At 40.0% G+C, this 71,925-nt stretch overlaps 2 protein-coding genes and 1 long non-coding RNA gene across 3 annotated transcripts in view; 1 reads left to right on the forward strand and 2 right to left on the reverse strand.

The window, feature by feature from the left end:
* Window positions 1–2,103, reverse strand: part of LOC129349613 (uncharacterized) — a 3,218-nt gene extending 1,115 nt beyond the window's left edge. The window contains exon 1 of the long non-coding RNA XR_008602675.1: window positions 1,790–2,103. This is a non-coding gene — a long non-coding RNA (uncharacterized LOC129349613). The remainder of the gene's footprint in view (window positions 1–1,789) is intronic.
* Window positions 2,104–13,430: 11,327 nt separating this feature from the next.
* Window positions 13,431–37,166, reverse strand: ibtk (inhibitor of Bruton agammaglobulinemia tyrosine kinase). The gene is made up of 29 exons (XM_055013805.1): window positions 37,008–37,166; window positions 35,436–36,328; window positions 35,179–35,275; window positions 34,439–34,563; window positions 32,919–33,029; window positions 31,493–31,663; window positions 31,173–31,290; window positions 30,196–30,376; window positions 28,700–28,823; window positions 28,190–28,367; window positions 27,718–27,871; window positions 25,997–26,381; window positions 25,494–25,750; window positions 25,322–25,408; window positions 25,007–25,089; window positions 24,801–24,838; window positions 24,593–24,689; window positions 24,345–24,446; window positions 23,857–23,974; window positions 23,125–23,185; window positions 22,322–22,449; window positions 20,726–20,838; window positions 20,372–20,517; window positions 19,894–20,012; window positions 19,567–19,665; window positions 19,171–19,326; window positions 18,221–18,421; window positions 15,068–15,200; window positions 13,431–14,628 (listed from the first exon to the last, which is right to left on the reverse strand). Exons 2-29 carry the CDS (start codon window positions 35,757–35,759, stop codon window positions 14,503–14,505), a joined length of 4,032 nt encoding a protein of 1,343 aa, XP_054869780.1. The 5' UTR covers window positions 35,760–36,328; window positions 37,008–37,166; the 3' UTR covers window positions 13,431–14,502.
* Window positions 37,167–42,107: 4,941 nt separating this feature from the next.
* tpbgb (trophoblast glycoprotein b) lies at window positions 42,108–44,246 on the forward strand. The gene has a single exon (XM_023281147.3). The coding sequence runs from the start codon at window positions 42,547–42,549 to the stop codon at window positions 43,672–43,674; it is 1,128 nt and encodes a 375-aa protein (XP_023136915.1). The 5' UTR covers window positions 42,108–42,546; the 3' UTR covers window positions 43,675–44,246.
* The last annotated feature ends 27,679 nt before the right edge of the window (window positions 44,247–71,925 follow it).

Genomic DNA, 71,925 nt, shown 5'->3' on the forward strand with positions numbered 1-71,925 from the left:
ATTGATTTGAATGTGTCGTTAATCTACGTAATCAATGATTAACTTCTTGTTTTTTTTATTACCATGTCTCCTTTCTGAAGGAGACATTGAGATGATTGCTGAAATATCAGTCATCAGTTTAGATTTGGTTAACTGTCCGTGATTCATTCAGGAACTGTCGGAAATGTGACGATTCTGTTGCTGGTGATTTCATTAGTAATCTAAAATGTGACTCCTCCTCCCCTGTTTCGAGGAATATGATGTTAATCACTGGAAGAAGCGGACTCAGAGATGCCTTCGTCATACTGCAATCAGGTTCCAGAATCAGAATAAATCAATGTAATGATCACTTCTGAGGTTTTAGATCAGAGAGATCCAACGTTTATCCTGGTTTTAAGTTGTGCTGAATTGATGGCGTTACTTTTTTAATTTATGCATAGCTCCTCTGGTCTTGACTTTTTATTTATCTGTTTTATTTATCTCCACAGTAGCTCGGTGGGTAGTGCTGTCGACCTGCAGATAGGAGAGCTCTGGTTCGAGTCCTGGTGTAACAGACCAGATTTACCCCGGCCAAAGTAAACTCAGGTAAAAACTGGCCTGGACCACTTTATACCTGGTGACACAAAGATTAATAATGTTAAACTCTTAATTGTTAAGTTATTTAGGGTTTTTTTTTTTTTTTTTTTAGCCAATTACAATTTAAAAAGTTCAAATCAAAGGAAAAACTAAATTGAAAACTAAGAAAAACTTAAGCAAAACATCATGAAAGAACATCCACATTGGCTGGTGGTGCTTTCAACAACCAATTTCAGTTTAAAATATCTTTGTGTTGTCTTTGATTTGTGCTTACACCAAGACTGACTAGATCTGTGTGAAACAGACCAGATTAAACCTCCGGCCAAAGTCTACTATAGCTTTGCCCAGTTTATACCCCGGGGGCTAAAATATCCCAGAATATACCCCTCCAGGCTAAAATACATCCCATGTAATATGAGATTACCTCAGTCGAACAAATTTTATTTTAATTTAAGCACAAATCAATGAAATTAAATCAAATATTTGATGCAAAATAGTGCTGCACAGTGACTAACACTGTCTCCTTACAGCTAGAAGATCCCCGGTTCACATCCCAGCCTTCCTGAGATCTTCCTGCATGGAGTCTCCATATTCTCCTGTACATGTGTGGGTTTCCTCCAGGTTCTCCAGCTTCCTCCCACAGTCCAGAAACACGCTGAGGTTAATTGGTGATTCTAAATTGTCTGTAGGTGTGAATGTGAGTGTTTGTCTCTATGTGTAGCCCTGTGGTAGACTGTTACCTGTCCAGGTGAACCTGTGATAGACTGTTACCTGTCCAGGTGAACCATCACCCTCAGTCAGCTGGGATAATGAGGATCTATAGGTTTATAGATGATGGATGGATGTTTAGCTGTTGAGCAGACAGTCTTTGTGGGTTTTTTAAAGTTGTAAAGAAGCTGCAGAGACTCATGTTGGACGACATCTCTGCTCCCCAGTCTAGGATTTCAGATAAATTCAATCGTCTTTCTAGAAATATACACCGTCTCTACTGCTCAGACAGTTTTCCAGCCCCCTGCAGGCTTCAGTGTTTGCTGGATTTAACTTAACATACAGAAGTTAGCTTAGCATTTTACAACTAATGGGTCAAATTACACGGTTCTGTCTGTGAAACTTCTGCAGTAATTTCAGTTTTTTTCAACCAATAAATAAAATGTGTAGGCAGGAAAAGAAACAAACCAAAAAAAGTATTTTTCTATTTATTTCCCCCTAAAAATCTAGCTTTCTAGTGTCTTACCTGAGCTGCAGGTTGGACAAACACACCAGATAAAACCAGAACAGAAGAATCAATCAGACCGAGTGGCAGGTTAAATAGTTCTCAGGTGATCAGTCCAGGTGAGTCTGATGTCGTAATGATTTGGCTCCGCCCCCTCAGACATCCTGCAGGAAAAGACCAGAAAGAACTTCTATAGAAAACAATCAAATAAGAACAAAAGAATGTTGAAATCAAACAGACAGTCAGTCATCAGACTCTGAGAGTTTCACTGACAGAAACATCCTATCATGAGCTCACATCCTGAAAGATCTGGAAACCTCAGAAAAAAGGATCCAGGAAGAGTCAACTAGATCATGCTCTGAGTGAACGGCTGTTTTTCTGACCAGTTTGCGTTTCGTTGTGGTCTTTTTACATCTTGTTGTTATTATTTAATTTATTTGGCCATCTTGTGTCTCACTGTCTTTGCAGCTATTTTTCTCTGATTGTTTTGTGTCTCTTTCTAGTTGTGTTGCTTTGTAGCTGTCTCTTTACTTTTATGATGTTTTTGTCATATTTTGAACAACATACTATGACATTTTTGTCAAATTTTGAACAACACACTAAACTATGATATTTTTGTCATATTTTAGATGACATACTAAACTATGACATTTTTTCCACATTTTGGACGACGCACTAAACTATGACGTTTTTGTCATATTTTGGACGACGCACTAAAGTATGACTTTTTTGTCATATTTTGGACGACACACTAAACTATGACTTTTTTTGTCATATTTTGGACGACATACTAACGTATGACATTTTTGTCATATTTTGGACGTACAGACAAGGAGGGGAGAGTAGCAACGCTTCCAAGCTGCTTCAGGATTACACACAGGTAATTCTCGACATCACTTTTTATGAAGAGAATAAACTGGTGGACCAGGAGTTCCCTGAGGACTGTTCAGCATTTAAAATCCAGCAGCTGCTGGAAGACCTGACCGAGCCAGAAGTTTTAAAGTTTTTAGCAAGGTTAACGCCAACGCAAGAGGTGTAGTCTGTATTGGGCCAAGAGCTGTTAGAATGCCTCTACTGGAGACGTGGAGCTCTGAGGTACATGTACTGCCATACCCTTCATCAACGGAAACAGTGGATCAAGAAAATCTACATGTTGTAAAAACGTGCCATATGATGAAATAATGTAAAGGAGGCCGTGAAAAACACTCCAGAAAGGTTTTCTTTGAAAAAAAAAATCAGCATGAATGTTGGCGCAAAAAAAAAACGCCTTACTATACTATGTCGAAAAAAAATGGTATTTTTCAAACATGTTGTCAAAGCGTGTCATATGATGAAATAATGTAAAGGAGGCCGTGAAAAACACTCCGGAAAGGTTTTCTTTGAAAAAAAAATCATCATGAATTTTGGCGCAAAAAAACGCCATAGTATACTATGTCGAAAAATGTCATTTTTCAAACATGTTGTAAAAACGTGCCATATGATGAAATAATGTAAAGGAGGCCGTGAAAAACACTCCAGAAAGGTTTTCTTTGAAAAAAAAATCATCATGAATTTTGGCGCAAAAAAAACGCCTTACTATACTATGTCGAAAAAATGTCATTTTTCAAACATGTTGTCAAAACGTGCCATATGATGAAATAATGTAAAGGAGGCCGTGAAAAACACTCCAGAAAGGTTTTCTTTGAAAAAAAAATCATCATGAATTTTGGCGCAAAAAAAACGCCTTACTATACTATGTCGAAAAAAAATGGAATTTTTCAAACATGTTGTAAAAACGTGCCATATGATGAAATAATGTAAAGGAGGCCGTGAAAAACACTCCAGAAAGGTTTTCTTTGAAAAAAAAATCATCATGAATTTTGGCGCAAAAAAAAACGCCTTACTATACTATGTCGAAAAAAAATGTGATTTTTCAAACATGTTGTCAAAACGTGCCATATGATGAAATAATGTAAAGGAGGCCGTGAAAAACACTCCAGAAAGGTTTTCTTTGAAAAAAAAATCATCATGAATTTTGGCGCAAAAAAAACGCCTTACTATACTATGTCGAAAAAAAATGGAATTTTTCAAACATGTTGTAAAAACGTGTCATATGATGAAATAATGTAAAGGAGGCCGTGAAAAACCCTCCAGAAAGGTTTTCTTTGAAAAAAAAAAATCATCATGAATTTTGGCGCAAAAAAAACGCCTTACTATACTATGTCGAAAAAAAATGTGATTTTTCAAACATGTTGTAAAAACGTGCCATATGATGAAATAATGTAAAGGAGGCCGTGAAAAACACTCCGGAAAGGTTTTCTTTGAAAAAAAAATCATCATGAATTTTGGCGCAAAAAAAACGCCTTACTATACTATGTCGAAAAAAAATGGAATTTTTCAAACATGTTGTCAAAACGTGTCATATGATGAAATAATGTAAAGGAGGCCGTGAAAAACCCTCCGGAAAGGTTTTCTTTGAAAAAAAAAAATCATCATGAATTTTGGCGCAAAAAAAACGCCTTACTATACTATGTCGAAAAAAAATGTGATTTTTCAAACATGTTGTAAAAACGTGCCATATGATGAAATAATGTAAAGGAGGCCGTGAAAAACACTCCGGAAAGGTTTTCTTTGAAAAAAAAATCATCATGAATTTTGGCGCAAAAAAAACGCCTTACTATACTATGTCGAAAAAAAATGGAATTTTTCAAACATGTTGTCAAAACGTGTCATATGATGAAATAATGTAAAGGAGGCCGTGAAAAACACTCCAGAAAGGTTTTGTTTGAAAAAAAAATCATCATGAATTTTGGCGCAAAAAAACGCCATAGTATACTATGTCGAACAATGTCATCTTTCAACATGTTGTGAAAACATGCCATATGATGCAATAATGTAAAGGAGGCCGTGAAAAACACTCCGGAAAGGTTTTCTTTGAAAAAAAAATCATCATGAATTTTGGCGCAAAAAAAATGCCTTACTATACTATGTCGAAAAAAAATGGAATTTTTCAAACATGTTGTAAAAACGTGTCATATGATGAAATAATGTAAAGGAGGCCGTGAAAAACCCTCTGGAAAGGTTTTCTTTGAAAAAAAAAATCATCATGAATTTTGGCGCAAAAAAAAACGCCTCACTATACTATGTCGAAAAAAAATGTGATTTTTCAAACATGTTGTAAAAACATGCCATATGATGAAATAATGTAAAGGAGGCCGTGAAAAACACTCCGGAAAGGTTTTCTTTGAAAAAAAAATCATCATGAATTTTGGCACAAAAAAAACGCCTTACTATACTATGTCGAAAAAAAATGGAATTTTTCAAACATGTTGTCAAAACGTGTCATATGATGAAATAATGTAAAGGAGGCCGTGAAAAACACTCCAGAAAAGTTTTCTTTGAAAAAAAAATCATCATGAATGTTGGCGCAAAAAAACGCCATAGTATACTATGTCGAACAATGTCATCTTTCAACATGTTGTGAAAACATGCCATATGATGCAATAATGTAAAGGAGGCCGTGAAAAACACTCCGGAAAGGTTTTCTTTGAAAAAAAAATCATCATGAATTTTGGCGCAAAAAAAACGCCTTACTATACTATGTCGAAAAAAAATGGTATTTTTCAAACATGTTGTAAAAACGTGTCATATGATGAAATAATGTAAAGGAGGCCGTGAAAAACAGTCCAGAAAGGTTTTCTTTGAAAAAAAAATCATCATGAATTTTGGCGCAAAAAAAACGCCTTACTATACTATGTCGAAAAAAAATGTGATTTTTCAAACATGTTGTAAAAACGTGTCATATGATGAAATAATGTAAAGGAGGCCGTGAAAAACACTCCAGAAAGGTTTTGTTTGAAAAAAAAATCATCATGAATTTTGGCGCAAAAAAACGCCATAGTATACTATGTCGAAAAATGTCATCTTTCAACATGTTGTGAAAACATGCCATATGATGAAATAATGTAAAGGAGGCTGTGAAAAACACTCCAGAAAGGTTCTCTTTGAAAAAAACAATCATCATGAATTTTGGTGCAAAAAAACGCCATAGTATACTATGTCGAAAAAAAATGTGATTTTTCAAACATGTTGTAAAAACGTGTCATATGATGAAATAATGTAAAGGAGGCCGTGAAAAACACTCCAGAAAAGTTTTCTTTGAAAAAAAAAAAATCATGAATTTTGGTGCAAAAAAAACGCCTTACTATACTATGTCGAAAAAAAATGTGATTTTTCAATCATGTTGTCAAAATGTGTCATATGATGAAATAATGTAAAGGAGGCCGTGAAAAACACTATGGTAAGGTTTTCTTTGAAAAAAATCATCATGAATTTTGGCGCAAAAAACCCCATAGTATACTGTCGAAAAATGTCATCTTTCAACATGTTGTGAAAACATGCCATATGATGAAATAATGTAAAGGAGGCCGAGAAAAACACTCCAGAAAAGTTTTCTTTGAAAAAAAAAATCATCATGAATTTTGGCGCAAAAAACGCCTTATTATACTATGTCGGAAAAAAAATGTGATTTTTCAATCATGTTGTAAATACATGCCATATGATGAAATAATGTAAAGGAGGCCATGAAAAACACTCCAGAAAGGTTTTCTTTGAAAAAAAAATCATCATGAATTTTGGCACAAAATATACTATGAACTACAGGCCATACTATGTTATTCTTGAAAAGTATACTATACTTTGACATTTTCTGAACTACATCCTATACTATGGCAGACCTGACCGTGAACACTGTTGACACCCACCCGAGGGAGACGCTGCCTAAGATCTCAAGGCTGCTTGGTCGTGGTCTTTCTGGTCCTGCTCCAGAACACCTTCATCAACTACATCTTCTTTTGAAGAGGCCCTCAGATGCTGCAATCTCTGACCTTAAGGAGGAATTGCTACTTTCAGTCTGCAACGAGACAGCGGTTATTTTAAAGACCCAGCTCCTGGCAGCTTTGAGTGAAAGTTTAACACCCATCAAAACGGAACTACAGACAATTAAATCTGAGCTGTCGGTCAGTATTTCAAACATCAAGTTCGACCAGGCTGCCCTAAAGCACGCTGTGGGTGAAACGGAAACTTCATTCTCCACATCACCGATGACATCGTCACACTCCAAAGCAGAGCACCTGTCTGCTGAACTTTTAAAAGTGGACTATAAATGTGAAGAATGTGAGCAGCAGCAGACTGTGAGCAGCAGAACAGATGTGATCAGAAAGAAGTCATTTTCTTTTTTCTTTTCTTTCTGGTTGACTTGATGCTGTCAGATGCAGATGTTGGAGCTGATTCTGATCTTTCAGGATAAAAAGCTGCTTTTCCTTCACAGACTTTTCAGTAAATTATTCTCTCAGGTTTTCTCTGTTATTTATATTTTTATTATCTGTGATTATTTCATTATTTCTAATCCTGAAATATTTGATGTAGCAGAACTAAACTTCCATTCTCCTTCTTGTACTTCTGATACTAGAACTAAACATATTTTAAACATGGATCATCTGCTTTTAATGAATCAGCAGCAACATTACAACAACAAATGAGACAATTTTCAACAAATTAATGAAACTGATGTCATTTAAAACTATCAGAGTCTCTTTTAGTGTCATATTAAAGCTGATTACTGACAACTAGAACATTAACGTTACTGTTTTAATCACATTTAAGTTTCCTGAACGTTACAGTAATGTCAACCAGCCACAGTTTTATGAACTTAATGAACCACATTACAGGAACACAACACACTCCAGCTGTTTACATGAAACTCAACACATTAGCTTGATGCTACGTTAGCTTTAAATAGGCTACGACTGAGCAGCTAGCTCGGTTAGCATCGCTAACATTAAAGCTAACATTTACTATGCTAACTTTCTTCTCTGGTCAACACACACTGAAACAAACTCCACCAACATCTGGAGTGCATTGCACACATTACATCTGACACTAAAACTGCATATAAAGTGCATTAAAAGCAGCACCGATACGAAAATAAACATTTACTTACCGAACTATCAGATTTCTTTCAGTGTCTGCTGGTAGAATCAGCCAAAAGTGGAAAACTGGTTAAAACAAGCCAACGGGCAGAAAAACTGTCTGTGGAAAATGTTCTGCTGCTCCACCGATAAATAAACTAACAGTTATTATATCAGAATTAATCCAAACGAGGAGAGCAGAGTCTCTGCTGCCTCCTCCATAGGACCTGTCAATCATTCCAGACCAGCCTGTCAATCAAGTAGTCCCGCCCCCTGGCTTCGCAAAACTTTAACGCTCTATTAAAAAATCAATATTGATTTATTTTAGGATCGGCCACCTGATCTCTCATTTTGACCATGAAAACTCACGAAAAAAAATATATACAGTCTATGCACTGTACTCTGTTTGGCTCCACACTTGCTGATGACCACTTCCGGTCTCAGAAAATGAAAAAAACTTACCTTTTTTCGTTTCTGTCTCTTACTGATTTTACTTTCTTGTTATTCTAAATATAAAACGAAAATTAAAGCATTTTAAAAAAAAATCGTATATCCCCTTTTGATCATGAAAAAGAAAAATGCCTTGTATTTCAACTTGAATTTTTGTATTTTAAAACAAAAATCAAATAACCACTTGTTTTTTGTTTTTCAGTACCCGTTTCAGAACTGAAAATCCAATTACCAGATCCGTACACGGATTGTACACGAACCCTTTTGGGTCCGTATATATTTTGGCAATTGGATTTTTCACAGTTTGCAGCTCTCCTCTCAACCAGTAGCTGGATCCTATCAGCCTTTGTACTAATAGTAATAAGCACCAATGAAGTGTCACATCATCTCTCCGTTCCCTCGTATCTGCAGAGCAGTTCTCTAAATTAGCAATATGTTACACCTGCACTGGACTACTACACCAACTGTTTAAATGAAAAAAGAAATGTGAAGCATATTGCGAGGAAATGCCATAGCAGTCCTCAAAAGAATTCTCATTGAGACATTTTGGGGGAACTGTACTACTTCCTCTATAGGAGAAAAACTAATACAGCAGTGGTTGTTATTTCATAGCCTTCCTCAAGTAACAGAACAACATCAGCAGGTTACAGTGACACAGTTAAAGAAAAGGCTGAACAACCGAGACCTCAGTGTATGTAGACTTTTAAAAAAAAAACTTTTAGGATGGCACAAAGGGCTTCTATTCAGATGTTTCCAGTCATATTGTATATGTAGCATTAAAAAGCAGGATAAATGCTTAAGACTAATAGATGGCACTGACAAGCAGCCTGATGACTGATTAAATCAGGTTGGATAAATGGGGGTTTGACCTTGCTCATCCTGTCAGTGCGGGTTGGGAATGTCGGAGCTGTTCCATGGGACGTCCAGAACGTCCCTTTTTCTCCATGAACAAATTAATCCTGAAGTTATCCTCAGCATCTGGAGGCCAGCCCGATGACTTTCCCATCTGCCTGGCAGGAAGACTGGACGGCCAGAGCCTATCCTCGCCTTCTCTGCACAGGAAGAGTGCACCTTCCCTAAATATGCTGTACTGCTCAGTCACGCTTTTTCCTGCCAAACTCTACAGCAGTGATTCTCAACCAGGGTAAATACAGCCTGGAGGAGGGGGAGGACTAATGCAGCTGTCAGGGGGAACATGGAAAGACTGTGGAGTAGGTCAACTAATCTGAAGAGAGAAGAACTACAGTGATCTGAATACCTGAACCAGAAGTGTTGTGATAAAGGCTGTGTAAAAAGTAGAAAAGAGCAGAGAAAGGGGCAAAGTACAGCTCAAGTATACGATATCTGGTGAAAATTAGTGTTTTTACCTTACTAACGTGTCCATATGGTGTTTTCTAAATGCTAGACCTCATATCATGACTGAAAGTAGCAAAGCAATGGCTGAGCATTTCCTTCTTACAGCTGCATGATCAGTACGATCACAGTCTCAAAAATACGCACTGATTCAGTCTTTCATTCATAACAAACCTAAGCAACAAACCTGTTGAGTCTGTGGTGGCCTTCCTTGTTTATTTTTCTTCAGTTTGTTTCTGGCTTGCACACATATAACTCAATTAATCCAGTATTACAACTCGCCATCGTGTGATGTGAAATAGCTTTGTAGTATTTGAGCAAAATCTTAGGTTAGCTGCGGTGCTTGAGCTGCAGGAAGTAGCAGGGCATTGTGGACATGAAGCAACTGTGTAGAATTATGTTTTGATCATTTTAAACCAGGAATGGATTATTTTCATGGAAGAAGCTAATTTTGGTTCACAAAGATTCATGTTAAGTGGTGTAATCAATGACCAGAGAAGGACTCTAAAGTATACCTAAAAGCTAATGCTTTAGCTTATGGCTCAATGGCTAATAAAAGAAGTAAATTCTAAGTGGTGTAAAAGTAAATTTGAAATGGTTAACAGCTAAAAGTAGCTATTGGCTCAATGCATGAGAAGGGTCTATATGCAGCACAGATGGTTTTAGCTACGACACTATAAAAATCTGACAATTAGCAGCTTAAGATACAATATGTTCCCTGAGAAGTCAGGAACAGAATCAGAAGGAAAGTGAAAATTGGACTTAATGTTTAGGACCAGAGACACGATTCCAAACAAGAGCTAATACTGTTTAATAACTGCTGAATTACAAATACACAGTTGATTTCTAACAAGTTTAAGTTTTGTGCAGACATGACACAGTCCTGTCACCTAATGCTAAAATGAACCTAGCTTTAAAGATGTCTGCACCTTAAAATGTACTGATAGACAGTGGCGTGTCATGCTGTAGGTGTGGCATGTCTTAGGCGTGTTGTGCTGTAGGCGTGTCATGCTGTAGGCCATGCTGTAGGCGTGTTGTGCTGTAGTCCGTGCTGTAGGAGTGTTGTGCTGTAGGCCATGCTGTAGGCGTGTCATGCTGTAGGCATGTCGTGCTGTAGGCATGTTGTGCTGTAGGCCGTGCTGTAGGCGTGTCATGCTGTAGACATGTTATGCTGTAGGCGTGTTGTGCTGTAGGCGTGTCATGCTGTATGCCGTGCTGTAGGGGTGTTGTGCTGCAGGCGTGTCGTGCTGTAGGCCGTGCTGTAAGCGTGTTGTGCTGTAGGCATGTTGTGCTGTAGGCGTGTCGTGCTGTAGGCCATGCTGTAGGCGTGTTGTGCTGTAGGTGTGTCGTGCTGTAGGCCGTGCTGTAGGTCATGCTGTAGGCCGTGCTGTAGGCGTGTTGTGCTGTAGGCGTGTCGTGCTGTAGGCCGTGCTGTAGGCATGTTGTGCTGTAGGCCGTGCTGTAGGCATGTTGTGCTGTAGGCGTGTCATCTCTAGGCTGTGCTATAGGCGTGTCATGCTGTGGGCGTGTTGTGCTGTAGGCGTGTCATGCTGTAGGCCATGCTGTAGGCGTGTTGTGCTGTAGTCCGTGCTGTAGGAGTGTTGTGCTGTAGGCCATGCTGTAGGCGTGTCATGCTGTAGGCATGTCGTGCTGTAGGCATGTTGTGCTGTAGGCCGTGCTGTAGGCGTGTTGTGCTGTAGGCGTGTCATGCTGTAGGCCATGCTGTAGGCGTGTCATGCTGTAGACATGTTATGCTGTAGGCGTGTTGTGCTGTAGGCGTGTCATGCTTTATGCCGTGCTGTAGGCGTGTTGTGCTGCAGGCGTGTCGTGCTGTAGGCCATGCTGTAAGCGTGTTGTGCTGTAGGCATGTTGTGCTGTAGGCGTGTCGTGCTGTAGGCCATGCTGTAGGCGTGTTGTGCTGTAGGTGTGTCGTGCTGTAGGCCGTGCTGTAGGTCATGCTGTAGGCCGTGCTGTAGGCGTGTTGTGCTGTAGGCGTGTCGTGCTGTAGGCCGTGCTGTAGGCATGTTGTGCTGTAGGCCGTGCTGTAGGCATGTTGTGCTGTAGGCGTGTCATCTGTAGGCTGTGCTATAGGCGTGTCATGCTGTGGGCGTGTTGTGCTGTAGGCGTGTCATGCTGTAAGCCGTGCTGTAGGCGTGTTGTGCTATAGGCGTGTCATGCTGTAGGCGTGTTGTGCTGTAGGCCGTGCTGTAGGCGTGTTGTGCTGTAGGCCGTGCTGTAGGCGTGTTGTGCTGTAGGCGTGTCATGCTGTAAGCCGTGCTGTAGGTGTGTCATGCTGTAGGTGTGTCATGCTGTAGGCCGTGCTGTAGGTGTGTCTTGCTGTAGGCGTGTCATGCTGTAGGTGTGTTGTGCTGTAGGCGTGTCATGCTGTAGGCGTGTCATGCTGTAGGCCGTGCTGTAGGTGTGTCTTGCTGTAGGCGTGTCATGCTGTAGGTATGTTGTGCTGTAGGCGTGTCATGCTGTAGGCCATGCTGTAGGCATCTCGTGCTGTAGGCCGTGCTGTAGGAGTGTTGTGCTGTAGGTGTGTCATGCTGTAGCCTACATGTCCAAATGGTTGAACAGATAGCCAGAAGCAGCGAATGGCCTTAATTAAAAGCAAAGTGGTAAGTTGATAGGCTTAGTTGTGTAGTTGATAAAGGCTAAATGGCTAACTGTAAAAATGCAGCCAACGCTAAATTTAAATGGTCATAAGTAAAGGTTAATTGATTATAGCTAAAACTAACTGGTAGCTAATCGAAGCTAATAGCTAAATGTGTAGCTCAAAGTAAATGTTAATTGTTGTAGCTAAAAGTAAGGCTGACCGGCTAACTGTAATATTATAGCTAAAAGTAAATTTAAATGGTCATAAATAAAGGTTAATTGGTTATAGCTAAAACAAATAGAGCACTGCATAATAGATAGCTAAAAGAAGCCAAGTCTAGCTAAAAGTAAAGGTTAAATGGTTATATTTAAAATGATAAATCTTTAAATTGGGAAGCTAAAAGTTACTATGGAACAAGTCAGTGGATGAATAGTGAAAAGTATATAGCTAAAATGGATTAATCACTGCAATAGTTACTAAAGAAAAAGTTGGCTGCTTAATATGTAACACACACTTAACCAAAGTGACCCTAACACTACAGTTCAGTACAAAAATCTACTACATTCCTTTTTATATCATTAATACTGAAAAGATATAATAAAAATTAAAATCAGCTCAACTGAATTTGTTTGGAACATGACAGGTGGTGGGAACCAGTGCTCCACAAGTTCTGAGATGAATGAGTATCAACACGTTGAGTGCATATTCTCCAGTACATTCTGCAGCCTGCATTATTGTGCTTGACAGTCTAATTATAAAACATGCCATGTTGCGGTACACTACATGCTAAACCGCTGCATTTGTATTCAGTGCACAGACAGACGGGGTGAGCAGTCCCTTTGAAAAATTCTTCATTGGTTTCCAGGTGGCACTGGTGTGATGTCAAAAGGAGGACTTTTTCTCCAAGGCTTTGATTTATGTGTCGTCGCTGCACTGTCTAATAGATCCTAATCTGTAATTATCATTTTCTCCACATGCTGTCTCTCCCTGACTTCCGATGTGATGCTCTACCTGTAATTAAAGCCAATAAAATCCCTCCATCGCCACACTCTTCGTTCACATCAGGGTTATCACAGTTAATCACAGGTTGAGACTCGTTAATGATCTTTTTCTCATGCAGGGCAGATGACGTGTCAGGACAGAGGAGGATTAAATGTTACTCTTATTAAATGCACATTACTTAGTAAATGACTTAAGTTTTTATAATAAAAAGACAGAAAATTAAGCAGCTAATTATTGGGAGAATTAAGCCTGTCTCTTCTTTAATTCTATCCACTCAAATCTAATCTGAAATACAGACGGGGAGACAGGCTCATTGCACAGGTGAGTTCTTTTATTATTGCATGCCATTTTCTCTTCACATCCTTAAGTCTTATTCACACGCACGTATGGAAAAATGGCATCTGAAGATGACAATGCATGGTCCAGATCTGAGGTACCTGTCAAGCTTACACTGGCTCTAGGAAAAGAACTGGAGAGTAAAACAAGGGAGAAAGAAAAAAATACAGAGAAAAATAAGATTTTTAGCTGCTGTATCTATGTGTCATTCATTAATAAAGGCACACCACCATTTTTAACCAGTTTCACACAATCTATCCTATTAAGTGTAGTCTGACTTCACAAGTCACTGCAACTGCATCAATTAATGTATTTCAACTGCCAAATGTGAACTATATTCATGTTTAAAATGCATATTCACAAATTCCAGCAATATTAGCATATCACTGCAAATCAGCTGATGCAACCACGAAAACATTAGATATTGTAGAAGATAAAATGGAACATAGAAAGAAACTATCTGTACTGCCTTGGTAAACAGCTTACTTTACTTATTAAGTGCAGTTGATGCTCTGCCACAGTTGATAATTGGCACTGAATTTCTTACTCACACCAAGAGCTTCCACACACCCATAGTTTGGACCCATTTTGTGGCTTGAAGATCTCAGTATATTTTCATTTCTTTGGCAACTTCAACTTCACATCACTTACAATATTTACTTATGAAAGTTGTTTACTTTTCATGTTATTGTTTTGCTGAGTAATGATATAATTCCACCAAAAAAAAAAAAAGAAAGAAAAATGAAACATGCACAAGTAATCCCAGGCCCAAAACTTCTCTTCAAGACCACATTCAATTATGGAAAACACTCATTCTCTCTCACACACAAACAAAATGCTGAGCAGCAATAAAAGAAAGTAACACTGCAGAAGGAAGCATAGTTTTGCTTCAGGCTCAGCTGGGCTGGTTGAGTCTGAGGAACATCTCAACACGGACTGATGGATGTGATGGGGTTCTGGCGGAAGCTGCAGCTGAGACGCTGACAAAAATACAGAGTGACAACTGGACGCGATGTTCTCACTTTGATGGTATGTGCTGTTAAACATCAGTGTTTGTTCCAGGTTGGGGCTGCCATAGGACCTCTGGAAGACCTCTCCACCACTATTAGCTCATCTGGGTTGTCACGCGCTTTATAATGTAGGAGAAGGTCCTGGATTGCCCTCTCTTCAATCTATAAAGACACAAGAAAAGGAGTCAGATCAGGGGATATTGTGGCCAACAAAACCACATTTCATTTGAGGGTAAAAGAAAATGCTGACACTGAAAGCTTAATGGTAATAAGAGTGTTTTACATAATGGCAACCAGAAAGCCACAGTGGGAAATAGTGTTTTGTGAAGGCATTGACAGAAGTCTGGCATCAGCTGGAGAGGAGCAGAGTGGGATGTGACAAGGCAGAACTGAAGGCACCTCATTTCTAACCAGCACCGTACCGAATGTGATGCTCATTAGATGAAACACTGGTCCAAAAGGAAAAGACAGAAGCAGCAGATGTGCTGCCCTGAAGGGCCATCTCTTCTGTTTTCTGGTTGGATGCTGCATGTAGGAGCTATACATGCAGTCATGACAGGAGTGTGTGAAGGAGAACGCTAACACACACAGACAAGTTTACCTGGATGAGCGCCAGCGGCTTCTCTCGGCTGCGGATCAGAGCGGCTTCCTGCTGCTTCTCCTCCTCCACGATGGAAGCAAAGGTCACCAGGGAGGGGAGTGGAGGGCTGCCCACTGCACCCAGCACCCAGGGCCTGAGGGGAGAGTCGGGTGACACAGACACAGAGGATGGGTATTGGTGACCATGCTGTGATAGCTGGGTGGACAAAGGTTGAGTCAACCACTACTGACAAGTTGCTGTGTGTGAATGGCCACCTGTCCACCTGGCTTTAACAAACCTCCTGCATGATTGCATAACTGGACTGCAGTTAAAATACATCCCTACTATGCAGGATCTACTAGACCAAATTAAACGATTGTTACATGAGCTTAGACAGAGGCAACACTACAATTCTTTTTTTGAATTCACTACAGTGGATCACAAAGTATTGCAAAATAACTATGTAGGACTGAACTGGTTTAAGGTCTCATATTGGCTTCCTTTTTTTTTTTTTTTTTTAACAAATTAATTAAAGTCTCATACGTGTCTTTCAATTTTTAGCTCAAATTACCACAAAGACGGTTCTTCTCATAATAATTATAATCCTGGTTTTAGCCCTACTCTAAACAAGCTGTTTCAGTGTCTATAGCTTTAAATGCAGCTGAGCTTCCAGGAAAAAACTGCTTCTGCATCTCTTCTGTTCAGTGATTGACAGAGGGATGCAGCACAGTGGGTCACATATCTTGTGTAAACACTTGAGCTCAATGCAGCTTTATTTATGTAGTGCCAAATCGTAATTATTATCACAGTTACTTTGCGATGCAGAAACCACAAACAGTGAAATGATCTAAAGTTTGCCCCAACTTTCACAGTGTTTAAAAGTAGAAATAAAATTATTTTCTGCTGCCTTCTCCTGTTGTGTTTATTTCTTTTCATATTGGGTTTGCCTCTAAATGTATCTACATGTAAACACTTATATAAATGCAAATTGTTTTTAAAATGCATGGAAAGGACCATTCTGTGTTGTAGTTTGCTGTATAAATAAGTTTGCCTATACACAAACTGAAAATATGTTTCTCTCAAAAACCAGACTGTGAAACACACTAGTTCCTCTCTGAATATTTATATTCTTTAACTCTAAAGGCACATGTTGCTTGGGCTTGTGCTGCTTGTTCCTATTCCATGACTATCCCAGACATCTATCTGCATGACATGTAAAATATGACATGTCTTACAGATGACATGAGCAGGCTGATTAATGTGCGCTTTAAGCAATTTCTTAGTTCACCATTCATTTTCATCATATTTTTTTTTTTTTGTAAATGTGGCCAAAAACATTCCTAATCACTCATTATGACGCATGTTAAAATCATACAGGAAGTGAAACCTGTGTTTATGTGTGTTTATCAGGCCAACAAGTATTTTTGGAAATATGTGTCAGAAACATAACCGGTGAAAACATGCATGACATTCAGACAAAGTGCAAAGGTCATAAAGGCATCTCTATTAAATGTGACTGATGATTATGGTAATGTAGTCTCAGAAGGCAAGCATGAGAATGTACAAGGCTGCTTTAGCTACTTCCTGAGCTTTGAACTCATCCATCTCTGCTCATCCAAATACCAAGGAGAACCTGAAACCTGCTCCCTGTTCTGTGTGATCCGTTGTGACATGAGTGCTGCCCTTATCAAATCTGATTAACATCACTGGCTTCACAAGAGTGACTCATGCAGCTGTTAAATATCTAGAAGTCTGCTCTTGACATTGCAGCATTAAGCGTGGGCCAGCATATAGCGAAGGACGTGTGATAATCAGATACAAGAGATGCACTTCCTAGAAAGCTCAACTTCCCTTTCAAGACCTGAAATGACTGAAGAACTGCAGATGGTCATTATTTTTTTTGGTATCTCACACACACAGGGCGACATCAGGCATCATATAAACAGAAAAGACCACTTTTAGAAGAGTTGGGAATACTGTGTGTGTACGTTGTGTTTATCCAGCTGTTAGGGGATGTTGTAAAGGTCAGGGTGACTCAGTGTCCGAGGGCAGGTCAACCCAGTTGTATTGGGTCATTCAGAGCTGTTCACCTCACTCAGACCAGAGCAACGTGTCTCTCAATCTGTCCAACTAAAGGAGATCCTGTCAGTTCTCCAGCACTTAAATCATCAAGTTCTCCAGTCTGACTCACAACTCATTTTTTAAACATAATTTCTGCCTTCTCGCAACAAACAGCCAATCGAGATAAACTTCCTCTTTTATTTCTTAATCTAAAAACCTTTGTAAAGTTTACACAACAATCCAGGTTTTCTGTGGCATAACATCACTCATTTAATATTATTCAGGCTATCGTATAACATTAATCACAGGTGAATTACTGGGAAACTATTCTAAAGACAATGGAATATCATGGAGAAACCTATGTTGCTGAAGATGCTTAGAAACCTAATACCATTTTAATGATGACACCTCAACAGTGCCTCCAAGTGGTTATCAGCAGTAGACAACACAAGCAGTCCACCTAGTGGCTGTAGCAGCAACCTCTGTCAGGTGTGTTTCTGCTTCAGTGTGTATTACATACCAGGAGGTGAGGATCCCTGGCAATTCAATGATTCAATTCAGAATCAGTTCTCAATTCAATACAATTCTTGACTGAATAAAAATAAATAGGAGCACTATACTTTGGTTCTTAGTCCAGATCACTTTGTACCAAACCATTGACACCTAATGTACTAATGTACTCAATGAGCTTCAGTGATAACCAGCTATGCAAGTTACCTGTCTGTGTGCACGAGAGGACATACTAGAGTGTTTCACTGTGCCACTGAAGCTGAGCTTCAGGCTTTGGTTTTAGCCAAATACATTATAAAACTTGATGTCTGGGCGCCCAGATAGCTCAGCTGACTGAGCGGGCGACCAGTAAACGGGCTATAGTCCCCAACGCAGCGGTCATGGGTTTGAATCCAGCCTAAAGCTTTTTACTGCATGTCATTCGCCTACTCTTCTATCCACATTTCCTGTCCCTGTCTCCACTGTACTATATATAATAAAGGCAAAAAAAAAACTTGAAAAATGATTTCTGCCTTTTGTGACTCAATACAGGAGGATAAGAATCACAGCTCTGTCATCCAGCTCTTCTCACCTTCCCCTATTATATTTAAGTACTGTACTCACCCAGTGGGTCTCTCCGTCTCGCTGCTTTCAGCACATTTGAACGTGACCCTCCTGGCAGCAGGTGTAACAGTGACAGGTGAACCGAGGGCACCTTGACCCCTCTGACTTCCTGCTTGACCCACTCTGATTAAACGATTCTCCTCCTCCTCCAGCAGAGCCCGAAAAGAACACGATGAGGGTGGAGACTGGACGGCCGTTGCCCTGCAGAAGCAAAGGAATGACAGAATGCATGAATTCACAATATAAGTGTGGGATGGTTGCCCTTCTCTTACTACTGCTCCAAAGCAGATCTAGTGATCTGTGATGTTTAAATATGAAAAAAAGTGTCTTTCCCTAGATAAGTTCTCCAGACTCACTTATGAATCTACAGTTAAAGTAGGTGAGTAGGTGCAGTGGATTTACTATCAACAAAAACAACCACTGCATATTTTGTTGCCAGAACTTAAATTCCATTTTCTGTAGAAGGGATCATGATAACGTTTTTTGTTTGTTTTTTCAAACAATATCAAACACAGAGGGTGGAGAAAGAGAGTCTGTGTGTATGCATATATCTGAAAAAAACTATGGAAAAATGCCCCAAAACAACATTGTTGACATTCCAGATACTAGTGAAATTACTTTTTAAAATACAAGTCAAGAAAAAAAGCAGACATTTTCAGAGTATGAAATCTTCCTGGTGCTAACTCGTAAAATCTATGATCTATGACTTTCCTCAGTTTCTGCACCTCTGTCCATTACTTCAAATGGTCTTATCTGAGCTACGTGACAATTCATGCATGGCAGACTGCACAAAAACACAAAAGTTTCTAATGCCTGTCAGTTTTATATTTCCTGGCACAGAAGGCCTTACTTGTCAGAGTTAGAGGTTCAAAGCCCATTAAAAGAAGAAGATATTTCATGACATTCGTGAGTAGTGGGCAGTTGTGGTTTTCATATCTGGATTCACTCACCAGGCCTTCCCACTGCTTTTGGATAGAGTGATTGTGGGGGTTGGTTTGGATGCTGTGGAATCCACAATGGTCTCCTTGCTGGCCATGGCCAACATCTTCCTCTGCTTCTGGGACAGTTTGGTGGAAACAGGGGAGTGCTTGATGCTGGTGCTGACACTGAGGGCAAGCAGGAAGATATGTACAGCTGAAGTAAACAACAGTAATCCTTATTTATATGCACTGTCTGAGTAAAACAAAACACATTCAACATCTATTAAAAAAAAAATCAAGTGTAGACTTGTTATGTACATCAGTCAATCATTGGTTTAACACCATCACTACCCCCTATTGATGAGACTAGGTGGTCACTATAAATCCTGTTTCTCCAGTTAAATAAATACAGCAGACCCCCCTAACCTTCCAGGGCTTTTAGGAGTTGCTCCAAGAGTCTGTAGAGAGTTGGCTTCCATGTCCATGATGGTTCTCAGGTCCAAAACTGGAGGTGCACGAGCCGGACTGCAGATTGTAAAAACACACTCACACTTACTGCGTAGGCTATACAGCTCAATGATCGATTGTTATTTATTAACTAGGGATGAAAATATTTCCTCTTCTCTTTGAACCACCTCCTCAAAATGAAGTGGGAGGATATAAGGTTAAAATGTTGAAGATGAGGTGCCTTAAACCAAATTTCAAAGCTGTGTTTTTTGCCAAGGGAGAAGAAACTTCAGAAGTCCACCTTACCAGGGAAGGACCTTGGGGATGGTTTGTGGAGCAGAGTTAGGGGGAGTTGGGAGGCCGTTCTTCAGGGAAGTTGGGGTGCTGGGTGGGGTCTTTAGCCTCGGACTGAGAGCCTTCTCATCCTGGAGATTTAAAAAAAATATTCTTGTATTCCCTGTCAGCACCAACTATACCTTCAGTAATCTATTGTCCACCTTTGCAGATGTTAATAATGCTGAGCTGCATTAAATTTGACTACAAAAATCCTTTACCCTATTCATTATTTAGTTGACTTCCTATTTAAATATTCTCTGGCATTATCAACGTTATCAATGGGTAACTCCCTCTAAAGTTTAAGCATACATTAGTTTATGTGATGGTTTTATGGGTAACTATTAGCATGCATCTTTAAGTAATTCAATGAGTTGTATGTGGACTGGAGCTATATTATTTCACACCTCTAACTATAACAAATGCTGTAAACTAAAGATGAAGAACAAACCTCAGCTCTGTCATGGAAGACGGGTGACTGCATGTCTCTAGGACTGCCCACCCCCATGTAGCTGCCTTCTGAGTCCGACGTGAGAAGCTCCTGCAGTGACTCCGTTGAATTAGCTTTGTTGGACTTCACCAGGTTCAGAGACACCACTGAGCAGAAAGAGCATGTGTTAATAAAATTATGACAAGTTACCCAACAACATCCTGATGCTTTGAAAAAGAAACTGATGGCTGCGACAGAAAACTTTATCACTCGTCAGGATGTGGCTGTGTGCTGAGTGTAACATGTAATGATGGTATTTAGTGGAAAACATCTTTCAAAACAGTGTGTCCTCTGTGAGTGTGAGTGAAAGTTTACCTGCAGCAGGAGGGCTTTGAATGACTTCAGAGAGAGTGTAGCCTCCTGAGCTGTCTGAGCGTCTCCTTGGTTTCTTCTTAGCCTTCATCTTGGCCTTCTTTAACAGGATTTCTCTGAGGACAGACAATTATTAGCAGCTTATTATTTGGGTGAGTTGTTTGAAGTTGTCTGCTAGGACTCGCAGGTTGCCTTCTGCTTTTTAACTATAAACCTTTAGTAGTCACAACACTACGTCAGAAGAACACTGAATGCTGAATAAGATGCTGTACATTATAATAAATCACTGTATCTCAACATGAGAAAGTTATTGTTGTAGCATATAATGAAAAACTTTACTATTCCCTGTTTTATCAGCACCAATACTGAAGAATGGTGACGTTTCACTAAAATCTGAGCAAGAAGATGTGTGACAGCAGCAAAGTGTGTGTGTGCTGCTTTGGCTGCATGCCAGCCATTCATTTCCCTCTCATAAGCACACAATGACAAAACAACAGGCATAACTGCATACTGAAGTCCTCCTGCCAAATGTCCACAAAGACAACATAAAAAGGCATTATTTTGCTTACAGAGCCGACAGTCAAGACAAACAAAGCCCATCTGTAAATATGCTTTATCTACACAGACCAAGGGAGTACACACATCGAACTCAGCGAAGCATTTCACCTACAGACATGCCGACTTGTTCAAAGGATGGAAGGAGCGACAGGTTGTACAATGTGACACAAAACATTATGACATCATCATATCCTCAAATATAAGTCAGATGACTATGATTTATTCTGTCACAAGCAAACTTTTTTCATCACCAGAGTTTGACAAGACAGTAAAGGGCAGTGAACTGTGTATTTTGGCTTCAATTTTAAGCTAACTTGCCAGTGAAGCAAACCTAGCATTAATACTGCTAGCTTTACCATAACTTCCAAGCTTCTAAAAATCAGGCACTCATGAGTATGTAGATCCGCAACAGCAGTTAGAAATGATCAGCTCAATTTCTACACAGAATAATATTGGGTGAAACCTTTTAAAACCTGCAGTGTGATAGGAAACAGTGTTGTATAATCCTCTTGTTTAATTACTTCTTTTCACATCCTCCACTGCCTTGCATTTACACGGTGAAAATATTTTCAGTTTCTAACTTTGAAAAACAAACTCATTTAGTTCCAACAACCTCTGGGCTAGCAAGCTTGTACACTGAAAGTTTCAAGTTCTGTAGAGGATTTGGATCGGACAGTAAGGCAGCGCTGCTAGTATATTTTGTGGTGAAATAGCCGTTGAAATTATAGTTCTCCCCCCCAGCAAGCAGCAGGTGTTCCACCAGAACACACTCTCCTGTCATCATCTTAAGGGAACACTGAGGCTGCATCTCTCACTTAGCTCTTCCAAATGTGATTGTAATTGGTTTAAGCAAATACAAACAAATCAAAGCATTTTAGCTATAGACGAATAACAATGAAGCACATTCAGACAATTATGTTTTAAAGAATAGGCTGCCTATGCAGGACTACAGTATCTGTACATTTAAGCAGTCACCATCCTGATTTTGGCATCGTGGAAAAATCAGTGCACCAACTGATTTCAAAATTCATGCTTGTGTACCTGCAAGAGTGATCCAGTTCTGCCTCTGGTTTGGGGCTGAATGCCGAGTCCAAATCTTCATCCACATACATACTGAGGTCAGGTGCATCAGGGTACGGAGTGATAACACGCTTTTGCATTGCTGGGATCTGAAATCAAAATAAAAACACTTAATGACAATCCACGTCCCCCCTATTGCGAACACAGTGATGCACCACAAGACATCCCATCAGGAATCTAACTCAGTACAAATTAACAATAAAATATGAGAACGAAGACTGAAGAAAACTGTCGGTTCAATTAGTTCCAGAAGATTTTCACGATTGAAATTTAAATAATGAAATATTTAAACCGTGAACACTTGCTGCCATATTACATTTGGCTTCATTTCTAAAACAGTGTCTTTCTATCAACCCAGTGCATAAAATTTCCTAGAACCCCCAGTTATGTCAGAAATACACAACATTCGTCTGAGTTAACAAAAGAACAAAAAAGTACAAGTTTTCAACAAGAGTCACTGTTTCAACTCCAAAGGAGTCACATTTCGCTGACCACTGATAGAGGAACTGATTTCTTTTCCTCTTACAGGATGATTTCTCACTGTGAAATTGTTGAAAGTCAGAGCAAAATGATGAGTCTCAAGAGCCCTTAACAAACCCTCTCTGTTATGACTAATGTGTTAGGTACATTAGGATCTTGAACACTAAAGAAGCTGTTTCATTTGCATGCCATTTTGTTGAAAAAAAAAAAACAGTGAGCAAACAGTGAAATCACGGAAAAGCTGATGCACACTAGGATGTTTCTATGGATGGGAGGTGACTCACCATCCTCCTGTAGGCTGCAGAAAGCTCCAAGAGCACATCATCACTAAGAATATCCAGAGCTCTGAGAGCAGGACAGTAAAACACAGGAGCAGACAAACAAACACGTATTGATGAGAAAGCATATTTTTACTTCTCCTGTTTGTCCTGCTGTTACAGATCTGAAGTACCATGGACATATTTATTGAACACACACCATGTACAGAGCAGTGTAGGGTTTTAAGGTGTTATTTACAGCATTAAAGCCATTATAGCAATGTATTCAAATAGTTCTATACTGGACACACACTATCGTTCAAAAGTTTGGGGTCACCCAGACAATTCCATGTTTTCCATGAAAACTCACACTTTTATCCATGTACTAACATAACTGCACAAGGGTTTTCTAATCATCAGTTAGCCTTTCAACACCATTAGCTAACACAATGTAGCATTAGAACACAGGAGTGATGGTTGCTGGAAATGTTCCTCTGTACCCCTATGGAGATATTCCATTAAAAATCAGCTGTTTCCAGCTACAATAGTCATTTACCACATTAACAATGTCTACACTGGATTGATTATTCATTTAATGTTATCTTCATTGAAAAAAATTGTGTGTCTTTCAAAAATAAGGATGTTTCTAAGTGACCCCAAACTTTTGAACAGTAGTGTATGTTACTGTGAATTACAGAAAATTCTGAAATGCTATGAAACAGCTGTGATCCAAACTGGGTTAATAATTCTGTTTCTCACTTTGACTCCAGCAGGGCAGCCATGTTGAGCACGATGAACTGGAGGCAAGAGAGTTTAAGTTGCTCTGCGTTGTACATGGTGGCAAATTCCAGCAGCTCTGCAGCATTCTTCAGTGTCACTGAGAATAAAAGGCAAGCAGTTTATGAACAAACATTAACAAATTATGAATCTTTACAGGTCATTAAACACACCAAACAGAAAAACATTATTTAAACATTAATTTACCCCATATTAAGATGAATTTAGAATTCTTAAGGGAACATGATAGCCCAACAGAAGACAAGGAGTAACAGAAGTTTGGTGGACCCCCATCAGTATCTGCACAGTTCCTATGTACATTAACATATTCAGTCTGCTGCTTTAAACCTCCAAATCAATCAACTTCATTATTTTAATACAACAAGAACACAACATTATGCCCAAATGACAGGGGCTAGTAAAAGGGCAACCCGAAGAAGTTGGGTAGAAATAAGATAAACAGAACATACAGTTCTCTGTGATGACGACCTCACACATCTCCTTCAGTCGTGTGATGAGGAGCTGATCAGCCACAACCAGCACGTTGCAGACAAACTCCACATTCAGAGACTCTGTCGGGGCAAAGAACAGAGTCTAAAGTATTGGTAATGTTTCCCTTTGGTTGTGAATTGAAAATTGGTGTTTATAACCAGCTAATAATCATTAAAAATATTAGGTAAAAATGTGTTTTTTGTCAACACAAAACTTGCAAAATTACCTTTGATGGTGGGAGACTCATCTGTGTAAATATATTCCAGAATGACGTGCAGAATCTCTGAGCTGGTCGGCATCTCAAGTGCAGAACAGGATGTGGCCTGAAGGGTGTCGGTCAACAAAATTATCCCGAGTATGGGTCTCAAATTGTGCAAATTTACACCAGGGAATGTTTAAAGAATGTAGCAGCATAAAGTTAAAGCTTGGCATACCTCAATCCAAGGGTTTCCCAGCATACTGTTGAAGTATTCTGCACATAAGACGGATATGATGGTAAACACACTGCTGCTAATTTTCTTTTACTTTGAATACATCCAACCACTTTTGACAGAACAATGAAGTTACAGTTTTTAATGATATGAATGATAACAAACATGTGTATACCATGTGATTCTTTTATGATGATGTGCTGTCTTACCTAGTCTTGCACAGAGAACACTTTTGTGACAAGGAAACTCTTTCCCATCTTCAGATTTCAAAGTAACATCGCAAAGATATGAGCTGCACATACACACACACACACAAAAAAACATTATAATGTTGGTATTAAGTTAATAATTTTAATTAACTCTTATTTATTGCTGCAACTCATGAAGTTAGTTGGTGTGAAAGAATAGAATGCGGATAGGGTTAGATGGAAGCAGATGATTTGCTGTGGCGACCCCTGAAGGGAGAAGCTGAAAGGAAAAGAAGATTTATTGCTGCAACTGTTGATGTACACCCATATACATACCATTTTTTCCGGTAGAATTTGGGTTTGTTTCCAGTTTTCTTGAGTATAACATTGATTTTTCCATTTTCATATTTGACACCATCCAGCCTGTACAGGAATAAAGGAAACACCATTAAAAGGAATGACACTAAAGCTGTGTTGCCTTTACATCAGAGCACACTAAACCTCTCACCGTGCTGACAGGCTGCTCAGGCCAAGCTTCTTTGCGACACCCTGTAAGGTTTTCACAGGGTTGGCCCCTCCTTCGTTGGCTCCGGCCTTGTCACTTTTGCCTCCTTTACCCTTCTTGCCAGGCTTGGAGGTCTTGCTCTTGGCTTTGTCGCTCTCACCTTTGGTTGCATTGGGAAGGGAACGGTACACCTCGAGGGCTGAGCGACCTCTCAGATCCAAGTCCTGCAGGCTGCTGATAAGCCTCTCCTGCTCTGAATCCTGGCCAAGTAAATGGAGACAGAAGAACACAGTCTTCATGAAATAACCACAGGTGAGTCAGAGCACACAAGAGTTCTTCAGGGTCAGTGAAGACCTATGTTTCATACTTTGGTTGCTGTGAGTACATTTGCAGGTTTTTGTAGCCAATAAAAATGATGCAGCCTTAATTTAAATCAAAGTTTGGAAAGGGAAGGTTTAAAAAATGAATAAATAGAGTAAATAATCCCTAACTTTTTTTTTTCTCACCTGGTTTTGTCCTACCACGACCCCTGAGACTCTTGGCCGGGCCCCATGCACCAGCAGCTCGCAGGAGTCTGTGTAGATGAAGTGGAGCACGTATTCCAGCATGTCTGGTGGGATTTTTTCCAAAATGAGTAAATCACAGCCCACAGCATCTTCGCTCTTCCTCACTTCCTTGTCAAGCTCATCATCAAGCCCGCAATGCTCGGACATGAACTGCTTCCGGAAGAACTCGGATCTCATGGACAGAATGTACTTGTGAGCCGGGAAGGTGCGATCCCCAGCCTGAAGCGTCACATCGTGGATGCTGTCTGTTTCGTCCGCCTCATCCAGAAGGCTCCGGAAGTGTTGGGAGAAGGAGGATGGAGAAATGCTGGGAACCTCATACAAGCTGGAGTGCAAGTATATACACAGAGAGAAAACATTAAAAACAAAACAAAGAAAATCTATGTAAAACTTTGATTCAAATGATCGAAAATGACAAAATAAAACTCAAAACGAGCAACTGGATTGGAGGCAATGAATCTTTAAAAGGTGCCTATTTAAAGTAGAAAAGATAAATGCAAATGGACCACAGAGCTTTTCAATAACAGAACAATGATAGCAATTACATTAATGCTGACAACAGTAACATAGTACAAAAAGAAGCAAGAAGCTTCCCAGCTGACTCACAAAAAAGCAGTAAATATTATCAACAGGGAGGAGATCTAAAAATAAATGCAACCAGCTGAGATAAATAGTCCACTATTTTGCATTATGCCCACACAGCTACAATCTGAAACATAAAAGACCCATAAATCCTCATTAGGTCTGAGGGGAGCTAATGCTTTTAAAGTGGAGCTTTTTTTCTTCCTCTCCCTTGAGAGCAAAAATGAGCTCTCCACCTCTAGGTGGCAACGTTGACAGTTAAGTTTCTTACTTTACTGTGTAATAAAAAACCTGTTTTTATGGCATTTATGGTGGACACTGCATAGAACAAAGCTGCAATAAATTCAAAGCGATGACCGCAGTTGTGATTAATAATGATATAAACATCACCCTCTATATAAGATTTTTAGTCCCTTTCTGTCAACTGGTTGGTTAATATCAGGGGTGAAGTGTGGATTTCACACTTTCCACATCTTCCTCAAAAAATAGCCTTGAGTTTGTAGATTTATTTCCTTCGGTCTCTTCAATACTCAGTCTTTTTAGTTCTAACACCCTGCTCTCCTAGGAAGTATTACAGTCATCTGTCTCATGTAAGCCCGACGGGACAGACGCTTAAATTTCAATCCAGACTTCAGCACAGGCTGCAAAACAGCTTGCACTTCACATGATTAACTGGTCCAAAAGTGTCTTTTTAGGCTTCAGTCCTACAAACTTCTTCAAACTAGTCCATTTGAATACATAGTTTTGCAATAAATTCTACATTTTATGATGGTTCTAATGTTCTTTTCAGTTGTTTTAGAGGTGTCAAGTCAATTTCATGATCATGGAGGATGTTTGTGGCGCATTGTCTTCTTCAGACAGAAGTGTGAACAAAATAATAGAAACACCCTCACAATTTCCTACAAAGACCACACAGATTATTTAGCACACCTTTAAAACCATTTATGACCTTCACGAAGGCCGAATTGTTCTACCTGACTGCATTTTGTTGTAGCTCAGTTTATTTATTAAACTGGTAACTATGTGTACATGCCAGATTGTACACCTGTCACGTTTATGTTTCAGGGGTGATCTCCTACCTAGTCTTGGGATCGGCCTGAAGCACACCAAAGTTTCGTCCTTTGGAGTCCATGGTGATGCTGACGGCTCTGTGGACGTAGGGGAGTTTCTCCAGGCGGATTCGTTCGTACAGTGAGCCTGCATCTGAATGGCCACAAACTTCCACACTAACCTCTGGAAGATTAGAAGAAGAATGTCGGATAAAGTAAGCAATAATGTAGTCATTTCTTTCAATTCTTCAAACCTTTTTTTTTCATTTACAAATTTGCTTTAATGATTCCATTATGTGTTGTGTACCTCACTATTCCTCTATCCTTGGACTTGTGCTGCTGTGATGATTTCACTCTATTTAATAAAGCGTCTTTTGAAAACTTCCATTTTAAAAGATGCTATACAAAGTTTACTTCATTATTAGTCCATATTAAACCACAATATAGTTCAAAACATTTTCCATGTTAGTGATTCAACACACCAAGTTCCTAAACACTTTACCTTTCTTCTCCCCGTACTTCTTATATTCTCCAGCCCACATGCCACTGAAGCCCTCCCCGTCCTGAGTCACAAACATCATGCTGTTCTTGCTGAGAGCGATGTCCGACATGAAAACCTGACGTGCGTACGCCCACCGGCACTGTCTCACTGAGCTGCCAGAGGACCGCCAGCAAAACACCTGAGAGAGACAGAGAAATGGAGGGAGGAAGGGAACATTTAGGGAAAGTTACACAGGCAAGTCTTAGTCACCATTTTTATCTATAGTATACCATATAGGCAAGACTGATTTGGATTGTATAACTGTCTAGTGAGGAGCATAGGTTAGATAACAATAGAAAAAGTAAAGTGATGGTAAAAATAACAATAGGATCCATCCGTCCATGTGGCAGCATTTAGAAACCGAGACAGAAGTGAACTCCACCTTTACTGTTCTGTGACTGATTTAAATTAAACTATTATGGTCATTTTTTCCACACCAAGTGCTGAAAGACTTTTTAACGATGCACTTACCCTCCCAGCTTCATCCAACGCCAAAATGACGACCTTCTCCCCTCCTCCATCGTTTAAGATCTGTGGATCTACTCGGTGGTCCAGACTGCCACCACTGACCAGGACCTTCTTAATGTTAAGTTGCCTGAAAGAGGTCAATAATCAAGACAGAGATCAATAATTAGAAAATTACAAAAAGAATAGGTTGCTAGAGAACGTATGTTTAAACATCACCACTGGCTTCGTGATTATCTGAATTCAGTTAATCTAAGGTTGTTGTTAGACATGCATGCACTTGCTTAGTACCATTAACCTACACATTAGCAGCAATAACTTATGGAAATCAGAGAAACTCTTTTCAGTTTAGTGGGTGATTTACTATCAGCTGCCATTCAGATGAGGCCTGATTAGAATACTGCGAGTGATGCAGAGCAGACGGTTGCTTGAAGAGACGACAAATCAATCAGATCTGAACATGGAGAGAATAAACAGAACACATACCCCTACTATGTGCTAGTAGGTAACTATCTGTATTACCATATCATCATAACCAGTGGATGGTGATACACGATTACATGGTGGTTGGATGGAAGCCAGCAGTGAAACTTAAATGTGAATATAGCCAATCTTCATTAACCTGTATTTTTAGTCATTTTGTCTAACTGTGCTATGATCATAAAACAACAATTTTATCCGCAGTACAACAGCTTGGTAACATCTGCTGATTTTGCAGATGACAATTACATCATTAGTTTGACTGCATTAAAACACCGTTTATGACAGAAACCATCTCCCTCCTTCCATCCTGCTCTGTGTCTCTAATTAACCACACAAAAATAGTTCTGCTGTGTAGTTTTCAGAAATAAAATACATTGTTAAAGGTATTCACAACCAATTTTCATACTTGAGAAACACCAGCTGCTTGCTTTTAAATTATGGACGACAGTCAATTTTGCTGACTAACAATAATCATTATAACCGTCCCTTAATAACAAGATGGATAACAGGAAAAAAAAACTACGGGTGAATGTTTCTTAAATTGTCAACAGTATATCTGATTGACCCTCAGACAAACCTAATTCAATCTTGAATTCTTTAGAGTTTACAAACCAAACAACTCCCTGGACCATGTGTGACAGCTTGTGATGCAATTTGTCAGTTAAAATGGCTATAAATAATATTTAACAACAAAAATGTAATAAATGACATAGTGGCAAAGGGATCTCTTATAGGGACAAACACTGTTTTGTTCACTTTTACTGCCCCCAGCACCAAATACAGACATACAGTCCTGTGTACAGCAACTGAATGCTGCATATTGGAGATAACCAGCAACCAGCTCAGAACAATAGTGGTATTACAATATACAACATTTATGATTTATGTGTATGTTGGTTTGGGGCTCAAGTCACAGTTACCATGAATGCATGTATATTTACAGTTCTACAATGCAGTATGTGAAATTAAACCCCTAATTTCGCATGTTCAGTAATGTGTTGACATGATGATTTATTCACCTTGAAGCCATTTTCTTGCATTGGTAGTCAGCTAGCAGGTAAACATCCCCCTTCTCAGTCACAACTACTGTTGCTCCATCACTAGCTGCTGCCATGGCTATGGTAACATCCTTGTGGTGCAGGGCTGACACCTGCCGAGGAGCTGTCACACATTTTTCCCCATTAGGATCCAGCAAGTAACCTGAAGATCGAGACACAGAGGAGCACAAAACATACCGCTCATTAACATTTAAGGGTGCCCATTTACTGTGTGTTTTATGTTGGCATTTTATTTAAAAAGCACAAATAAAAATAATCACATAATAGCCTTTTGTGTCATCCACCTCTGACATGATGGAGGGGCTTCCCTCCTCACCAAACATCTCTCCTACAGAAGTAAATTCAAATGTGTACCATTCTACCATTGCAACAAGATCATTATTCATGGCTGCATGCTATAAATAGCTGTAAAATGTTTTACTCTGTATTCTGGCATGGGTACACTTTCATGTGTCAGATGCTGGATGTGGAATTCATTTTAACCTGACTGTGCCATGCTGTCTCAGTCACACTACACTATCGTTCAAAAGTTTGGGTTCACCCAGACAATTCCATGTTTTCCATGAAAACTCACACTTTTATCCATGTACTAACATAACTGCACAATGGTTTTCTAATCATCAATTAGCCTTTCAACACCATTAGCTAACACAATGTAGCATTAGAACACAGGAGTGATGGTTGCTGGAAATGTTCCTCTGTACCCCTATGGAGATATTATATTGATTAAAAATCAGCCGTTTCCAGCTAGAATAGTCATTTACCACATTAATAATGTCTACACTGGATTTATCATTCATTTAATGATTAATGCTTAAAGACTTTTCTTTCAAAAAAATAAGAGCATTTCTAAGTGACCCCAAACTTTTGAACAGTGATGTATGTATGTGAGAAGCAATACAGTTTTCCCTCTTGCTGGCTTCAGTGTTGAGATTTACCCAGCTGGCCTCCATTGAGTCCCATTGTATAGACAGCCTCCCTGGTCCACAGCACTGTGTGAAACCTTCCTGCTGCAACTCCAATCACAGTCCTTCCTTTCAGCATCTTGGAGAACACCTGCATACAAAGCATTTTACAGAGACGAGAAAAGTATAGCGTAAAAAAAATCCCATCAAAAAGAATAACACATTATATTACAGCACTCCTTTATATAATGTTATTTCCTACAGCAGCAGTGACAAATTGATTTGGGACAAACACTTGCTTCTTATATACACAGCAGGTTAGAGAAACTCTCTCCACTACTCCCCCTGCCTACCTGTTTAGGGACATGTGCGGAGGCGGGAGGTGGAGCAAGGCCCAGCTGGTGGAAGGTGTTGAGGCCAAAAGTATAAACATAGCCCTCCTCCGTCAGCACCACGGTGTGGTCCTTAGCCGCTGCCACCTGGGAGCAGTGGTGGGACATCAGACCCTCCACCATTCGAGGAACCTGGTAGGAGGAATGAGAAGGAAAAAATAAGGTAAACTAAATATTTTGAAAAAGCAAGCTGAGCATACGGAGACTTCACTGGGCTTTTCCAAGGTCATTACTCAAAATTTCAAAGCATCTCTTTGGGTTTAACCATTAGGACACATAGAGCTTTCTCTATATTTAATTCCAACAGTGTCCCATTCCTTGTTTATAGTGTCGTATTATTTATCACATTATACCAGAAGTTATTCCGTCACTCAAATGACACAATTTCAATGTCAAAGAGCCTTCAAGTACAATAGAGAGCTACGGTTAATGTGCAAAACTACTGTTGAGTAGAGAAACTCAGCACTGTCTTCACATATGCCAAAATAAATGGATTCTATAACGTCAACACTGTCTGTATCTGTACATGAGAGCATGCGAGACATTACGCAAGTAGCATGTTAATCAAACCAGACTTGATGACATTTAACCTGTGTATCTTTCTACAATGTGAGTTCAATTAAAATTGAGTCTCCAAGCGGGAGCAAACATGCAGCAAATCCTGGTTTTTAAACAAATTTCTAACAAACATGAATTACTGAGGCAACGCCACAACTTCCCACTAGAACTGATGACATTTTTTTTCATTTGACACAGTGTATCCCAGTCATCCCCCATGTGACGCCCTAAAAACCCCTATTAGAAACACTTTCTATGTTTAGCATTCCAAGAATGAATGCTTATTTCATGCATTTTCATTCCAAAAGAATAATTGTTTCCCCAAGAAAAATACATTTTTGTCAGAGAGGAGGCACTTTAGATTTAGCATTTAGATGCTGGCTCTAAAAAGGTCAATCTAAACGGATCAGCAACTCCATAAGTTTAACCACACAAAACTAAAAAAGACAAGTGTGAATTGAAATATAAATTCTGTGTTTGTGTAATTGTGGTCAGGGAGAAGACTTAATCTTTATCAGTTGTAGACAACACGACTAGCCAAAACTGATTACTAAAAGGATCTTTACAACCACAGCATGCAAGCAAACAGCCTAAACTTAACATTTCAAGTGAAATATCATGCAAACTTGTGAGCAGTCTAGTGGCTGGTCCAACACCAGCGCTCAGTGTTACGCTCAGTGTGGTTACTACAGATATTTTTGTTCAAGTCATTACAATGTGCATCCACAAATATAAATAAAAAAAGAAAGAAGAAGGGACTCTTCTGCAATATTTAAAAAATATATGGGATATTTTGACAAAATCATGCCAACAGCCAAAGAAATCTCACCATATAAGTCTGTTCATCTCCATGGCCAAGTCTGCCTCCCTGTCCATGTCCACAGGTAAACACTTGGCCTTTCTGAGACAGGAACACTGAGTGGAACTTGCACAGGACCACCTACAAGGAAAACAAAATATTAAATACAAACATAGTACATAATTGTGACTTTATCCTGTTGCTTTGACTTTTAATATACTATATCTCCCATATGTTCTATTGTAAGGAAATACTGAGGATCTGAGTTGTGCTGATTAAAGCTCTTGTCATTATAATTTTGACCTCCTAGCAGAGGCTGTAATGCATCTCTTTCCATGTCCCTCCGCCAAACCCTCGTGTAGTGATAGTAAAACACTGTGCCAATAAAAGGCCAGGGCACAAGTGGAAAAGCAAACATCATTACTAATACATTGCTCCCCTCAAGCCTTCAATAGAGCGCAGGGATGTTTCCTGAAGTATCACATTGATGTGGACATTCACACACATGCATACACACTAGTGCAGCTCATTTAATTAAAAACATGTCATTGTGGAATTAATATTTAACCCCTGGCACCTGCTGGATTGGGTTAGGATAACAAAGACTATGCTTAGTGCCACTGGGTCATTGTGTGGTCATGAAATAAGATCCACCTGTCCTCTGCTAGCTTTATGAAATTACTCTGCATGACAAGTTGTACAGGTGCAGGTCATGAAAAAAACACCTCACACAAAAAGTTTCTTCTGTAAACACCAATAATGACACCAAGCATGGTATTTGTTAATTAATACACAAACCACACACAATGTGAAATCCTAAGAAAAATGACAACATGTTGAACGCAGTCATTCGGTATTACTTAATCCACTATAAATGGAACCTGGTGTGTACACACACCACTGGGGGTAGTTGCACTGGTGCCAGGAGCTATATTAATCACACTAAGAGCGTCCACATGATAACTGCAAGAAATTGTAGCCCGGCTGGCAGAGTCTAGCAGCTGACCAGTTTCACCAAGTCACAAATTAATATGAAGACAGTCCACGCTGCCACACTAGCAATGCCCTGTATTAAACTCAAATACCATGTCTGACAGTCTTCAGGAGCAATAATTTACCACAGCATTCCAAATAATACCATGTGCTATGCCTGCATGATTAATTTAATGTGCCATGAGTACTCTCACACATTACTATCATTTCCATGGCTGTGGGTTTATTGTATGAGTCACTTCAAGTAAATGACACAGGAAAAACATTTTTACATATGCTGATGTCCCCTGAGGACAACACTGTGCAATACAGGGCTCTGGGGAAAGGAGTATTTTGCTGGTTATACCTAAGTGACGTGCCGTATCTGGAGTACACATGCACATTTGGACTTTAAAATGTCTTTTTGTTTGATGTAACGTATGTTGACATATGAGGCCACTAATGGTGTAAGAGAAATGTGAGTAAGGTTTTCAGGGTGGGGAATCCCTGTGCTGTAGGAAAACACTTTCCCTTTCCCTTGAGAGCTTGGGCACAATAACAGCATGTTGTTAGCCTACCTGCTTGATATAAACTCCAGTCCTGGCAAACACATCCACAAGCTCAGGGTGCTGTCGGCTCTCCTGATTGCCATGACCGAGACTGAAATTAGTATTGTTTCCCCACGTGTATACTTCAGTTGGGTCTGTGGTGAAGAAGAAAACATGGTTTTATGTAAAGTCACAACATTTGTACCTAAACCTTGACTTTACATTTGTTAAGTTTACACTTCGCCTTGTATATATAGATATGGTATTTTGCACTATTGACACTTTTATTTATATCTATTTTTGCTTATTTCTATCTATCTATCTATCTATCTATCTATCTATCTATCTATCTATCTATCTATCTATCTATCTATCATGTGTTTTTATTCTTTAGTCTTATTGTTTTGGTCTGGAACAGGTGCGCAATGCATTTCATTGTGCATTATACTATGTATAATTGTGTTTGTGATAAATAGAGGTCTTGAATCTTTAAAGCCATTAAAAGGTGGAAATATTATTCATCCACAATGTGTAATCTATTAGTCTTTCAGAAAATCTGTATATGAATAATGGTAAAAGCATAAAGCACAATGTCAAGAGAGACACACTATATAATCACAGGGGCATGTAAATCCAGTGCTCATACAAGTGTGAAATATGTCCCACTTGTGACAGAAGAAGTCATGATGACACTCCTCAGCCCAGTGACTCATCTCAAAAAGGAAACTAAAGTATTATAAGTTGCACCACCAGCTGTCAGCTTGTCTTACCAGTGTTTTTGAAAGCAACATGTGCTGGTCGGTCCTTCATTGTCAGGTCCAAGACAGACAGACCCTCCTTGTCTTGAGTAGACAGAAGTGCCCCATGCTGAAACAAAACAAATTCAAATACAGCTCAAATTATTTAAAAAATGAGGCTGCACTCTCTTCACTTCTGAAATACAGCATTCAAATCAAAAACTATTTTGTATGTTCCAAATAATACAAATAAACAGCACATTAGTTAATGATCCACCGTCAACACATACCCTGACCAGTGATATGAGGCAGTGGATCTGTCCATAGAAGGCGCTGCGGTGTAGAGCGGTCCAGCCGGACTCCTTATCCTTCAGCGTCAGGTCAGCACTCTTACTCTCCAGCAACCATTCGAGCAGGGCTTTCTTTCCCAGTGAGGCTGCAAGGTGCAGGGCTGTGCGACCAAAGGCATCCCGCAAGGTGGCTGCATTGTGGCAGTGTGAAGTCAAGAATGCCCGGAGCTGCCCCTCGGAGCCACCCGTTAGTGCTGCTACCACCTGGTCTGCATGCTGCTGTGACCGGCATTTTGGGGTGCAGTCCAGCGGTACCAGACTCATCCTGACTTCCACCAAATCTTCCCCGTGCACCCTCCTCCCTTTTGTATTACAAAGTCCTTCTGACAGCCCACCACCCACAATTGCAAACAAACTCAAAAACAATATGATAAACAAGCAACACTGTCACTTAAATCGCGTACTAAAACAGAGATGTTCTCCAAAGGAAAGAAAGGAAAAAAAAAACTATCGACAAAAGGTCGAAATGGTTTGGAGCGCTAGAATTGTGCTTGTGTTGAGGTTCCACCGCACCCTAGCGACCCCAGAGCCTTTGCGTGACTTGTTCAGTCCACCATTTCGACCAATAATCGAACACAAACTAAGGTGCTTGCAGCATAAGCTGGCATCAAAAACTCAATAAATACACTTTTTTTGGCGTGCTTTATACAAAATTGTACATTTCAATGTTTGCAAAAATAGTTTTTCATTTCATTATTTACAAAAGGCAACAATTTCAACAACCCTCTGACCTTCTCTTCTAGCAGTCCAACCATCAAACTTGAGGGGAAAGGCTCCCTTTCCCCCCAAAATCCTCACTTCGTTTTTCAAAACTCCATAATTGTAGAGTGCACCTGTGGATAAAAGTTTGAAAGGTCAGTGATAACCAACAGCCTGCAGTCACGATTTACATGCATGCAAACCTCTGTGTGCAGATAATGAGGTGCAAAACTGCCAGTGCAAAGGTCAGAACAAGTGTGGCCTAATTACAGACTTGGCTAGCTTAGATCAGCTGTTTTGACAGGTTTAGAACTACCTGACATTAATGAGGGAGGTAATGATGACAGCACATCAGGATTATGTAACAGGCTAAGTTAGCCGGATAGCCTCTTACAGCTAACCGGGCTGGCTGCGTCCCGCATTGACTTCATCAGAGAGCTTACATGTTCATGGCTATATGAATCACCCTCTTTCATGGGAGAAGATCAACCGATTTTCATATTTTCCTTACTGTTTATGTAACTTGCTGCAGTAGAAAGCTATACACAGGCACAAGTTAACGTTAGCTGCTGCACCTAGTATTAGCTCAAACTGCCCAGATAATATAACGTTACACATAAACCACATTATAATTTGCCATGTATTCTAAACTGTGGAGGCGAACTAGACATGTGATGTGGATAAAAGTACTAATAAATGTGGTTCTGCGGTTTGTCCGGTGGTTACTGAACGTTTGGCGGCTAACGCTAACTGACACATCAGCTAATGCTAACGTTAGTGAGCTGAGGGAATTAATGTCGACTCTCCTCTTACCTTCCGCTAGATAAAGAGAAAAGTGGACATGGAGAAGGTAGCATCAACGACGTAAATCCGCTGTGTCATTACTACACCAGAGAAACGCAAACACTTTCCTTAATGGACTGAACCCCTGAAACACTGCAGTTAGGTAAAAACCCTCGTTAAGGTCGAGACTTCTGATTGGTCAGGGCGCTTACATCCCTTCATCCTATTGGTTGATTTTTGGGGACGTTGGTCGAGTTCAGAGAGCGCTGTTGCTGAATGTATGATGTCATAGGAAATGTTTCTAATATTTATTTATTTTAGGTTTGACATTTTAGACATATATTACTATTTATGAAACAATTTAATAATAAAATAACTCGAGAGATAATGTAAAAATGCTGTCTTGTACGTTACTTAAATAATAAATAATAAAAATAACACAATACCTTAAGAACAATTTAAACGTTTTATGCTACACTACAGTAATTTAATTAATCGTTATATTTTTCAAAACAGAAAAAGTGAAATGTTTCTCACTCTTCAAAATGAGCAAGACAAGAAAAGAAAGTTTGTTGAAATCCTTTCTGAACAAGTACAAACAAGACAAAATAATAATTTGGTCCTATATAAAAGAATAAAAGTAATGTGATGTTCTGCCCAGAGACTGTTAGGATGTTGAAACATCCTTAGCTCAGGCCTGAAGTCTTTTGATTTTAACCTGATAATTTTCACCATATTCAAGTTATTTCAGAGTAAAACAAAAATGCTCTGCAAAGTTGGATGACTGATGTCTGTCTATGCTCACGAACATTCTTCATTATTATCACAGTGAATGCAAGCAGGCTGGACTGGAGCCTTGAAATTAGTGTAATTGATGGTGATTTATGTAGCTGTAATTATGTGTAAAGGCGTGCTTGGAAATACTTGCTTTCACAAATGTTGCCTTGTGTGACAGAAATGATTGAGAACCACTGAGCTACACCAGGATGACCACTTTTAGCTACCAGCTGTGAGATTAGTATATCCTATAGGTTATAAATACTCATTTTAAACTTTAATCACAATTGTATTTAGTATCGGTTTGGGTGATTGGTTCTTTAAATAGTCCAGAGAAGAGACTCTGGTACTGATGAGGGGAAAACATTCACTCATAAGGGAAACATCATGTCAGTTACAATAGTTTCATGCTACATAGACTTTAGGTGGAGTATCGGTTTCAGTCACAATCCAGGTTTCATGGAATTACTCAGATGATTGTCACATTGACCCAAGGCTAAGAATAGGAAAGGGTCAAGGGAGGGCACAGCTAGGGTTACACTGGGATCCACACTGGGGGCTTCCAAATATGACATATTGATGAGCATGCCCTCTCTCACCATTCAAGCGTGAACACGGCCTCGGTTTTTCTTCTCAGCGGTATAATCCTACATAATCCAGCAGACAATGTTTCCACTACAAGGTCACCACTCATGTCATTTCTCAAAAGCAAATGTACAAAAAGAAACATTTCTACTGACCAAATCTTTGTTTTTTGAAATGATATTACTGAACTATTATGGTGAGGCATTACAGACACTGTTGAAAATCATTGTTATATTACTAATAGTCTGATATATAACCTGAACAGTTATCTCATGATTAATGGTGTTTAATAGAATAGAATATAGAATACGCTTTATTGTCATTATACAGTGTATAATGAAATTTAGCCACACATTTAAAAAAAATGCATATCAAACACTATATTTATACAAAATAGTATAAATATGGGAAGAAAAATAACACTCCATCAGCATTCTGTATTTCACAGAGTGTTTGCATGAAAAGCTATTGAGCTTGTGAGTTCTTTAGAAATGTGTTTAAACTTTTATCTGAAATCTTTTTCCTGTTATGTTGCAGGTCAAACTGACTCATTTTAAAGTTTAAAAATCTAAAAAAAAAAAAGTAAAAGTATTTTTTTAAAATAAAACCTCTTTATAAAACTTCCTCTGCTAATCTTAATAAGTGCATTCAACATATAAAATGAAAATGGTTCATTTCACATATGAACATACGTCAGACAAAACTGTCTGCAGAAAACATCATTAAGACAGTACCAGGGCCCACAGGATGAATGTGACTCATGTGACTGGCATCAAGTCAGCTGTTGAGCTGGTGATGCCCAACTCCATCCATCCATTATCTATATGCCGCTTAATCCTCATCAGGGTCACGGGGGGCTGGAGTCTGTCCCAGCTGACTGAGGGTGAAGGCAGGAGACACCTGGACAGGTAACAGTCTATCACAGGGCTACACATAGAGACAAAGAATCATACTCACATTCACACCTACAGACAATCTAGAATCATCAGTTAACCTCAGCATGTTTCTGGACTGTGGGAGGAAGCTGGAGAACCTGGAGAAAACCCAAGCATGTACAGGAGAACATGGAGACTCCAAGCAGAAAGATCCCAGGAAGGCCGGGACATGAACCGGGGATCTTCTAGCTGTGAGGCGATGGTGTTAACCACTGAGCCATGGTGCAGCCTCATGCCCAACTCAATACAGAAAATCATTCTCAAAATGATTAATCTAGGCGGAAGGTGTGTTTTGGGGGAGAAGTGGAAGGAGCTGGATAAAATGAATTTACATGCATATTCAGGGGTAAGTCAAAGGATGAATCAGCAGCCAGTCTGTGGGATGCAGAGACAGGCAGGGCTATATTTTGTGCCACAATGTCTCTGGAGACAAATCCTCATGACTCATTTGTCTTGATTTTGAGTCAGCAGGTCAATTTGACCCTAAGCAAGAGAGGTGTCTCGTGTTAATTTATCGACACCACTCCACAAAAAGAAAAAAATTAAAAATATAAAATTAATTTTAAAAAATTAATGTAATGTAAAACTATTGTATATGTACACCATTCCAGTGTACATTAAAATGTTTTAAAATGCATTTTTTAATGAAAATTGAGTGAATTATCCTCATTGAACCATGATCTGTGAGAGATAAAGAACACCATTGCACCTAATATCGATACAAATGGTTACTAATGGAGTTAACAATGAGGTATATGCAATGCTTTGGGGATTTTTTGGTTTCTGACACTTTTGGACAATTAAACACGCCCTGGGTCATACTGACCCACGAACATGATTGTTGTTCCTGAGTCATCCAAAGGATTACAAGTTATGTTTATTTGTTAGTTTTGCTATTATTTGAGTTTGTTGTCGATGTCATTCTGTATTTTGTTGACATGCAATAAATCTTGACAGTATTTTTAGTGATATTAATGGTATAGTCACTCTGTAATATAAAGTACCATAAAGGGGATTGTGACTTCTCTAAATAAATAGCAGTAAATATAGGTTTAGACACTATCAGTGGCATAAATGATTAATGTGTTTCCTTTAACATTTTTCTTTTTGCTTCTCTGTTCCTCTACGCTCTGAATATTTCCCACTGGGACCATGACTTGTCAAATGCAGTTTGTGCTCAACTGGACTGAATATCGCATCATCTGATAAGACTATAGCTCAAAATGGTTTACCCACAGGAATGCCCCCAAAACAAATCAATTTCATTGCTAAACAACAATGCGTAAAGGTATTATATTCCTATGCAGTGGCTTAGTGGTTAACACTTTCGCCTCACAGCTAGAAGATCCCCGGTTCGTGTCCCAGCCTTCCTGGGATCTTTCTGCATGGAGTCTCCATGTTCTCCTGTACATGTGTGTGTTTTCTCCAGGTTCTCCAGCTTCCTCCCACAGTCCAGAAACATGCTGAGGTTCACTGGTGATTCTAAATTGTCTGTAGGTGTGAATGTGAGTGTGATTGTGTGTCTCTATGTGTAGTCCTGTGATAGACTGTTACGTGTCCAGGTGTCCTCTGCCTTCACCCTCAGTCAACTGGGATAGACTCCAGCCCCCCGTGACCCTGATGAGGATTAAGCGGTGTATAGATAATAGATGGATGGACGGATGGATGGATGGATGGATGGATGGATATTGTATTCGTGGTGTATTTCTGTTCGGTGAGAAAATCTCTTTTTAGACCATAACAGTCTGATGATTTTTTCCATATAAAATGTCCTTCATTGATGCTCTTACAGTGAAATCAAACTGTGGAAATGACTTTAAAAGAAGTTATGATCGTAAAATCCATTTGTCACTATCTTCTGTGGATGTATAATTTTCTGGCTGAGTGGGACACTTAAAATGGAACAGTTAATGCAAAAATATTCATTTCAATTTATCTGTTTAATCGAAATTTTTAAGGTGCAAAACATAAATGAGTCTTTATTTACTCTTACAGCTGCTGTTATTGTCTTTCAGCCGTTAATGTATAAATTAACTTATGATCGAACTGCTCCTTTAATATCTTATCTTTATTTCAGTTCCCATTCCTATTTTTTTCTTGTAGTGTGATTGTCATTTACTGTTTATGTAAACAGAATAAAATACACAATACCACTGCAAACTGATGTGTTAGTATATCATTTTATACTTGCTTTTAAATTGACAGATTACTAATACTTACAGAGTTCAGATTTACGTGCTGCTATGAGTCGTTTCTATGTGGTTCCTCTTTATTTTACAGTGGTAGGTTGACTGCCACAGTTTTTTGCATTTGTTTTTCTTCTAAAATCTAAAATCTGCCCAGGCAAAGGAGATTTTTTTAGTATTTTAAGATATAAAGAAAGGCTAGGAACATTGTTTAGAGCTAGTATTTAGATTGCTGTTTATCATTAAATAAACTGCCACCACTTTTGTTCTAAATCAGGATGCTTACTGTTAAAATATACAACTGAAAGTTCTGAGGTTCAGCAGTAACACTGAATACTGGCTGTGAACCACAGACTGTATAAGTCTACACTATAAACAGTGTCAGTGTCCTGTTTAATCTCCTTTATAGCTGCGCTGCTACGTTACAGAACATTTCGGGAAAACTTATTACAGTTTTCTAATATTGGATGTTTTGTCGTCAGGTTAAGATTCATTCCATAAAAAAAACACGCCAGAGATGTATTAAATGTGGTAAATGTCACTAGAAGCCTAAAGGAAACCTGTGTGAGTTTTCTGTCCACCCCCGTGCTGCTGGATAATGGTACGCTCCCTCCTTGCTGTGGTCTGCGCTGCGCTGCTGCTCCGGTTTGTCTTTTCTTTCTGACTCCCAAAGATCTGAGAGCGGCAAGCTGGAAGTCATACTGTAGATTGATGCACGGCACCTTTGGGAGAAACGGAGCTCTAACCAACAGCCTGAGTCCAGACAATTTCGTATTTTGTCTAGGACTGGACAAATATATATATATATATTTTAAACGAATTAAAGCTTTTCTTTCCTGAAAAGCTCGACAACAAACGAAGAGGAGCGCACAAGTTTACATGGAAATGTAGACTCATCCTAAAGCAGGATGGTGTGGGGGTTAGCTGCGTAAAGTTGGGAGGAGTTTACGAAAGGATAAAGGTGAGAAGCTGTGTTAGAAAACTTTCCCTTTGTTCACCCGCAGACGAAGAAGAAGGCGGCGACTGGCCTGGATTTTGGGAAGCTTTACGCACGGTCTGCGCACACTGATTTGTTAGAAATCCAAGATGCGCCTGTTGAACACGTCGTGCGGAGAAATCCGAGGGAGACTACACAAGTCCGGTGTGATGCATGTACTTTTCCTCTTCTTGGCCATCGTGCTGTCCTGTCACGGCTGTCCGGACCGATGCGTGTGCTCCTTACAAACTGTGAAATGCCAAAACCAGGACTTGGACGCGATTCCGCATTCCATACCGGCCAATACCAAATTCTTGTTCGTCACAGGAAACAACATTTCCAACATTAGTGTGGCCTCTTTCCCAACCCGCCTGGACCAGTTAACTGATCTCTATCTCGGTGGGAACGGGATGGAGTACGTGGAAGAAATGGTATTTGACAACTTGCCAAACCTCTTGCGGCTGGACTTGAGCAACAACAGAATCCAGAGTTTCAGTGAAAGAGCTTTCCCCGATGACAACAAACTGCAGCTCCTGAACCTAAGCAGGTCGTTTCACAATCATACCTACATAGATGTGGTCCTGAATTTCCTCCGCAGTGGGAGCCTCCTCCAGCTGACAGCCTTGGACCTGTCCAGCAATGACCTTGTGCTTCTTCCAGACATATTTGGCAGCCTCTCCAGCCTGGTGAGCCTCAGCCTGCAGAACAGCTCCATCATCACCATCCAGAACGGGACCCTGAAGGTGCCCCCGCTGCGTGACCTGGACCTGAGGGACAACAGCCTGAGGGATCTGCCCACCACCACGCTGGCCGAGCTCAGCCTCAAGCCCGGCCTCCACATCCGGCTGGCGGGGAACCCGTGGCGCTGCGACTGCTTCATCGATGACATGCTGATGTGGCTCAAAAACTCCACTCAGGTGGTCGACGTGCAGAACTTGACCTGTGCCGACCCGGAGGCCCTGAAACAGCACCAGCTCCTGCAGGTGGAGCTGTCGCAGCTGAAGTGTTCCAGTGAAATGGAGGGAGTACTGGAGACTTCATACGTTTTCCTGGGACTGGTGTTGGCCCTGATCGGTGTCATATTCCTGCTGGTGCTCTACCTGAACAGGAAAGGCATCAAGCGGTGGATGTACAACATCCGGGATGCTTGTAGGGACCACATGGAGGGGTACCATTATAGGTATGAGATAAACTCTGACCCCCGCTTGGCCAACCTGAGCATCAACTCGGATGTGTGAGGCAGGATGGGACTCAGTCTGGGACCTTGCTGTGAGATATTAAATGACTTTATACTATTAAGATTTGCATGAAAGTCTCCCTCCCTCCCCCTTCCTCCCCTTCTGTTTATGGTATTATTCAGATTTTACACCTGTCAGGACTCCTAATTAAACCCTCTCACAACTTCCCGCTCAGCCACCGCTGCATGTCCTGTATGAGTACCTGGCAGCTGTGGTGTCAGCTGCGTTTCCTCCGTGTAACATTGCATGGACAATGAATCGTGACAAAGAGGGTTTTGGAGAGTTGCAAAGAGCGATATGTTCTATTTTTACTGTTCCTAAAGGATAAACGGATGGAGTGTGTTGACTTTTAAATGATTTAAATCATTGCATTCTTCTCATTATGCCTCTGCTGCAGAGAAATGTTATACTGCTTGAGTTTGTTTTTTTTAAATACGTGATCTAAAATATGCCTTTTTTTGAATGATTATAGTGCACATTGCATAGTTTTTGGATTTTAGTAGGTGGATGTGATTGCTCTTCTTTTTCTGTGAAGATATTCAGCAAAATAAAATGCCTCTGGATTGCTGGTACGTGTCTCGACTGAGGGCCTTTAATCTTAAGACTGAGGATTGTGATCCAAAAGGCTTCGACAGAGGAGTTCAGGGTCACACACACTCATTCCCGAAGCAGGGCCACAGCCAGAACCAACCATACGACAAACACTAAATCTCAGTTGAGCTGTCGGATAGTTCAGCAATGTGTGAAACGCCTGCACTTTTGCCATGTTGCAGGCACTTGTAGTATCTCCACGGCAACAGTTAAAGTGCTATTTTCATTAACAAGCCAGATGCTGCAGTGAGAAGTGAAGAGCGACTCCATGGCAATGCAACTTGTTTCTTAAACATCACATTTCATTGCATTATTTTGTTCCTTTTTGTCGTGAAACATGAATCTGTGTGATCAAGAAATCTTAAATATTAGAGCCATGAGGGAATTATTTAGGAAAAATACCATGCATTGTTCAGTAGCTCTAATATCTTTTCAAGTCATATTCATCTTCCTGCTGTAAAACCAGCTTGTGCAGTCTCAACACCATGGGGGGTTCAATATGGCGTAAACGGGCCTCCAGAATGCCAAATTCACAGATTTAGAAAATAAATCAAAATCAAATGTTGGGCACGTAGTACGACAAAGAAATAGTCGAACAAAGAACACAAACAGGTGTATTAATAATGTCAAAATTAGAGATGTGTCCATTTTTAATTTGTCAAAATGAGTACATTTGTTATTTGCATTTGAGGCTTGGAATATGAGTCCAAATTTTACACTGTAAGGTAGAATAACCTTCAGATCACCCATTTAGGTCTTTCTTCACAGCTGTATGAATAAAATATGTTTAATGTAGAGAATCTGTATAATTACTCTGCCAAAGAACAGGGTGGACTTATGTGACGATCGGCGTTAGTTTATCCGTCTGTCTGTCTGCCTGTCTGTCTGTCTGTCTGTCTGTCTGTCTGTCAGCAACATTACTCAAAAACAGACTAACAGATTTGAGTGAAATTTTCAGGGAAGGTCAAAAATAACACAAGGACCAAGATGATTAGATTTTGGCAGTGATGCGGCTTATAGTCTGGATCCATGGATTTGTTAAAGATTTTTGTATCATTGCCAGATAGCAGCACGGCGTCACTGTAACCATGACAACAAGTGAACACTCCATCAGCTGCCTGCTGATGATCACATGATTGTGATCCTACTACAAATCCACTGCTGAGGACTTATCAGGACTTATCTGTCAGATATCATACAACGACTGAGCAGTCTTGGAGGAGTACTGCTCTCTGAATGCTTTTCTTGTTTGGGTATGTGTTCTGTGTAGTCAGCAGATATTTTAAATGAGAAATATAATAATTATTTTCCAGTGACTTGTGGTGATGCAAGAGTTCTGCCTGGAAACAAAGGTGCTGCAATGCACACCGCTGCATTACATCAGCTGCCATAGCTTCAGTCAGCAAAAACTGGCACACATTATTTTACCATTTATTTCTGAAAAAATTCTCTTGATTTACTTGCACCTATAGAAGACCAGGCTGGAGAACCTGAACACACACTGGGAAGAAGAGCACCACACAAAAAGATCAGAGCTAGTTAAAGAAATCTCATAACAAAATGTTTTTCCCTCCATATTTTATTGCCCAAAACCTTTTACACTTTTAAAAATGTTAGTTTGTAGGTGAGAAGTGTCAATTAGAACGCATTTATGTGGAACCCAGCCTTTAATAAGCAGGTTGTTTTTGCCATTAAAGGATCATTTTGTAACAGATTTCATTAATTCATTAAAAACAGAACAATAATGCATCTTTAATTTTACATTATTCATGCATCGGATTGTGTTTTTAATGGGAAATGTTTTGGCATTTTTATACATTGTGTCCCACTTAAATTTTTTCTTTGTGAAAATATGCAAAATGTGACATTTTCTTTCTAGAGAGAGCAGTTTCTGCCAGATTAAAACACCTATGGCTCCCAAACTGCAGAGATACTCACAAAACTTAGTTTTAATGTGTTTTTCCCCCTTGAGTGGCTGTATTTGCCACAAATAACCAAAAATAGTGTTAAAGCTGCTAGAAGCCTGTATACAGTACCCCAAAAGTGTCTAAGCAACGTAATGAAACTGAACTGCCTCAATAGTTTAAATGAAAAAGTGTAAAAGTGCGAAGTAGTGTCCCAGTGGCTCTAATATTCAGGATCTCTCCACATATATGGAAGCCTTTAAAAAGAAAATATAATACTGTAATAACATGAAGATTTTAAGGTGGAAACTTCTGGTGAACTTGATATGTAAAATCACTAAAGTCAAATTCTGAAACTGAATATCTATGTTCAGAATTTAAATGAGCTTCTATCGGCAGGTCTATAGGTGGTGATAGTAGCCAGCTCCTATCTTCTGTCCAATTTGCTTCCTGCTGTGAATCTGATAGAAATCCTTGGTTCCACTGCGAATATCCCCCAAAATAGTCTGTGAGCTGCAGCCAGTGGGCATGTTTCCCATCTCAGCAGCCCTACCGATGGACTCCAGCATAAACACTGTAAACATTTCAATCTGCCCCGGCTGCAAAAACCTGGAAAAGACTGTGTGCCGTAGCGTGGCTCATGCAAATGAAAGCAAACTGAACCCGAGATTCTCATGGGGGCACGCAGAGGTATTATGGAAATGAGCTCAAGCGGCTTTGCCTTTCATGTAACCCTGTTTTAGGGGAACTAGCATTCTTAGGGAAAAAAGCGCCTTCCATTAGTGTGTATACCCAACTGTCAACTGCTGTTTTTCCATGCTGTCCAGTGTAGTAAGGATTAATAATTAATGTGTGGTTTTCCTTTGAAGGGTGCACCATTCATGTTGCTGTCTAGCAGTCTAAATTAATGATGTCTGTTGTGTCTGCGTGCAGGAATGACTGTGAACTTCCTTGGCCTTTTGAGCAACACCTCGAGATAATAATTTCCCTCGTCCTCCGTCTCTCCCTCACAAATACAGAACATCTCTAACAACTGGCCTCTCATAGCCTGCAGCTGTGTGTAATTTGCAGTACAACAGCGTGGCTCGTGCACAGATTTCCCTTCGCAGCTTGCCAGGCTCGTATCTACCGGCAGCTCGGTCAGGCTTCGTGGCATATCTGTGTGTTTCAGTGTTATTTTTTGTCATCAGCTGCTGCCATAATTGCGACTGTCTCTGGATGTGTCTGATTAGGCTGGTTTGACATCAGAAGGGGAAGCCATGTGCAACACTATCTGTCTGGTCTGGTGCTCCGGCTGGTGTTAATGCTCTGGATGTCTCCTGACAAACACAGCAGCTGCTCAGCCAAAGACGTGTCGTCACACCTTCAGTAGTTTTTTTTTTCCTTTTCTACACTTCACGCCTGGAAATCTTTGAATCTGGGAGACATGTGTTCAAAAGCAACACTGCCAGACTTGAGATAAGATGGAGTGTGCTTTTGTCTGTAAAATGCCACACATTTTCATCATTCTCTGTGGTTTCAAGACGTGTTTCTGCTGTTCAGATAACCCAACCTTCTGTCCTCAAATAAATAATCCAAAGCCAAAGAAATGTTCTAGTTAGAAGCTCTTATTTCCTCACTACGGATCTGTAATTGTTGCAGGCTGATTTTGAAAATGGATGGTCTCACTTCACACACACATTATTCCCCAAAGTGGAGCTTCCTTACCTCTTGGTCCCAGGAGGGACGTACAGGTGCAGGTTGCTTACAACCTAATGTTTCCACAGAGACCATCAGTGAGCAGGCCTCCTCCTCCTCACACACTCTGCACATTCATATTAACAAGTGATTTTGCCCAGCCACGCCTCGAGCTACGCTTGGCAGAGCAGGTGTAATTACAGTGAAAAAAAGCAAGTGAGAGAGTGAATGGCTGAAGGGGAGGAAGAATAAAACAGATGGGAGAAGAGAGTCCTCTGCTCCCTTCTCCGGTTTGCTCAGCAGACCCTTCGTGCTTGTTAACGCTGGTTTCAGAGCGTTTAAATAGCGAGTCGTTGACTTGCGGTGTTAACTGAGGTGCAGAAAGGAGGCAGCGAGTCTCAGGCAGCTTCCCAGACTTCCTCAGTCATCTGTTAGGGGCTAAAGCTCATTTCCAGACAGGAGAAGGACTCGTGTTTGTTCTGGTTAGTAAATAGGGGCTTTGTTGCAGATACTGGGAGCTCTGGGATTCAGACAGGGTTTTAGTCAGCCTGTAGAGGCCCGAATATAGCATGGATACCCAAGTTATGCCTTTTGTCTCAGCACCAAGGTTTAGAGCAAAACCTCTGTGTACTTGACTGATTCGATCTTTCATTACTCCATTCATGAACACGGCGGATTTATGTGACGATTGACGTACGTATGTCCATCTGTCTGCCTGTCTTTTAGCAACATTACTCAAAAACAGACTAACAGATTTGGATAAAATTTTCAGGGAAGATCAGAAATGACACAAGGATCAACTGGTTAGATTTTGGCAGTGATGCTGCTTATAGTCTGGATCCATGGATTTGTTAAAGATTTTTGTAGCATTGCCAGATAGCGGCACGGCATCACTGTAACCATGACAACAAGTGAACACTACGTCAGCTGCCTGCTGATGATCACATGATTGTGATCCTACTACAAATCCACCGCTGAGGACATAGTAGGACTTATCCTTTGAAAATGATTCAAGTAACAACTGATTAAATTGTGGGGGTGTTTCTGAGTCCCATCAATTCCCACCGCCCGCTACATATTTAGGTCACATGATTCGGTATCTGTACATAACGTACATATGCATAACACACGCCTGTACTCAGAGCAAGGTCATTTTGTTTGTGGGTGCACCTATATTAAATGGACACATTCTATTGTGCCATGATTTCTGATCATCAATAACTAATAAATAAACAAATGCTGCATTTCTGACTATACCATATGGGGAATGAACAGCCTTGGTGGAGTACTCAGCTGTCTGAGTGCTTTTCTAGTTGAAGCATTTGTTATTTGGTGACTGTCATTCACATTTAGAAAAAGAGCCCTGACATACTGAGGATTAACTCTCTAAAAAATAATGTTTGGGCCCAACAAAACACATTAATGCAACAGTTTGCACCAATCTTTTTGAGTTATGGCAACTCTGAATAAAATTATGTTCCTCCAACAAACTACACGATTAGTAGCATAAACACAATTTTTTCGGTTGATTACTCATAAAAATCAAGTTGTTCACAGAATTTCCCCCATTTAATTTCAATTAAATTTAAGTGTGTATTTAAACAACAAAATTAAAACACAGACTGGAAAATTTTTTAACAAACTGGTTCAGTGTTAGGTAGGGGAGGGGAAATGAAGTAATGACCTCAAGGTTAAGAAAAATGTACTTATCCAGCAAATTTCATTAAGATTGAATTTACTTTTAACCAAGCAAATAGAGTTTAAATTACACCCAAGATTAAGTTGATGCAATTACCAATGTTATTAGGTCAACCCAACCCATCAGAAATAATGTTTGCAACCTAAAAAATTTCTCAGTAAAGTTTTGTTTTAGAATGCTCTGATATTATAGTGATGGTCAGCTGGAGGCCTTAACTGATATGCTTCATTTGAACTGTAGTGTTAAAGGATCCATTTTTCCGGTACAATCTCAAACAAACAGTTCTATGATTTCTTCTGTTCATAACTTCTGCAAAGTGCAAGATGCAGCTAAAATGTGTCTCCAGCAGAGCTACACCAGTCAGGTTCATATCCTGCAAAGTTGCTTCTTTTAAGTGCAAAATGTCATTTCTGTGTCTGCCTCCTGAAGCCCAGCAAGTCTACAGCAACACTAAAAGTGAATTTTGGAACGCGAGATACTTATCACAGACCATCTCGGAGAGTACGCCTGCAGCCAATTATGTTACAATCTGTCATGTAGTCTGTGGCTTTACAGCTCACAGGAGGTTTTTGTTCCCCGACTTTCGCCGTTAAGGCGGCGGCTCCTTATAGTTTGCCACCCGGAGGAGAAGCTGCTGTCTTCAGGATGAATTCAAGGAACAAAAAGAAAAAGCCCATCGCAGAAGAGATGAGTATAATTAAGACACCAGTAGCTAGCTAATTATGCACGTGCAGTATTACACATGCAAAGAGGCCTCAATAAAGCATTTTGGAGATGTTTCCAGTGAGTCCCGGTGAACTAGTTGGACACAGTACAGCCTCCTGCCAAGACAACAGACTGGGGTGGTGTATTTGTAAAGCTGCACTGCAAAATGAATTTTTATAGCAATAAATCATATATTCAAGTCTGAAACTTGTCAAATGTACAGTCAAAACACCTGCCACATTACATACATAGAGAATCAAGTCAACATTATTTTTTAAAATTATTTATGCATATGTAAAGGTGTCAACACTCAACTACAGTTAAAAGCCAGAGAGTAATTCAATTTCAATTTTATTTATATAGCGCCAATTACAGGTCAAATTGTCTCAAGACGCTTTACAGAACCCATATGCCTGACCCCCAGAGCAGCCCCAGTATGACATTGGCAAGGAAAACACCCTAAAACAGGGAAAAAACCTCGAGCAGAACCCGGGTCTTTATGTAGGGGGACCCATCTGCCTGCTGGCCGGGCGGGTTGAGAGGGACAGAAGAGGTAGAGAGGTAGAGATAGAGGGATAGAGGTAGAGATAGAGGGATAGAGGTAGAGAGGTAGAGGGATAGAGGGGTGAAGAGGGGGGAGGAGAACAAGGAACATACAGTTGGATACATGTATGATAAGCTAAAAGTGTACATACACTACCGTTCAAAAGTTTGGGGTCACTCAGAAATGTCCTTACATTTGAAAGAAAAGCATTTTTTTTCAATGAAGATAACATTAAATGAATGACAAATCCAGTGTAGACATTGTTAATGTGGTAAATGACTATTGTAGCTGGAAACAGCTGATTTTTAATGGAATATCTCCATAGGGGTACAGAGGAACATTTCCAGCAACCATCACTCCTGTGTTCTAATGCTACATTGTGTTGGCTAATGGTGTTGAAAGGCTCATTGATGATTAGAAAACCCTTGTGCAGTTATGTTAGCACATGGATAAAAGTGGGAGTTTTCATGGAAAACATGGAATTGTCTGGGTGACCCCAAACCTTTGAACGGTAGTGTAGATGTCTTCAGTGGGCACTTGAAGGCATCAAGACACCAAGTAGTTCTAATTTCTACAGGTAAGTGGGTCCACAGACTGGGTGCAGATCCAGAACCGACCCGGTTGCCTCTGTTTCTGAGTCTGGATCTAGGAACTTTAAGGACCATCTGATTGGCTGACCTCAGGGATAAAACTGGAGTATGGACATGTAAAAGCTCAGATAGACAAGAAGCTGCCAATCCATTTAATACCTTAAAAACAAGCAAAAAAAGATCTTTAAAACAATTCTGAAGCAGACAGGAAGCCAGTGGAGGGAGGCTCAAAGTGGAGTGATGTGCTCCTGTTTCTTTGTCTGTTAGAAGCCGGGCAGCAGCATTTTGTACCAACTGGAGCCAACGAAGAGACATCTGATCAAGACTGACATAGAGTCACAGTAGTCTACCCTAGATGTGATAAAGGCATGTATGACTCTCTCAAAGTGCCTGTGGGAGAGATAGGGCTTCACTTTGGCCAACAGTCTCAACTGAAGCCAGTTCTGACAACAGAACTCATCTGTTTGTCAAATTTAAAAGCACTGTCAAAAATCCCACCCAGATTTTTTAAGGAGGGTCGATTATAGACATTCAGAGGGCCAAGAGTCAACTAATTGGTCTGGATGGCTGAAAACGACAATCTCTAGACCCTGTTCCTGCTCACAACCATGTTTGTTGAGCCACATTTAATATACCGGTGCACTTTCCTCGCGTTGAGAGACAGACTGGCAGGTTATGGGATTGCCAGAGTGCCGTAATTACATTCAACGCACCACACTGGTCTGCTGTTCCACAAACACCTGGCAAGTTGCCCCAGCCACTGACCTTTCCCTCGGAAAAAAAAAGCCAGACTATGTAAATGGCAGTAATGTGGAGCACGCTTTGAAGATAAAGATTTTTAACAACAGAATTCTCAAAATCACCACCATTGCTCCTGATGGCTGTGAGATAACGGTTATGTCAGGTCTTTATGTGTATGTTGAGCGTCGACGGCCTGGACTGTTTGTCATTGCCGCCCAAACCGCAGCCTCCCTCCGCATGAGATGCCTCGTTCTTCTCTAATGTGGATTTATGAAGCCGTACATCGGCGCGTTGTTGAAGCCTGCCTCCTGTTGAGCCACGCCGGGCTTAATGAACAAGCGCCCTCCTAAACGAAGACGGATCTGAGCTGACAGCGCCGCGGCCTCTCCGAGCGAGTTCGGCCACGCAGCATCTGCCACACGTGCTTGAGGGACAGAAGCGGTTGGAATGCAGAGATGGTGGAGGTAAGGAGGCAAATACTGCTGAAGCATCCACACAAAAAAGAAAAGCTTAACATGATGCATGTAAAATGTCAAAATACATACAGAGAGTGACCTTTATCTGCAGATTTGCCAGCACTGAGAGTCATGTGAGGTTTGATTTTACAGAATGTTGAGTAACTGCGTGATAGTTGAGGATGTAAAATGTTAATAATATACTGACCTTTCCTGGGTGACCTTTTACTCTTGGAAGACTTCTGAGAACAGATTTAATAATCTCAAAAATATGTCATTTCATTCCTTTTAAAAAACATCCCAAAATCTGCATTTTTCAAGACTTCTCTATCAAAGAAAGCAGAAAGTTCTTGATAATCAGCAGGCTGTGAGTATTTAAATGTTCCTGTTTCCTGGTTGATCAGAAACTCTGGTGCATGCTTTGAGTTGAAGATGAGCAGCCAGTGGCGTCTCGGAGAATTCTTTCATTGCAGCCGTGCAGCGAAGTAATTAAGTCTGGTGTTTAGTCTGAGAGAAAACTGAGAAAAACAATAAGTGAGGATGATATGATGGTGATTCCACTAAAATAAGTCTGCTTCCATCAGAGCTGTATTCAGTTTTATGAATTTCGGTGCGAGACATCTGCAGAGGGGGTTTCGTTACTTAAAGTCTGAACCCAACAGAATGAGCGCTCGGTTGTTGCCTCTGCAGCTAACAGTCTATCAGGCACACATGGACGGTTTTAGTGTTGATTTCTCTGCGTTCGATAGCGTCGCTGATCAATGGGCAGTCTCAAAAGGAGTTTGGTGTTTTCCTTCAATACATTCCCTGTGAACTCAAACTTGAATCCAGACCTGCTTCTTGTAACACCTGTAATGAGGGGAAGCCTTTTTGTTATCTTTCAAAACTACTTTGACTGATTCATTGTGTAGGAATGTGTTTCTAGTGCAGGGCTCAACCATCAAGCACTGTTTTGCTCTTAAACAGATGCTGAATTGTTTTTATTCTGAATTGTATTTTTAAATTAGTTGATATCCTAGCAGGTGTGCTGACAACATACACTGCCTGTCCAAAAAAAAAAAAAAATTGCCACCTGGATTTAACTAAGCAAATAGATAAGATCCTTCCATTGGATAATTACTGCAGTGATGAAGACGTTTCAGCTTCAACAACTTCTTTAACTCTAGCTGATGCAGTGAGGAGCTTCTCATTTCTGAAACAACCATGTTGGAAGACATATCCTGTGGTCATGGAAAGGATGTTAATCTGTCTCAGAAGGGTCAAATTATTGCCCTGCATCAAGCAAAGAAAACAACTAAGGAGATGAAACGACTAAAATCAGGTTAAGAACTGTCCAACGCATCATTAAAACCTGAAGGATAGTGGAGAACCATCATCTTGGAGGAACAAATGTGATCTGATGAGTCCAGATTTATCCTGTTCCAGAGTGATGGGGGTATCAGGGTAAGAAGAGAGGCAGATGAAGTGATTCATTCATCATGGCTAGTGTCTACCAGCCTGTGGGGGTTAGAGTTATGATCTGGGGTTGGTCAGGTTCAGCAACGTTATGTTCCCAAAGAATGAGGTCAGCTGACTACCTGAAAATACTGAATGACCAGGTCTTTACATGAGTGGAGTTTTTCTTCCCTGATGGAATGGACATGTTCCAAAATGATGATGCCAGGATTCATGGGGCTCACATTGAGAATGAGTGGATCATGGAGCATGAGATGGATTGTCCTCCACAGAGTCCAGACCTCAGCCCCACTGAGAATCTTTAGGATGTGCTGGAGAAGACTTTGTGCAGTGGTTCTACTCTCCCATCATCAGTATAAGATCTTGGTAGAAAATTAATGCAACTGTGGACAGAAATAAATGCTGTGACATTGCAGAAGCTTATCGAAATGATGCCACAGTGAATTTGTGTTGTTCTCAAACCTAAAGGCGGTCCAATGAAATATTAGTGTGCAACTTTTTTTTTTTTTTTTTGGACGGGTAGTGTATAATGTGGGATCCTAGTTATTACATTTTCATGTTTGGTTGGAACGTGGTTCTATACCTGCCTACATAAAGAGGAGTATTAGTGGTCAGACTATCACTTGGATGAATTAATGCTGCTTTTCCAGAGAACACTGACATCAACGAGGTAGAAATCAAGAGAAAACTATATTTAATTGACCAGAAAAAGCTGTACCATCTGTTTGGGCTTGATAGTCTGGAAACCTGACCAGGACCTTGCTTTATGCCCGGGTTTCCTGGTAACGTTGATCTACAGCCCAGTTACACCATCGATGTGCTTATATTAGTTCATTATCAGATCCAAATAGCTCTGAGTTGCCCTACTTCACTTAAGCTGTATAACCACAATCTTAGCAAATACTGTGTATTATTGGAGCATTAATTACTGCATATAAAAAGTCAAAGGTAGCACATCTGGTAGACAGCTATGCAGTTTTTGATGTAAGATTTATTGTATTTAAAAATCTACTATATCCACTGATAAGTGTTTCAATTTCTTTCTTGTCTGGAATGTGTTTACTGAAAAATGTAAAAGGGAGTTTACTTTGAGTTTGAATGAAGTGAAAATAATCATGTGCACTAGTGTAAAAGTTAAAACAGATTTGAGTTGTGTGGTTTGGTTTGGGATTATTTACTTTTTGAGGCATTTTTCCAACTTTTCATTTACATTCTAAGTGCGTTTTAGTCCATTTACTCATCATTTGACTCCAAGGCTCCATGTCTCATCACCAAATCCACTTTAGAAAGTCATCTGGAGTTTTCAGTCATATCACATGACCTTCATGAGTAGACAGAGTTTCCCCAGCTGTCACTGAAAGTATACTTCTTTTTCTGACCACTTCAAAGACTTCATCTGAGGCCAAAAAGCCAAGGTTCAATGGTAATTCTTGATGTTAGAAAGAGCAGCTATAAAATACAATCTACCGACAAGGTCAGTATAGTGTGCTATGATGCCTTAGATCACGTCACAAAATCAACTTAGAACTCTTTTCTTATCTAGAGCCGATCCACTGTGCATGTATACGTCCTCCAAGCAGAATAGAAAAAGTACTATAATAGCAACAGCTACGATTAATGGTTTCTGCAGCCATCCATGTGAGGGAGTGTAAGTAAGGCTTTTGTCAGTGTTACACATTCCCTATCTGTGAGAATGTGAGGGTCCACTAGTGTCTGCATGATGGAAATTTTGTCATCATCTCAAGGCTGAGAGTCCACAAGGACCCTTCTATGGATGTTTCCATGTCATTTGAAGTTTGTGTCCACAAAGCGACTGCTCTACACAGATGCTGACTTACTGTGTCCACCCAGCAGGCTAGAAAGCAACTACGCCTCTGTCAGCATGGGAGTATAATCAAGGCTTTATACCACTTTGTAGTCCACTTTGGTGTCTGCTTGCATGGAGGTCTTTGTTCCATACATGTGCAGTCGATCAGCATCTTTATATTCTGCTTATGTACACTGCTGGCCTTGTAATGTAAATATCAGCCTACACATGGATACCTGCAGAGAGGCAGTGTAGGTTCCTATAGACACGAGGAGTCAACAACATTGATGTCACTTGCAGACCTTTCTGTACTTGTGAACACAGAAAGTACACTGTCCTCAGAAAAGTACTTGGAAACATGGAAATATGGACGTCTGCAGTTTCATTATAATGCTGTAGACGTTCTTGTGATCTGATCAAAGGCTCTAAAGTAACCACTAAATAGATCTTGTGGTGAGATTGTTTTCTTTGACTGTACTGTGATTTGATATGATCTGAATTAGTTCAGCAAGATTAAAGGAAGTGACTGAACCCAACCGAAAAACAATTCGGTACAAAATTCCCTGAAAAACCGCAAGTTATCACTTTTATATTTTAGTTTTTGCTCAAGTTAAAGAACGTGAAGAAAACATTATTAAGCATTAGAGGTTATTGTAGTTGGACTTTAAGGGCGACTCAAGGGATCAAACTGCAGATTTTCTTTCTGTAAATCCAGTCGCCCTCAGCAACAGGCACATGTTAACATTTCTGAACAGACACTATCCAAAGCCTGCTTTACATCGGCCAAGAAAAGCATTACAACAACATTCAAAATAAAAAGTAACAAAAAACTGAATAAAATCAATTAAAAACAAATACAATGATGTTTCAAAAACAAGGCAAAGTGGCAAATATGTAACCAACAAATGCTGTGTGTTTCATCTCTGCATTTAACACAGCACCATTACCAAGTGTTCATTTTTTACCGTCACGTCCAAATAAAGCGTGACAGCTTAGTGACACTGTTTTGTCGTCTGGTAAAGCAGAAGTGGTTCTTATATAATCTCAGGCATGTAGCACCTCCGAGAGAGAAATGAATCACCTTTGGGACGAGCAGAGGAACACAGCAGCTTCAGGTCTGGATGGAAAATCAGCATTCAGTTTCTGTGTGTGCACTATCTTTCCAGTTTTGCTGTATGAGGTGTTGAAGAAAACTGGACAATAGGAGTGGAAAAACAACGTATGATGTACTGTAGCACAGCATTGTTTGTCACGCTGAGCTTTGACCATTTCACACCACAGGAGGGAAAATATATAAAGATTTTGCTTGCATAGTGTGTGCATTTCCCCCAAGGGTTTTAGAGGAGATGATCAATAACTAATCAACCAGAATGTCATCCAAAGTTTCAAAGCAAAAACGTAAAAAGGTTCTGCAGATGAAGCACAGCAGCGAGAGGGATTTGCAGCGGGAAGCACTTAAACAATTGTGATGATGTATTTAGTGCCGCCTCCTCTCGGTGGTTGCTTTGTGAGGCCACATGGTCAGCGGGGAACAATATTAAACGCTTGGTAATATGATGTAGATCAGCGGAGGGTGTCACAGTGAGTAATGACCTCAGCAACGCAGCAGCAAGCCAGCGGGAGCAGAGACGGCCGTGAGGAGCTCCATCACGCTGTCCTGCAATGCTGTTACAAGGTCATGTGGTGCAAAAACCCCTATTTAAAAACATGTTGTTTTTTCCCCTCCAAATTGGAAAGCTCAGCAGGCCTTGAAGAAACAGTGTAACAAGGTCCACACAGAATATGAAAGCTGTGTTCCTGCCATTAATCTGTTGGTACAAGAGGTGTTAAAGTGGACGCTCCTTCAGCTCTCACACAGAAAAGTTGTTGTGCTGCTGAAAATGATCTGATTTTTCATGGTTCCTTACATAAGGCAGCCAGACTGGATAACCTGCACCCTTGATCTTGTTTATGTACACTGAGGTTAGAAATAAAAGTACTTATTCCTCTTTGCATGACTGTGTTAAAGCTCAGCTTACATTGTATTTATGTGGGATTATTCCATCAGACAGAACGATTCAGGAGGGTACAGTTGAAACAGCATAACCCAAAGATATTATGGGCCCTGAAACATGAGACTATAGGTGATATTATGCTCGGATGTAGTACCACAAACTGTTGTAACTTTAGCTATAGCATTTTAACTACCAAGCTAACATTAACACACTAACAGAAATAGCTATGTGAACACAAATTCTTTTTAGTTTACACAAAATAATAAGCAGTTTTATATTAAGTCCTTAAGGATCCTATAACTTAGTATGTCTTCAGCACACTCAAAATGTTCTGCAAAGCACTGATTGCCTTAATATAATGTGAAGTAACATGTTAAAATATACACCGATCAGGCATAACATTATGACCACTGACAAGTGAAGTGAATAACATCGATCATCTTGTTATAATGCATTACTTTGCTGGAAAACTTTGAGTCCTGACATTCCTGTGGATGTTTGACATGTACCACCCACCTAAACATTGCAGGTCAAGTAACCACCCAACCCCCCAAATCTCCCATGGCAACAGCAGTCCTTGACACCAGTTTCCACCCTCAGCAGGACAATGCACCCTGACAAACCACAAAAACTGCTCAGGAGTTGCCCCTGGGAGCACGACAGAGCTAAGCTGTTCACCTGGGTTCCACACTCCCCAGATCCAGATCCTTGCTGAGCATCTGTGGGATGGTCCAGGATCAGCCTGATCTAGGTAGGTCCCACCATGCAACCCACAGGACCCACAGAATTCACTGCCACCATCCCAGTGCTACAAGACATCCCCAGAGGTCCAGGTTCCATGAACCACTGGATCAGAGGAGTTTTAGCAGCATGAAGGAGACCAACACAATATTAGGCAGGTGGTCATCATGTAATGCCTGATTGGTGCATATTGAAATGTTCAGAATAGCACAAAATATATTTCTGAAAAGTTTCATTATTTACCTATTTCCTTTGATGTTAGCAAATAAGGCGTGTATTAAGTTTAGACAAATCTTTTTTTACACTCGAAACCTTTTTGTCTTGTCATTGTGTTACCTGTTGTATTAATGTTATTTCCCTTTTTATTGTAAAAATATTGCCTATAATAAATTTCCAGGCTATTTAAACTGAGGTTTCTGATAACAAGAAACATGACCTTGAAAGCAACTCTGCTATTTTGAATTTTTTAAATAAATTATACCTTTTAAATGCAGTGTTCGTCTTCCTGTGTGCAAATGTTCCACTCAAACACTTCCCTGTCGTTATTTTGAGGTGAACACTGTTGCTGCATTCTGTTTTTAGCCCCACCTGAGATGATGATTGTGGCTGCTTTAAAGAATTACAAACACACTAGAGAGTGTTTGATTTTTCTTTTACCCCATGGCAGAATAACAATGAGGTGCAGTCAGACCATTCTACACCAAGCTGTGCACCATCTTTAAGTCCAGTATCCAGTTCTCCTTAGAACATCCTCAGCTGGCTGGTGTAGTTTTAAGAGAAGAGCTAGCCGGGTAACTAGCTGAAAAGTCTGATCCTGATGAAGTGTCTACTGTGAGTATTTTCAGGTAATTTATAACTAAAGTCACACAGTCACCTTGTTTGCTTCAGTGATGCATAGACAGACAGACTCTCCAGGAAAACAGACATGGCCTTCATAGTGAGAAAAATTGATGTTTTTTTGTGGGACAAACATGACATACATCATTAAATTCATACTAAGAGACACAAAATGAGTCATTTTTATTAGTCTTTTGCTTTCTTTTATAACCAACTGATCTGATGCCAATAAGAAATTATAAGGCGTGCTTATTTTACACTCTATTTTTTATTATTTTAACAACAGTATTATGAATTGATGTATGTATCGTGAATTTGGAGTCTTTACCACCCCTTTTCAGTTTTCTAACTTTGTTCCATAGGAGCTACATGTGAATAATATCCAAGACCTCAGATAGAGCCTTTCTCCCAGGAGGCTTTAGTCAACGTGGAAATACTTACATTCATATTTCTCCTGTTACAATCTCGGCCTGCAGTTGTCAAGTGCGTCGTTCCGCCTCTTTGCTCTCCATCTTGTCATTTTCTATTCTCTGTATGAAATGAGACGGTCTCCATGCCAAGGCAAAGCAGTCTGGCAGCAGCTCTGGAGAATAATGAAACAGGCTTCAGACTGGGGCTCAGACAGCCCCCCGACAGATGACACGCTGTACTCTTAAAGTGCTGTGTAACATGAGCTTCATATGTAGATATCAGATAGTACTTGATGATACCTCTATTACCGTCCACAAGCCAACGCTTTGGCCAATTAAGATCTCTCCGGTTACCCCTGCCTTCATGAGCCAATCCGAGATGAGAGGGATAAAAACTCAATTAGCTTTTGTAAAGTGCTGCCCATTATACATACCAGCTCACATATTCCATACTTCTTTGCAGGATCAAACCCCAGGTTAAGACCTTTCTTACTGCTTCATTGTCACCGTTTGGCATTTTGGGTTGAAAATCCAATCTGTCCTGATAAAACCAAATTCTTGCAGTTCACTGGGGTCTACAAAAAGAGAAGCTCAAGAAGGATTAATCTATCATGCTCTCTCACAAATCCCTCCAGCAATGTGGGGATAAACATGGACAGAAAACTTGATGTGACAACTGGTCCTCTGGTTTACAGTCCATGAGAGGGCAGTCAGAATAGGTGAGTTTAAAACTCACAACGATGTGTGGTGAAGTCGCTGCGTTCTTCGTCTTCAGAATGGATGAACTGACACAGAATGTGCCATTTCTTCTGATGCATTCTCCCTCCCCCTTATCGTTCTCTCAACTTCTCTTTATTCTCTGCTCCGCAGAGACACCGTTTGTCAAAAATTCATTTATTCCAGATTAATCCTTGTAAATCAGAAATATCTGGATTGCAGCCAAAGCGGAAAAAGTACTGAAATCATGTCTGTGGGGTATTGTTACTCCACAAATATCTCTTTGATTTGATGGAGAAGAAGCAAAGCGAGCTCAGTGTAGCTGTTGGTTTTACTGCACTCTAATCCAGCCAGGTCTCCTTCAGTTTAACGTGTGACCTGCTTGACCTGCAGGCATCTGATAAAGATCTGCTTGCTGTCTAAAAACACATTTTGTTCTTTGGCCTTTATATTTGTATGCAGTGCAGCTACTGTTAGAGCACACTTGGAAACAGAAGTGTGTTAACTCCATTTATGTTGACATGATGTATTTTTGTCACATTCTTGCCTCATAAAATGTCTCTTGTCCTCCCATAATCACTAAGTATATTTTAATATCACATAATTAAAAAATACAAGTTCATTTCTGAGACCATGATATAATTAGGCATGTGATTATTACTGAAGTTTCAGTCAGTGCTGTATTATAAGTATGATTTCCTTTGACTGAAGTTTGTCTGTGGCATTGATCAGTGATCTATCAAACTGACAATAAATGTAATTTTAGTTGTGGTTTTAGCTGCATCCAATGAATCTAGAAAAATATGTTTTAATGTGTTTGGCTATAGCAATCATTTGTTACTTGAATATAACAAAGGAGTAAAAAGAACTCAACCTACGAAGAGCTTGATATTTAACAGAGACAGAGCACAGTACATGCAACAGATACAGATAAAACACTAATATTCATCTGATTTTTACATGCAAAATGTTTCAGTAAGCTTTTAACAAGCTGATATAATACAGCTTCTAATAGCCTGACATGTGAAACGCTGTTATAGCGGACACCTCCTGATGCTATTTATTTTGGAAAAAGCCCTGTTAGCATCTCATCAACCAGCTATATCATCAGTATGGATTAGTAGCACCACTTTTAAAACCTTTTTCTTCATGAAATGTATATTTTCATACATTTTAATTATCGCAGTAAAGATTTCCCTAATTAGTTTACGGTCTTAATTGCTAGTTTGAAGTCTTATTCAATACAGCATGATGTTCATTTTGTAATTTATGATCTCATTTAGAATAAAAAACATAACAAAGCATGGTATGGATGTGGTACCTTGGGAGTGACAGGTGCATGGTTTTCCCAGGTTCTTCATCAGATCAACTCTCTTGTCCAAACATGGGCACGTCTAGTTCAATGAACCAGGACAGCGACCGTCAAAATATCATACTTGAGGCTCAATGTGGCTATGTATGTCTTTTATATACAGATTATATACAGAAAACCGAAGTGGGACATGACCATTAGACATCTGACATATTTTCGCCAGTACCTTTGTAATTTTTCTTGAAGAAACTCTAAACAATATTCTACGGTAATAAAAACAGATAAAATGACAATATGAAAGGTGTCCCTCATAGTGAAAGAACCTACAAAGAATTATCAGCTGAATCTGTAGTTTCACTCGGCTTTACAAAGTTGTACAATAAGTCTGAAGTCACTGTTTGACTGTCCAGTCTGCAAACTTACTGTTTTGGTAAATTCTCACCTAATTACTTCATTTTGGGTTGCAATGGGTAGTGTTGCAGGTGTTTCCAGCAAAAAGCTCTAAAACCCCACCATACATGACCTTCCCTGCACCAGCAACTAGGAGGTTACCACAGACATTTACAGCACTAGAGTTCTTCCTTAGGAGATGATAGAGTCCAAAACAGAGCTAAAGGAGTGTAAATTGGACGGAATTTGGCCAGTTTATTCAAAATTACTGTTTTGAAGTCCTGAGTTTGGCATTTTGGAGTTCGCCATCTTGTATTTTCTGCAGCTAGGAGTGATATATTTGGATGAGAAGGTGGAGCTGTAGAGGAGCTGACTGAGAATCTGTTCTGTCTGCAGAGCCTGCCCCGGTAGGAGAAAAAGTATGTGGTGTTGGTGTTTCTGTACAGCCCTACAAAACTGTTGGGGGGGCTCTAAGCCGACTTACTAAACTCAGGGAAGACACCAGCAACAAACAGCATTGGAAAAAAACAACAAGAAAACAGCAACTCAGCAGAAGCAAGACGAGGAAGAACAGAAGTTGACAGGAAGAAAATGGAAAGGAAAAGTGAGAAACTGACTGATGAAGAAGCAAAGAGTTTCATTAGTCATTTGTAAATATTGCAGAGATATTTTTAAGAATCTGAATATGTCTTTAACTCCTGAAAAGTAACGATTTCTGACCAATAAGTTATTTTTTGACTTTGACAATTTGCAAATCTGAAATTCAGGTTATGGCAAAATTCTCTTTTACAGTATATATATATAGCATCGACTGATTGGAGGAATCGTGTGCCAAGAGGCTAAGGACATGCTAACAAAAAGAGGGCTAAGTCTAAACCACAGCTTCTCTTCATCAGTTTAGACCAGTAAGATTGTACCCCATTTCATAAAAGAGTCTGTATCCTGTGAACTTGTTTCATTCCTGGGAAGATACCTACATATTAACACTTTGCCTCTGACCAGTAATGGTCTTTGAATTAAAGCTTAATTTTACATCGCAGAATAAACAACTTTAGCTGAGAGAAGCTGCTGGTCTTCTATGTTAAAAAACGAACACACTGAACAATACTCAATATCTGAAGACAGCAAGATCAGTCACGTTTTAAATGCTAACAGGACCTGATAAAAAAAAATATAACATGTTGCATGTATTGTGTATATGTATAACATAATGATGGTATTTCAGTGTCTGTATGCCTTATAAACTCTTTGAAAGTCAAGTACAGCAGATTGCAAGCTAATTTACCCTCACAAACATCAGGTAAACCCAACTTTAATTAGTGAAGGAGATGAGGAAGGTGTGGATATGTGTGTGTGAGGGTGTACAAAGTCAAATAGACAGCTGTTGTGGGAAAATGAAACGCTTCCTCCTCGTTGGTACCATTAAGTGAGTTTTCAAACATCCTCCTCTCATTAGCAGTGATCCTGAACAGGGCTGGCAGGGTTGCAGGCTGGCCCAGGCCATGGGCAATAATGCTGTGCTACACTGATGTTACAAAGAGGAGTGTAAAATGTTAATGACAACAGATCGGCTGTGATGCACACGCGCTGTAATCACATCATCGTCCCGACCGGCCAGTTAGTCACCCTCCTTCAGCAGGAGCTGCGTTTCCACCATAGGCGTTGATGAGATATGCATACTGTGCCCTATAAGTGCCGTAACCTCATGACACACAATAACATTAGTGGCACAAGCCCAGTGTTCATGGCCTGCTGCTCTCCTCCACAGCAGCTCTGTGCTGTGATGATGGGGCTGTTGGAGTGATAAAGGAGCTACTGGATAACAAGCAGAGACAGCGGAAGATCAGAGGAAAAAGGCTGCTGTAATAACATCCTCTGCTTGAGACGCTGACAGCTCTGAGAGGCATCATTTAGTCATATGAAAACAACAGAGAGCTGTATGGCTCACAGACAAAAGCTGCACATTAAGCTTGACTTCAGCTTTCTCCTCTGAACTGTAAGTCAAACACCAAACCGACGAGTTGAACTTAGTTTCCCCCACTCAGGAAGTATTCATGCCATGTGCACAGAACTATGAAAAAGAGCAAATGTGACCACATGTGACAATTATGGGATTATTGCTAACTTGGAAATGGACTGTAAAAGTAGCACAAGAAGAGAGAAAATGACAGCTAAGTGTCTTGGTGATATCAGTTTCCCAGCAATGTCTATGGCACCGTTAACATCATGACCAACAAAAACTACTGGAGCAGCAAGATCTCAGTGTCTATGGAATAAAGGTTCAGCTTTTCATTTTAAAGTGGAAGAACACGTTACAGTTGAATAAAACAACATAAAGTAACTTAGGTTATTGGTATTGCTACTGAGAATTAGTGCAAATTTTTACAGCTCAACTACAGACAGCACAATAATTAAACACAAATACACACCGTGGTCTATTTAATTGGCCTTTTTTTAACAGTAATTTAGAAAATGAAATACTCTTCTCTGCTAAAATGATTTCTACAAAGTAATGTCAGTTAATCAAAAGCAAAAAAAGTAGAGAGAGACTCACCTAATTCAACACAGGTGGAGTCGATTGTCAATAGAAGTCCCACAATTAGTGAAATGGAGATTATCTGAGTGCAATGAATGAATGTGTCTGAAGTGATTGTAGCTTAAAGACACCTGTATCTGGAGGGTCCATTCACTGGTGAGCAGTACTCCTACCTATAACTACACCATGAATACAGAAGAACACTCCAAACAACTCAAAGTTGTTTAAAGCCCTAGTCAAGGGATGGATACAAGAATAATTCCAAGTCACTGAATATCCCTTAGGAGTACAGCTTCTTAATGCACCATTAAGACATAGAAGGAGTACGGCACATGCAGAAATCTGCTTAGAGCAGGCTGTCCTCAAAAACAAACTGGCCATGCAATTTGACTGTGACTCCTCTGAAGGAGTTACAAAGGAGTTTCAGGTTCTTCATTAGTCAAAGCTTTATGGGAGAACGGCAAAATGAAAGCCACTGGTGAAAAAAGCTCATATTCACTCTCGACTAGAGAATCTCAAGTCAGCTGGAGGAAGGTTCTCTGGTCTGATGGGATCAAAATCAAGCTTTTTGGCCAGTTGAGTAGATGGACGCCAAACACTGCACATCAACACAAACACACCATCCCCACTGCGAAGCATGGCGGTGGCAGCATCATGGCGTGCAGATGCTTCCTGGCAGCAGGTATTTGTAGATTCTCACCTGCCCACCTGTAAATGATGACATGCATCTTTTATAATCTTTTGTGTCATATGAAAACTTGCACAGCGTGATGCTGACCTATAGGAGCACCACAAAATTGCAAAAAATAGTCCAGACAACCAATACTGTCCTTTTTGTACAATCAATTGATGGGTTCATTGTAAATTTTAGGCATTTTTGAACACAAGACAGCCAGAATTACACACACTGTGACAAACAGCACTGTTGGTATACATTCTTTTTACCTACACCTCCAACACCATGACATCACATAGGTCATGAACAAACTGCAGCGTAGATTGGTGGAAGATTACAGTGTAGTTTGTATGTGACTCAAAAAAGAAAACGAACAAATGAAAAACAACACATTTTCAAATCATATTTATTTAGCTTAGTTGCCGTAGAGACAAACAGGAAATATGGGACAGAGTGCAGGCGACTGACATGCCCCAAAGTCTGACCAGCCAGGACTCAAACTGGGAACTCAGCTGCTGAGAACATTTTTGACCATGTGGTCACTCTGACGCTCTAATCCTAACCCACCTATTACTCAAAAATAGGATTCAGTCCTGGCAACCAAAATGACAAAAAAAAAAAAGAGCTATTCAGGCAATTTAGTCGTGCACTGCCATGAAGACTGATGCAGTAGAGAATGGAATATTGTGATGTTTTGTCCCTATGGGTCAAAAACTATTCCAAAATATGGGATTATTTGATTTATATAATTTTACATCCAGGCAAGAGGTGCTTTCGGTGCATTTTTCAGTTATCTGTCATGGGTGACCTACGCTCAGCACTGTGCCTGAATGCATCCTGTGCAGACACAGTTTGAGGACTGAAGCTGCTGCTGCTGCTTCACTAACGTGCTGCTCACACTTCACCTCCTGTGGAGTCTCAGTGTTGGGTAGCTGCCTGTGGGTAATTTAAATGCCATTGTCTTTCAAACTCCAGACTACACACTGTTCAAACAAGCTTGTATGCTGGCACCCAGGAGGAACAATAGTGCCACAATAGTGCTGGCAGACAGAAGCACAGCTTTACGGAGGATGGGCTAAGTGACACATAAGACATTTTGGACCATCTCAGAGGCACCACAACAATCCTGATGACATCATGTGGGCTATGTGAGCCACAGAGGATATGATACAACTATTTTCACTGGTTGAATAGCTCTTTTCATAACTAGAATATTGGTTTTGACATGTAAAATCACTTGAGGCTTCCTTTAAGGAAAAAAGTGTATGTTTGTACCTGAATTCTGGTTGAAATGCTATATAAATGATTGCAGTTTTCACCTTAAAATGGGCGGAGAAACACATTCCTCTTGCTTTCTGAGTCTGGTACTATTTGTCAGTGTTCTAAAATTATCGCTTTATAAAAATGTGCCGAGGACAGTATGGCACTGCTAACAGTGAAAACTACAGTACAGTAATTACAAAGGCATCATTGGTGAAAATGTGGCTGCTAACTGCTGCAGATAATAACATGCACTACAATTAAAGCAGGAGCATAAACCGCTCTCTCACCCTCTTTGTAAAAAATTACATTAAACGCTGCACATCATGACCATGATTTATTCTCTGCACACAGACCACAGCACAATGAAGTGAATTATTTCCTAACTTTGCTACAGAAGCTATTAAAGTCGACACAATGTGTAGTGAGATCTGCAGCCAGAGGCCCTCTTATAGATGAGACAAGCAGGTCCAATATTCAGGTTCTTACATCTGAAAAACGCAGCCTTATTTCCAGGCTTTTCATTAAATATCACAAAAATCATGCAAAGATGCCAATGCAAAGCGAGACAGGAGTAGTTTTTCTTATCATTTAGAGATTGCATGAAGGAGGTGAAATGTCAAGGGAAGATTTAGGTAAGTTGTTGAGAGGCATTGTTTCAAAAAACTTTTGTTGACTGAAAACTTCCATTCTCAACCATCAATAAAGCCTTTCGAAATGGTGATTAATTCAAAACCTGCTTGTGTCTTCTAGCTATTTTGCCAGTTTTAAACGCTTTCAAATGTGGATCACTTAGACTTCTTAAACCAACCTAGGACAATTAAGGTAATACTAAGGGAAGGCATGTGAAGAATAAACATTATACTCAACCTCAACTTTCCTCCCTGAGTTGTAGGAAGGGACACTTTGACAAGAAAGTAGATGAGACGATACTCTCAACTTGTCAAACCGTCCTTCCCTCCACCTGTCGCCTCGGTGGGATAGTGAGCGTCTTTGTTCTGTCTTAGCGATAAATCCTCTACTGAATAAAGGCTTCTGTCTGATATAACTGGCTACCTGGGACACCTGCATGCAGGGGGAACTATAATTTGGGAGACGTTCCAGGAAACGGGATGCTCAAAACATCAATGCCTCGTGAGACTCACAATGTGCACAGTCCTGGAACCATTCAGAAAACTGGGCTCGTCATGCAGGATCCCATTTAAAGATAGGCTGGGGGAATATATTGGAACAGACTAAAGGCCTCTGTCTGGCAAGTGGAAACGGGGAACACACAAACTGGCATGAATGCACACAGAAACAGTGGCGACCATCCTGGTTGGCCAGTAGGAATGTGTCTCTGCCTATCATTTCACTTTGGTTCCAGGTTTCCACTTTTCTTGGGTTTATCATGTGAAAGATATGCTGCTGTAGGGTTCCAGAGGTCAGGTCTGCTCCACAAACAGAAGGCCTTGGTATCTCCAGGCTACAATCAGCTCAAACTCGTGGAGAAAGAGAGGGGGAGGACAGCAGAGAAATGTGCTGAGCAATATTGTAATTTAGTCTGTGCCTTATTCGCTTCATCTTTCTCTGGCTACAGTCTGTCTTGTGTCCCAGAAATGTTGGAAAGATCCAGTTTAGTCCATGTTTTTTTACACATGGGGGTGGTGTCTATATTTGCGTCAGTGTTTTTAGCCATGCTCTAGTGCCACAACGAGGTGGCCTGACATCGCTAGACTAATGCACAAATGCGAATTAGTCTGGAGTTTCTCTTATTAACGATCTCCAACGGACGTCACAAACCAAATCTGGACACATCTGGATAGAACCACAACTGACGGGAGCAATAAGACATGATGTAGCCTGAAGCCAAAGAAAAGTGAAAAAAGGCTTTAAGTGCAGTTATTTGATTTTCTTTTAGAGATACTGTCTTTTAGTACTGACATGACTGCAGATTTAAAAAACCAAAACAGCGGCAGTCTTATTGGTAGCTTACGTACAGTCATTGGATCAACAATCCAGTTCTTCAACCCACATTCTTTTACAGTTAAACTGCATTCTTAATTGCATTTGGTTGGAAAAGATATTTTCTGCTGGATTATGTTAGGCATGTTTCTCAAATACATTTCAAATCAACATATCTTTGCCATTTATCTTAGAAAAAGTTAGGTAGTTGAGGCTTTAGATATGTTGCAAAAGGGTCATATTTTAACCCAAGATATGCTACACTTTTAAAGAAATCATATTTTGTCAAACATTAAAAAGCATCAATCTTTTTAAGTTCAGGCAACTTCTAATGAAAATATGCTTAACAATAAGACTGCATTCGGTTAACTGAAGTGGCTTTTCCTATGTTTAATTACCACTTACTACAGCACACATACGTTTTAAGCTGACTATTTAGAAAAATAATTTTCTCATGCTTAATTTTTTGCAGGGTTACAACTTTAGTCCAAAACAAGTCAGGTTACTTTTCATAATTATTAATGCTGTGGAGATAATATTTATATTAGTTAGATTAATCTCTATAATTAATAATACTGAACTGTCTTAGCTTTGGTGATACATTAGGGACATTTATCTCCATAATAGGACTGTGGCATCTCTGCCTTAATATGTATTATAGTCGGGTAAAGTAATATTATATATAATGTATTATGGGTTTTAACCCTTTAAATGTGGAACAATGCGTAAATAACACTATCAGGTCTTATACACAGCATTTAAACTTGTAGTTAACTCTTAACCATAACCAGTCTTATTAGTTTTACTGTTAAGCTCTTTCACATAACTGTTGTTTTAAACACGCTGTATGTATAACAATGACTTAAACTGAATGACATTTGTATTTTTTTTTTAAGAATTTTAACAAAAAGTTTTATGTACTTAATTATCACAAGCGTTTATGTTGAAAAAATTAAGTAGCTCCAGTGTTCAGTCGAGGGGAGGGCAACACTGACCTCATGGTGAAGAAAAATGTATTTATCAAGTCAATGTCAATAAGTTAATTTAGCTTTAAATCAACCAACACAGAAATATGAGTTCAAATTACACATAATATTAAGTTAATTACTAATATAATTATGTCACTCCAACCCGTCAAAAAAATGCTTGCAACTTCAAAGTTTTATCTAAATTAGCAAATTAGAATTCTTATCTTGCAGTCAGTTGTTCAATAAATGTTGGTAATGGGTTCAATGGATTATTATTTTTTTTAGAGTTATATTTTTGGCCTTTTGCTGGCTTTATTAGACAGGCTAGTAGAGCGGCAGACAGGAAAGTAGGGAGAAGAATGAGGGGGGAAGACCTGCAGTAAAGGGCCGTGAGCTGGATTTGAACCCAGGTCGCTGCATCGGGGACTAGAGCCCCTATTTGTGGGTCGAATGCTCAGTTAATTGAGGTATCTAGGTGCCAGTTCAATGGATTTGTATAAGTTTATTTTCCTAAACCTTTCCACATCGTTTTGGTTTGAGAACCACTTTTAGGCTGGAGGGCTTTCCTACTACATCACACTTAAAGAAAATATGTTTGTTTCTAAATGATTCATCTAAAACAATGAATGATTACTAATGACAATGCAGTTTAATTGTAGGGGAATGCATTTTTTGGAAGACAGGGTTGTGTATCAAAACTTTCCCATATGAGATAAGCCAAAACAAATCAAACTTGAGCTCTAAGATTCGTCTTGTTAACAGACCAACTGTGAGGTGACAATTAAATAAAGTGGATTGAAAATAAATTTCATTACATCTCCCTCTGGATTAATTAAACCACCTTTGATGTTCACAACTTTTCATCTAGAGGAAACATCGTCATTTTTCACATTTTTTGGTTTATGACTAATGACTTACCATCAGCCTCAGCTCTAGTTGAGTTACTCATCAAATTTTAGCTGCCAAGATGCTAAACAAGGAAGAAAGCTTCACACCTGACTAAGGATCAGTGTCACCATTGTTACTGTGGGCGTCTACGCACACTGACAGTAGCATTTATCTCAAGACACCACGGTACAGCCTCTGCACAGTCTGTAGACTCTTACCATGTGTTCAGACAGGATGTGAGGTGGAACCTAGATACAAAGTCTATGGGAAGATTCTCTTGAGGCGTTGGAAAATGAGCCTGGGCTGCCACGTGAACACACACAAACACTCTTCCATAAAGTCAGCGAGTCCGTTTCATGCTCTGTACAGTCGCCACCGCAGCGGCTGTTTGGGCCGAATCAACAGGCGCTGTTGGAACGGTTCATTAGCCAAATTTGCATCAAAGATCTGAAGCAAAACTCTGAGCTGAGCATCTGGAACATGGAGGATTGTCATTATAGCTCTGAATAACTAGCTAGAAATGTCTTACAACAAATTACCTTTGTCAAGTATTATGGAACTAATAAACCACTTATCTCTGGTCACATAAGATTAAGTGCTGTTTAAATCATTTGCTCTTATTATGGAAATCCAAAACAGGTAAAAAAAGAAGAGCCACACTCTAGCTGAAGCAACTACACCCATGAGGCATGCAGAGAAGACCTGAGTCTGTGTAGATTGGACCATTTGTCTCAGCCATGAGTGCTGACAGATTGCCCTGTCGTTAACGTCCCCCTCTCCATCTCTTCCTGTTCCCAATTCTGTTCATCCCTCATTTAGACCCTCCCTGCAGCAGAGCTACAGCAGTCCATTTAGCTATCATCCCACTGATGGGACACAGCTGAATGGTCAGTCTTTGCTAAATACCTAAAAGATCTCAATTTTATAACACAAGTCTGTATTCTGCCACATACTGTCTGTTCCAACACTGCATCATCAGCCACTGGTGGCCTCTTAAAATCTCTTATTTTGTGTCTCATCTATGTGAATGTTTGATTTTATGCCAGTTTCTATCTGCAACACAAGCATTTTCTTCATTTTGAATCACAGCTTTCTAGAAAACACACTATGCATCTCCCCCAAGAGTGCAGATTAGCAGCAACAGGAAACTTAACTGCTTATTTTTCCATAATACATTCAGAACGTAACCGCTGATAAGCATTTTGCCCCCCGACAGCGAGGCAAAAGCTCCTGTCTCCAGACTGAGAAGCAGCAGCCGATTCATCTTCCCTCAGGCTGGAGGAGATATCAAGCTGCAGCAGCAGCAGAAACAGCATCCTAACTCCCCACTTCCAGCAGGGCTTCCATCTCCTCTGTCAGCTGTCAGCTCAGAATGCCTCTTGCCCATCAGACCAGTGCTTTCAACTCCAT

Source organism: Amphiprion ocellaris, chromosome 9, assembly GCF_022539595.1.
Source record: "Amphiprion ocellaris isolate individual 3 ecotype Okinawa chromosome 9, ASM2253959v1, whole genome shotgun sequence".
Taxonomy (NCBI): Eukaryota; Metazoa; Chordata; class Actinopteri; family Pomacentridae; genus Amphiprion; species Amphiprion ocellaris.

Coding starts and splice junctions, on each gene's coding strand:
- tpbgb (XM_023281147.3), top strand. CDS start 42,547: ATGCGCCTGTTGAACACGTCGTGCGGAGAAATCCGAGGGAGACTACAC.
- ibtk (XM_055013805.1), bottom strand. CDS start 35,759: ATGAGTCTGGTACCGCTGGACTGCACCCCAAAATGCCGGTCACAGCAG. Junction 20,518..20,725: donor TCAAAGCCCTCCTGCTGCAG/GTAAACTTTCAC, acceptor CTTTCTGCTCAG/TGGTGTCTCTGAACCTGGTG. Junction 19,327..19,566: donor ACTCCTAAAAGCCCTGGAAG/GTTAGGGGGGTC, acceptor GCTTGCCCTCAG/TGTCAGCACCAGCATCAAGC.